General features: G+C 35.8%; 2 protein-coding genes and 3 pseudogenes across 2 annotated transcripts in view; 3 read left to right on the top strand and 2 right to left on the bottom strand.

The window, feature by feature from the left end:
• The window catches only part of LOC139005392 (syntaxin-7 pseudogene), a 4,313-nt pseudogene extending 958 nt beyond the window's left edge, over window positions 1-3,355 (top strand).
• LOC139005669 (NKG2-A/NKG2-B type II integral membrane protein-like) overlaps window positions 1-9,445 on the bottom strand; it is a 22,061-nt gene extending 12,616 nt beyond the window's left edge. Inside the window, exon 1 of the mRNA XM_070407873.1 lies at window positions 9,256-9,445. Within this exon, the coding sequence (XP_070263974.1) occupies window positions 9,256-9,445 (190 nt within the window). The remainder of the gene's footprint in view (window positions 1-9,255) is intronic.
• A 13,028-nt stretch (window positions 9,446-22,473) lies between these two features.
• On the bottom strand, window positions 22,474-69,186 carry LOC139006499 (NKG2-A/NKG2-B type II integral membrane protein-like). The gene is made up of 6 exons (XM_070408830.1): window positions 68,997-69,186; window positions 68,527-68,619; window positions 67,955-68,008; window positions 67,340-67,491; window positions 22,919-23,019; window positions 22,474-22,606 (listed from the first exon to the last, which is right to left on the bottom strand). The coding sequence occupies exons 1-6, from the start codon at window positions 69,184-69,186 to the stop codon at window positions 22,474-22,476; spliced, it is 723 nt and encodes a 240-aa protein (XP_070264931.1).
• Window positions 38,662-52,001, top strand: LOC139005382 (syntaxin-7 pseudogene; annotated as a pseudogene).
• LOC139005380 (syntaxin-7 pseudogene) lies at window positions 59,442-63,584 on the top strand (annotated as a pseudogene).
• Window positions 69,187-72,089: the final 2,903 nt, after the last annotated feature.

Here is a 72,089-nt window from a genome sequence, read left to right as displayed (position 1 = left end):
TGGAGGAGGAGGAGGAAAATGAGGAGGTTGGGTGACTGCTTAGTTAAATGCACAGCTCACCCACACCTGATGCAATTAGTGAATAAGCAAAGCAACCATGTCTCACATGCAGAAGTTGTTGTGACCCACCCAGCTGGCCCAGCATATCCACCCTCCAGACGATCCCACGATGTTCTGTGGAAATACAGAGGTCTCTGAATCAACTTGAAACACCTCAAGATGCACATGAATTTAGGCAACAGCTGCAACGGAAGCAGCAGCATCCTAACAAACTTGCCAAAAGAACAGAAAAGTTTATAAACAAACTGAGAGACAAAAAACATATATTGATTGATGCAGAAAAAGCATCAAATAAAATCCAATACCCTACTTTGATGAAAACTCTTTTAAGGCCATAGATGACAAACCTACAGCCAACATCATACTAAAATGAGCATAAGCTAAACCATTTTCCCTAAGAACAAGACAAGGATAACTGATTTCACCACTGTTATTCAGCATAGTACTGGAAATCCTCGCTGTAGTGGTCAGACAGGAAGGAATAAAAGGCATCCAAATTGGAAAAGAAGAAGTAAAGCTGTCATACAGATGATATGATATTGTACATAGAAACCCTTAAGACTCCACTTAAAGACTACTAGATTTAATGAATGAATAATGACAACATAGCAGGATACAAAACTAATACCTAGAAATCTACGTCAACTTTATACACCAAAATGAACTCAGAGAAAGAGAAACTAAAAAATCCCATTTACCATTGCAACAAAAAAACTAAGATACCGAGGAATAAAATTAACTAAGGAAGTAAAAGGCTTATACTCAGAAAATTACAGTACATTAAAAAAAGAGAGAGAGGAAGATATAAACAAGTGGAAGAATATACCGTGTCCATGGATTGGTAGAATCAACATCATTCAAATGTCCATACTACACAAAGCAGTCCTACAGATTCAATGCAATCCCTATTAAAATGGTATATTTCACAGATTTAGAACAAACACTCCAAAAATTTATGTGGAAACAAAAAAGATCACAAAGAGCCACAGCAATCTTGAGAGAGAAGAATAAAGTGGTAGGGATTGCAATATTAGATATTAAATTATACTACAAAGCCACTGTAATCAAAACAGCCTGGTACTGGCACAAGAATAGGAATATAGATCAACGGAACATAAAGGAGAACCCAGAAATTGACCCAAACTATTATTCTCAATAATATTTGACAAAGGAGACAAAAGCATACAATAGACTAAAGAGCATATAATTGAGTAAAGACAGCCTCTTCAATAAATGATGTGGAGAAAATTGGACAGGTACATGCAAAAACAAAATGTAACTAGATCACCAGCTTACACCATAAACAAGAATAAACTCAAATAGATAAAAGACTTAAGTGTAAGTCGTTAAACCATAAAAAACATAGACGAATCCATAGGCAACAAAATCTTGAACATGTCTCATAGTAATATGTTTGTGGATACATCTCCAGGGCAAGAGAAACTAATGATAAAATAAACAAATAGGACTACATCACAACAAAAAGCTTCTGCACAGCAAAAGAAACCATCAACAAAATGAAAAGGGAGCCCCCGCCCCCCCGCATGTCTGAACATATTTGCCAATGATACATCTTATAAAAGGTTAATATACAAATTAGATAAGGAGCTCATACGACTTAACAAAAGGAAGACAAATGAACCAATTTAAAAATGGACAAAGAACCTAAAAAGACAATTCTCCGAAGTTGACATACAGAAGGCTTAGAGACAAATAAAAAACTGTTCAAAGTCACTAATCATCAGAGGGATGCAAATGTAGATGACAATGAGGTATCACCTCACACCAATCAGAATGACTACCATCAACAAACCAACAAATGACAAGTGCTGGCAAGGATGTGGAGAAAGGGAACCTTAGTACACTGCTGGTGGGAATGCAGATTGGTGCAGCCACTATGGAAAATAGTATGGAGTTTCCTCAAAAAGTTACAAATTGCACTGCTATTTGACCCAGTGATCCCACTTCTAGGAATATATCCTAAGAAACCCAAAACACGCATCAGAAGGAATGTATGCACGCCCTATGTTCATAGCAATGCAATTTACAATAGCTAAGATGTGGAAACAGCTCAAGTGCCCATCAGTAGATGAGTGGATTTAAAAGGCACCGTACATTCACACCATGGAATACTATGCAGCACTATAAAAGAAGGATTTCTTACTCTTTGAGACAGCATGGAAGACCTGGAGAGTATTGTGTTAAGCAAAATAAGCCAGTGAGAAAGATAAGTATCATATGACCTCACTCATATATGGATTGAAATGAACAAAATTAAATGATGGAACAAAACAGACCCAAAATATAGAAGCATTGAATAGACTGATGAATCTCAGAGGGGAAGCTGGGGTTGGTGGGTGGGGAGGGAGAGATTAACTGAGAAACTTATATGCATATATGCATAGCCCATGGGCACAGACAACAGTCTGGTGAAGGCCAAGAAGTGGGGGTAGGGTGGTGGGAGTCAAAGGGGGAGAAGACAAGGGGGATATCTGTAATACTTTCAACAATGAAGATATATTAAATAATAAAAAGAGTTTGGATCTCTGCCAAAACCGGTTTGGCTCAGTGGATAGGACGTCGGCCTGCAGACTGAAGGGTCCCAGGTTCGATTCCGGTCAAGGGCATGTACCTGGGTTGCAGGCACATCCCCAGTGAGAGATGTGCAGGAGGTAGCTGTTCGATGTTTCTCTCTCATCGATGTTTCTATCTCTCTATCTCTCTCCCTTCCTCTCTGTAAAAAATCAATAAAATATATTTGAAAAAAAAAAAGAGTTTGGATCTCTGCCTACCACCACCAGCGAACAGTGTCAAAAGAAAATACAGAAGGATCACTTACTTAACGCTAAGTTCACTCACTGACAAACTTTCCGAAGGTCCAGAGGCAAGCTGATGAGAAATAGAAAGAGTTTGTTGCTCCAGTGGGAGCCAGTTCAGGAGAATCTGGTAGTTTTCCTGAGGGAATCTCAGAAGAAAGGAATCTTATATCCTGGGAAAACCAAATTCAACCTCAGGAGCAGGTGCCGGATGAGGAAATTAGGGAGGATGACCTTTGCCTTACTCATGTGAGTCTTCTGTTAGGTAATTTGAAGCTGATATTATGGATATAAATGAGCTATTTAAAGATTTGTGAATGATAATTCATGAGCAAGGAGATGTGATAGATAGCATAGAAGGCAAAGTTGAAAGTGCAAGAGTGCATGTCCAACAAGCCAACCAGCAACTGTCAAGGGCAGCAGAATATCAGAGAAAGGCTTCCTGCATGTTGCTGTGTGATGCACACACCATTAAATAATTGTAGAAACCTACTAGTGGCTAGCAATGAAGAATGGAACAAAACTCTTAACCTTTGTATTTGATGTGACTATATTATAATTATTTTGCTTTCAGTTGTAATTTGTATTTTTAAATTTTGGATGCAGTTTCTGGTAGTATTAAACAATGAAAATAATTTTTGAGCAACTTTAAAAAAGATTTTTCAGTTACCATTGATATCCAATATTTTTTTGGTTTCAGGTGTACCGCATGTTGATTGGGCACATGCATACCTTTTGAGGTGAACACCCCAATGGGTCTGGTACCCATCTGACACCATGCATGGTTATTAGAATATTGTTGACTATATTCTCTATGCTGTACTTTGCATCACCATGATTTTATTTACAACTGAATTTAAAGAACACCTTTTGGATAAAAGTTTCAAAATGTATAGAATATTTTTGTCACATGAAAAAAAAATTAATTTGTTTCCTCTCCCACACCATACATAAAATCCAACTGCAGATGGATTTAAAAATTAAAATGCAAGAAACATAATTTTGAAAGGTTTAGAAAAAATACAGATATATTTAGTAAAGTATTTTTAATATAAAATCATGAGTCATAAAGAAACATTAATAAATTTTACTGTGTTAAAATTTTAAATATCTATTCTTGAAAGTATCAGGAAGGAAGTAAAAAGTAAATATTACAAACTTGAAAAAAATATTTGCAATAAACAGAATCAATAAAAGAACAGAACACAGGATGTGTTTTAAAAACATGGACAGTCATAAGGAAAAGACAAATAACTCAAAAAATAATAAAATGTCATAAACAGGTATTTCATGGATGGGAATTACAAATCCTAATAAAGTGGAAATATGCTAATTGACCATCACACCTTCACAAGATGGCGGCACTCACAGTCAATATAGGGAATAGGCTAATTGAATGCCATGCCCTCACAAGATGGCAGTGCCCACAGTTACATGGTAGTGGCGCCCAGTCCCCTCAGCCCTGCCTCATCCAGATTCAGTCCCTCAGTCCCCTCAGCCCACCAGGGGACTATATTATAGTTGTGAGAGGGATGTGAGAGGGATGTCAGTGGAATTGGGCCTAAACCGGCAGTCAGACATCCCCCAAGGGGTCCCAGATTGGAGAGGGTGCAGGCTGAGCTGAGGGACACCTGAATTTCATGTATCGGGCCTCAAGTGCTTAATATGAAAATGTATATTTAAGCTGTTCTTCATTTCAATACAGAGGTAACCATTTTGTACCATTAAAAAAGGAATTCATTTTCCAATTAACTCACTTGCCTTTTTAATCAATGTTGCTTTAATGCACTAATCTGAATACTCTGAAGATAATGATCTTAATTTATAATTTGTATTTTATCAATTCTTACATAGCAGTTTGAAACTGAAGGCAATGTTTTATATGGCAAGCTATGAGACTTCAAATGGGAACAAATATAATATTGAGTGACTAAATAAATTGTAATTTGCAATAAAAATAATGATGATTTTTAAAATGGAAAACAAAAACAAATAAATCTAATTCTAATTTACAGTATTTCAATTTGCAATATATTGTTACACAATGGACACATTAGGAAAATGTATTAGTACCATTAAGTGAAGAGGACAAATGGAGAAAAATAGCAATTTCACAACTCTGAAAGTTGATTGAAAACTAATAAAAATTTATAATTATTAATTATTGGGAAAGCTGCTAGAGATTTAGTTTAAAATAGAGCAAATTTGTGGTCTTCTTATCTAAGGCTGCTCCCATGTCTCCTCTAACCCCCAACTCAGCTCAGTGAGTAATAATTCTAATTTTTGTAATTTGGGGAAGGCTGCAAATATCGATGGTATTATTGGTATCAAGGGGAAGACTTGATAAGCAGTGGAAGGGGTTGTTAAGTTGCCCACTACTAGTATTTTTCAGCTCAAAGTGCTGAATTTATTGGGTGATAAATGAAGGAAATTATCCTTTTCCTAGACCGAGGCTGTGTTCTCCATTGTGTCAGGCACAGTGCCAGCCATAAACATAACAGGAAGGTACTACTAGTAAAAGTAAGAGTGCAGTAGGAGAGATCACATTAGCTCTCTGCATGGGCTTGAGAAATGGGTGGAAAAATTTGCACATGCATAGAAGAAACAAAGATGATATAGTAAAAATTAAAGCTGAAGTGGACTTGAGAATTGATTTCAAAATCATGAGCACTTCCCTACACACACACACACACACACACACACACACACACACACGTACATCAAATTAAGAGGGTGAAAGCCATGTTGATTTGACGTATTTGAATACATTTTTTAAAATCATTGGTTATCTGCTAATCTATGCAAACACAAGGCTAATCTCTGGTAAGTAAATTATAAATCTACTAAATATAAAAACAAATAATGAGAATTTAAAAAACTAAGCACACTTTAAAAGAGAAGATTCTATACTAAAAGTTTATTAAAGTTACAAAAAGTCTAAGAAGGATGCAGAATTCATATTTACTATATTATATCATCAAAAATATGTACTTACCAAAAATTAGAAAACATGAAAAGAAACTAAAAAATGTCTTTTAAACGTGATGAGGGGGATCAGTCAATAGAATCTAATTTTCACTGGGATAAGGTGTCAGATTTATTAGAAAATATTTTAAAGTAGTTATTATAAGTATATATTAGAAAAATACTATGTTTAAATAACTATATGAAAATATGATGGCAGCCCTGGCCAGTATGGCTCAGTTGGTTGTAACATCTTCCCGTGTACTAGAAGGTTGTGGGTTCAGTTCCCAGTCAGGGCACTTACCTCGGTTGTGGGTTTGAACCCCAGTTGGGGCACATAGAGGAGGCAACTAATGGATATATCTCTCATATAATATAGCAGATTGTCTTCACAAACTTTGACTAACTTCTAAAATAATCACTAACACCCAAAATGAGGTATTGGACTAGGTTAACATTAATAAATTCAGGTCATTTAAAGACCCCAATATGAGACTGAAAATGTAAGTAACAGCCAAAAACACTATTTGCACTTATAAATTTAAAGAAGAGCTCATATAGAAAAGATAACGATTCTAGGAAGGAAGATAACAGGCAGCACACAGGAGAACTGGTAGGGAGACATGAACAGGCACCTCTCATTCTCTCGATACATAATTCCATAAGAACTAGTGCCCTGAAAGACGTGTTCTATCCATTAGCAATCAGAAAAATGCCGATTTATGTCAAAATGATAGTTTTACATAATGATCAGAATGTACAGCATTGAATGTTCTGTTCTGGCAGTACTAAATCTTGGATCATGGAATTTTTGGATAAAATGTGTATTTACATAATAAACTAGAAAATGTTGGGATAATCTAATAAATTTGGCATATACATATATTTATGACTCTGTAATGTCATTCTGATTCATAGAGGACAGTAAATTTTAACTATCTACATATGCAATTATAATCATATAATTGTCCTAGAGGCCCGATGCATGAAATTTGTCCAAGGGGCTCGGCCCTCACAGCTACGGCAGCTGCATTGGCCCTTGCAGCCCCAGCTTTGTCCAGAAGGTCGTCCAGAAGGTCATTTGGCTGTCCAGTCTAATTAGCATAATATGCTTTTATTATTATAGATTTATACATTATTATATTATCATAAATATAACATTTATAGTATATGAATACAATGTATTATATTTAATATTTATATAAAATATTAATTGTTTTAAATACAATATAATATTTGAAAAAAACAGACACAAGGATTTTCCTAAAATATTAATAATACCAACACATTTAGAAACAACTATATCCTGGGTATGTCATGTCCCTACAATAAAGCAGAAAAAACTAACAAATTACAGATAAATGCAATAATATGGAGAGATTGCAAAAATATCATGTGAGTGTTAAATGAGACACACAGGAGAGGGGCTACGGTGAATTGGCAACTTCTATTTCATGATTTGTAATTATATGGATCACTTAAGTTTGTAATTAATCTGCACAATCATGATACCTTCATTTTCCTTGATGTATAGTAAAATTAAATAGCAAAGGTTTCTTTAAAAAAAAAGCATTTATAGAAACATGCTTATCTATAAAAAAGCAAGAACTGGAAATTATTAAATGTGCACGAATGTCATAAAATATAAAAAAAAATATTCAAACAATGTATGTTAATAGTCTTTAAAATAAGTGAACTATGAATACATACAAGATATGAATGAATTGTATAAATATAGACTAAGATAGACTTTTAAATAAAATGGAAACATTTAAATCTTACCATTTCTTCTTTATTATCTATGTAAAGCAGGCTAGAGTTCTTAGAAGTACAGGCCAGCACACTCTCATTCCATGCTTTTCTTTCAGTACTAATGTAATAGCAATTGTTGGAATATGTAAACCACTCCTTTGGACAATGTCCACAATAATATGCTGGAGAAAGATTATAAAATTTTATCAAAAACCATTTAAATTTTTTAAAATTAATTTACATACTTGCATAGGTATAGAGTAGACACATTTGTGCAATATATACAAAAGAAAACACACTCACAGAGAAGGGTTAGTCTCTTTTTCCTGGTTTACGTTCCATATTAAGCAAACAAACAAAAATATCCACTCTCTACATGTCCTGAATGTCAATGAAGAAAACCACTTTTTTAGAATCCCAAAATTTTCTTTGAGCCCATCTGCAACAATGAGTATTATGATCTTAAATGAATATTTCTTCATATTGTTGCATTAGAAAATACTCTCCTATAATCATTATTATGAATATGTATTGCCTGGTATTATAATTTATGTCCCATTCCCCAAAAGCTATTATTTTTGACTACCCTATGTTGGAGATAAAGTATGAACTATACTAATATTAGAACTGAGGAAATAATTATGTACCTTCCTGGATCTTCATATTCAATGACGAATTATTCTGCTCAGGTATTACATTAGCTGAAAAAAAAAAGTAATTCTTAAATTAATTTTGATCTAACTACATCATAATACTTTTGTTTCTTATGTTTAATTGTGTTGTATTGTCTAGGATTAGAATTATCTGGAGTAAAAATTAATTACCAATGAAAATTAATGTAGTAATGACAATTTTGAGGAAAAATATTTTTAAAGTCTAGAGAACTACATCTCACAGTATTTAGATTCAAAAATCTCAAAAATTAATTTGTATTTTTCAATAAGGTGTCCTAAAACATGCCTTGAGTTATACAATCAGAATATATGTATATATATATATGGCTATATGTGGTCATATATGTGTACACATATTTATAATCTACTCTCTAAAATCGTTCTGATATTTATACATTGGACAAATTAAGAATCATCATTTTGCACTTAGTCTAAATGCTTTAAGATCAGAGTTCTATTCTATAACATTATAAAGTGAACATAAAGTGAACATAAAAGATGGACATAAAAGTGAAAAGTTCTGTATAACCTTACAAAAATGTATTTACAGAGAATACGTATTGTCACCACAGCGGACATCAGGACAAGGCAGATGACACCTAGGGTCCCAGCAATGCGCTTCTCTGGAGGTGATGGTGAAACTGCAGGAAGAGAAAAGGATACACTGAGAAAGGAGAGAGAGACAATTTGTTTAGACAATTTACATACAGAGAATCAAATACATAAACTTGGACACCAAGCCCATGCCTACCACTGTAATCTTCCTCTGAGAATATACCATCGCATGTTTAGAAAATATAATGCTATATGCATTACTGGTCAATAATAAAATTAGCCCTCAGCTTTCATATTAGTATACTGTATTCCAACTTTAAGCACTGATTCTCACAAATGAAAAATATGACAGCTAATGCCCTACTTTCCCCCATCTCTGCACCCCAGCTGCACACACTACAACAGTTATACTGTGTGTCTATTGAATGTGTTACCTTTGGAGTGGTCCTTCTTGTCCCTCCCTTGAAGATCTCGGGAAGCATTTTGAAGAGCTAATTCTGCATAGGTTATTATCTCCTGCTCAGCTACTGGAATGGAGCTTTGAGTGCCCTTAGGCTTCCTTTGCTGTCTCTTGGCGGACTTGGCCAAATTCAGTTCTGCATAGGTTACAGGTTGGTTGTTCATCTCTGCAGCTGGGTGGTGTTTGAGACTGTGCTCTAAGTCAAGTGTACTTACGAATAAATGACATATGCAATAATGCGATCTCTAGGACCGGAAAACTGGGAGGGGTAAAGGGTAGTAGGGCTCATTTCCAAGTTGAAAAATCTAAAGTTCTGGTTTTAAATTTGTTAGACCTTTAAATAAATAGATGTACATAGTAGATGTAGTTTTTATCATATTCTACATTTGACAAGATATTATTTGTTTGAGCCATAGAAAGCAATAAATCAGTGAGGAATAAAGAATAGCATAAATGATGACATTGTCATTAATTTAAAGTCAGATTCCATGAAAATATTTAACATTATTAGAATGTTTGTATTAAAATTAAAATGTATTAGAAAAAAGAGTCTTTAATTTTTAAAAAAAATTTGAAATAAAATAATGATTAAAGACTGAGTGCTCCAAAGATGGGGCATCAGTTGTGTTGGCATATATGGTAACTTTCTGAAGTAAATTAATTTTATTTAGTAGCATATATTTATTTATTATGCTGTAACATAATTCATTAAACAAAAGTCTCTTTGTCAGTGTGGTGCCGTATCTTTTTTAAAATGTCTTTTGATTGTTTATAATTAAGCTTAAATTTGCATTTTTGGGGAGCTATTTCATCCCGATTTTTTTTTTTTTTTTTTTTTTTTTATTGTTCAAAAGTTTGTAATGGTCTTTATTATCCATGAATGAGTGAGATCATGTGGTATTTTTCCTTCATTGACTGGCTTGTTTCACTTAGCATAATGCTCTCCAGTTCCATCCATGATGTTGCAAATGGTAGGAGTTCCTTCTTTTTAACAGCAGCATAGTATTCCATCGTGTAGATGTACCACAGTTTTCTAATCCATTCATCTACTGATGGGCACTTAGGCTGTTTCCAGATCTTAGCTATGGTGAATTGTGCTGCTATGAACATCTGGGTGCATATATCCTTTCTGATTATCCCGATTTTTATTTAAAGCCAACTGCATTCATTTAATCTATATAAGTGTATATTTAGATGACCGCTCTAATTCAGAGAATTCATTTTAATAATCTCTTTTTAAAGGCTGGGCTAAATATAAATTATACCTATACTGATTATAAAATAAAATAAAAATAACTCTTCCTTGTTGTGATTCTTGCTGGAAATCGTTTGTAAATTGTTTAGACCTTTTTCTACTTTAAATTGTTTTTGCTTAACACATCAATTATGCATGTGTGCATGCACTTGAGTCATTCTCTACAGGCAAGAATTTGAATAGTTCGATATCCTCCAACATAGTTCATAGTTTCTTCTTCTCATTTTTTGCCCCAAATTATTTACATAAAGATACCAATGTTCTCTTTTATTTGCTTGTATCTTACTTGTACTTCCCTGGCATCACATCTAGCATTTGTAATCTCCCACTACATGAGACGGGCTAACAGAGAGACAGGAGAATAGAGGCACGTACCTTCTGTATCCTTCACTGGGAGACCAGGTTCTCTAGTGAGCAAAGAATGCCTGTGGTCTTCACAGACTGCCTCGCGAAGGTTCACAGTGAATCATGAGTGGAAAAAGTCGATTTCTCATAAATATGTCACAAAGTTTGAACAGGAAATTCTTACACTTAGGCTATTTTGAAGATGGTTTACGTCATCAAACACCTCCAGAATGTAGGATACTTTGGGCCAATAAGTGCATACTGTAGTTTATCCCAAATGGCAATACCTCTGAGAAGATATTTTCTTATTCGAAAAGATATCAGAGGACAAAGGACTTAACCACCCATGATGTTAACTTACATCTTAATCACAAACACTGAACACTTAGGCCTTGTTAGGTGTATCTTAGATATTTAAATTCAACTCTTAGACAGGTTACTGAATCCTGGCATTACATACTTCTTTTCATTATACTCTCATTATTTAATTTCTATTATAATGGGAAATTTTCTAAAATTATAATCCCATTAACTATATTTATTTAATGACATTTGTCTCCAATGGTCTGAAGAATTATGACATTTTCACCTTTATAACTGTCACAACAATCATTAATTCTCACACTTACCCTCTCAATTTCTTTGCCCTAGTTCTTAAAAAACCCCTTCATTCATTTTATTATTCATAAATGTTAGTTAGACTTCCCTTGGCAAAAATAATATCTCTGTGAAGGATAGAACGTTAGATAATGTTGAACTATAGCACCATGACAGAGATTAAATTATTATATAGCTATTGATTGTATTTTTGTTGGTTCATTTTCACTGAGCCAAACCGGTTAGGGCATTGTTGGTTCATTTTCAAATCAAATCCATCTCTATTTTAATTAGGATCAGTTGTTGTAAATGACAGAGCCCAAGTCTAACTATGTAGGGGGAAAACAAAGGTAATTTAAAAAAAAATGTCCCTTACTAAAAAAAATGGGAAGGGCAGAAAAAGATGATTTTTAAAAAACAAGTTAAATGACACATAAGCATCAAAAGAAATAAAAATTTATAGCACGATTGTTTGATATGCATGTATGGCAAAATGATTGCCACAATAGGTTCAACTAACATCCATCTTCTCATACAAGAGAAATAAGGAAATAAAGAGGATATAGTGTATTCACACTGTATATGCTAACTGCCTACTAATCACATAAGAGCCGTCTAGGTTACCAGACAGACTGCTGTGGTATTGCAGTGCTTGTGTTCAAGCAACCCTTATTTTACAAACCTTATGGCCTAAGATCATCCCATGGAATACAGCATTAAAGTCACCATATGATCAGCGAAGGATTACAACCTTTACAGCAACCTTTGTAGCAACATGTTGATGAGTTTAAAAAAAAAGACACAGCAACTTCCAGTAACAGTGTTCTTCCAAAACTATTCTGCAGTGATAGTTCCTGAGCTGGTGCATTGTGACAACACCCTGCTGGTGCAGGAATCCAGGAAGTTAGACCCATCCCTATCCCTTTGGGCCCTGTGGGCCCTCATCTGTCCTCAGTGCAATGGCAATGCTTCACCATTGATGAGGTGGATAGGATGAGGACCTGGAGACCTATTTCTACCCTGCCCTTGTGGTGATAACTTCTGCATCACCAAGAAAAATGTGGAGAATGGGGAAGACATAGTAACCTGTCCTAGATGCTCTTATTATAAAAGTGACTTATGGGCCTGGCCAGGTGGCTCAGTTGGTTGGAGCATGATTACTAAAACAGTGATCAGCAAGCTGCAGCTCACGAGCCTCTTGCGGCTCTTTGGCTCCTTGAGTGTGGCTCTTCCACAAAATACCGATTTCTGCGCATGGGCCACACAGTTTCAATCACACTGTACATGCACACCCACACATGGTATTTTGTGTAAGAGCCACACTCAAGGGGCCAAAGAGCCACATGTGGCTCGCGAGCCGCAGTTTGCCGACCACTGCACTAAAAGGTTGCAGGTTCCACAATCCCTGGTGGGGCACATTTGGGAGGACTGATGGGTGGTCTCTCTCTCTCTCTCTCTCTCTCTCTCTCTCTGTTCCTCCCTCTCTAAAAAATCAATGAAAACATATGAGTGGCCTTTTTGTTGTTATTCTTGTCTGCCAGCAGCAAGGTTATATGTGTGGCCATTAGCTGAGACACAAAATAAATTACCAAAAATGTGTGCTGGAAGTGCTTGGTACATTATATGCAGCAGTAGGGGCCCAGTACACCAATTTGTGCACCTTGAAAGGAACTGTGGGCAACGAGGCTGTGGTGGGCACAGCGGCGGGTCTTGGGCCATCATCTGGTCCCCACCTGGCCCCTCCTGCTGCAGCCCCTGGTCCCCTCTCTACCGGCAGCTCCCCTCCCACCGCCATCGCTCCCATGGGCTGACAGCATTGGGGCTGGCACTGAGAAATTGGGGCTGACACCAGCAGCGGGTGTGAGTGGGGCCAGCACTGTCAGTGGATGTGAGCTGCTGCTGCTTCCCTTATTGCCTCTCAGGAGCAAGAGGAGGTGGAGTAGCCCTCAGGGGCTATCAGGACCAGTACCGGGCGCCAGCAGCTGGTGCAAGTGGGACTGTCACTGGAAGCAGGTGCAAGAGGCAGCTGCTGGCCCTGATTACCCCTCAGGAATATAGGGAGGTGGAGAAGCCCTGAGGAGCATTCATGGCCAACAGCCGCCACTCACACACACTGATGGTGCTGAGCAATCGGGGCCAGCGCCGGGTACTGGCAGTGGGTGCAAGCGAGGCCAGCACCAGTTGTGGGTGCAAGTGCCTGACAGGACTGCAACCTGAGGGAGCAAAGAATTTTCAGTAACCACCAGAGACTTGCCCCAGTGACAGTGACTTCCACCCCATCTTGGTCTGGCACCCCGCTCACCTGCTCCAGCATCCTACCACGGCCAATGCCATGTTCTGCACTCTGCTGCCTGCTGCCAATGCCCACCATGTTCCACACGTGCCCCCTGGTGGTCAGCGCACATCAGAGTGACCACTTGTTCAGTTTTTCCACCGTTCAGTCTATTTGCATATTAGGGTTTTATATATATAAACTAGAGGCCTGGTGCATGAAATTTGTGCAGGGGGGGGGGGGGGGGGGGAGGATGTCCCTCAGCCCAGCCTGCACTCTCTCCAATCCAGGACTGCTGGATCCCAACCACTTGTCTGCCTGCCTACCTGATTGCCCCTAACCACTTATGCCTGCCAGCCTGATCACCCCTTAACCACTCCCTTGCCAGCCTGATCAATGCCTATCTTCTCTCCTGTTGGCCCAATTGCCCCTAACTGCCCTCCCCTGCCAGCCTGGTCACCCCTAACTTCCCTCCCCTACATGCCTGGTCACTCTCAACTGCTCTCTCCTGCTATCCCATTCACCCCTAACTGCCCTCCCTTGCCAGCCTGGTCGCCCTCAACTACTCTCACCTGCTAGCCCAGTCACCCCTAAATCCCCTCTCTTGCCAGCCTGGTTGCCCTCAACTGCCCTCACCTGCTGGCCCGGTCACCCTTAACTGCCCTCCTCTGCAGGCCTGGTCCCCCCCAAATGCCCTTCCCTGCTGGCCATGTTGTGGTGGCCATCTTGTGCCACATGGGGGCGGCCATCTTTGTGTTGGAGTGAGGGTCAATTTGCATAATACCTCTTTATTATATAGCATTATATGACATAGTCTGATGTGATGAGACATTTCATTGCTGTTTGAGGCATCTTATTACTGTTGCCCCAGAAGTAATCCAAACTTGCTTTGGAATCAGTGGTGGCTCAGATGACCAGAGCAGGTGCTGGCTGTTAGAGATGAGCTGCAGAGAGAAACAAACTGCTCCATATGCAATGTTGGTGGCTTTGTAAATATTGATGATTTTAGGTCCCTTGGTTAATGATGAATTTCAAACAAGAGCAGAGACTTTTGATACAGGTCTGTGAGCACAGAAGAGCAGGAAGAAAAGTGGCCCGAGTCCAGATGTTTAAGAAGGAAAGAAGCATAAATGGCACTGATCAACTGACAACCTGCAATCATGGGAGCAATTTTGTTTCCAAATCAAATGAGTCACTAAATTTGTTAACTATAAAAGAACATGGCAGAATTTAATTTAAATTTCTGTTAAGCAGGAAGTAAAGCCAGAGTCATTCAGACATGACTGGAAGTCTGTGTGATACGTGTGCCTTATTTAACACAACAGGCATTTCTGGAGCCCCTCTGAGCACTGATCTGTCTTTTACTAGCTTTATAATCTTTTGCAAGAACAGTGGATTCTTTATCTCTAAACTTAGAATACTGCATCAGGTGATTTTTAAATGGTCAGTTCAGGCTTCCTAACCTGCAGGAGCTGAAATGCTCATTGAAACCTATATAAACTCAAAACTATCTGAATCATGAAAGAGACTCCCTTCTTCAGTAACTTTATGTTACCACACTTCTGACTTTGAAGATTATAAAGTCAACTGTGTAAATGCCTGCATATCCTTTATATGTTCAGGAGCATTTTCTTAGAAAGCACTGAATGTTTTTGTAACTCTATATGTCTGTGTGTGTGTGTGTGTGTGTACATATTAATTTATTACCAGAATAATTGTATTGGCATGCTCAATAAAGTAAGATAATTCATACACACACACACACACACACACACACACACACACACATACAAAAACACACACACACCAAAAAAAGTATTTGGTAAAATACCCTTCAACTGTCCATCCCTAACCATTGGCATGGTCTATTCCTGACACCCAACCATTGACATAGTCATGAGTTGATGATCTAGCATCATCCTAAACAGATGATCCTCCATCTGATGTATTGACAGAAGGTCAACAGTAACCTAATGTTATATCACAGTATCTACATCATTCACTTCATTTTGTTATCATATAGGCATTTTGTCATCTCAAATCATCATCAGAAAAAGGAAGGTGACTAAAATCCTGTTGGGGGCCAGATGTAAGCTGACATGGTCCTTGCACCTGAAGGGGCTAGCAAGGCTGGGATCCTTACCCACACAGTTTTCCCAGACTTGTTTGGATGGCGTTTATCAGTAGAATAAGAGCAACATTTTTAGAATGAGAATAGCCTTTCATAGCTTACCAAGAAGTCTGTAACTATTTACTGAGATATGCTGTACTGAGAACTTGTCCTTCTGCTGTGTCCCTCCCTTAGAGATTAAGAGGAACAAAGAATACATTCCTCTTGACAGACCTCCTATTCAGTGTGCTGTGTATAAATAAGATTGTATAGCTGATAAACTCGCTTCAGTTCCTCAAGAACTGGAGTCCTCCTGATCCCGCTTTCCTGTCTTTCTTTCTTTTCTCAATTCCCACCTCCCTGCCTCAGCCTGGCTTAACCCTGTCAGGCTGGCCCTGACACAATCCTACATAATAAAGGTCTAACATGCTAATTAGACTGAACAGCAAAATGACCATAAAGATGAAGCCGGGGCTGTGAGGGCCAAGGAAGTCTGGGCTGCAAGGCCAAGCCCCTTGCACGAATTTTGTGCATTGGGCCTCTAGTATGATAAGATATTTAGAGAGAGAGAAACCATTTTCACAAAACTTTTATTACAATGTATTGTTATAATTGTTGTCTTTTATTATTAGTTATTATTTTTAATTCTCACTGTGCCTAATTTACACATTAAATTTTATCATAGGTATCTATATATATAAAGAGGTAATGTGCTAATTGGTCCCAATAGCATCACAGTAACGACCAATTTGCATATTGACAGACCAGCAGGAGGCTGTGCGGGCACCAGGGGTGGGCGGCTGGAGCCAAGTTCCCGGGGGTCTGAGGAGAGTGCCTGACAGGAGCACAAACTGCAAAGAAGGAAGAGGAAGTGGCCAAAGGGAGCTCTTCCAATCCTTCTGCAGGGACACCCTACTCCAGCCCCCACACCTCCGGGGGGATGGGAGGCTGACCAGACAGGGAGAAGACCCAGCCTTGGGGGTAACTGCAGCCCGAATCTCCAACTCCCAATCTCTTCCCCCGCCACCCCTGCCAGGGGCACCAACAACAATAGCACGCTGGCAACCACCATTCAGCGCCCCCAAGGAACCTGGGGCCTGTGGCCCACCACTGCCAGGGCCCCTTCACTGAGGCTGGACATGCCTCTCCTCCCTACAACTCCAGACCCAGATGGAGGCAGGCCTGAGTGCCCCCCAGGGTCATACCTTTCCCCCCAACAGTAGCAGTGCCATCTCCACAGCTGAAGTGCGCTGAACCTCGCTGGGGGGGCTGGCTAAAGCTGCCCTCCTAGCCTGCCTGACTCCTCCCTGGCCCAGCCCCCACCCCGCTCCAGGAGATTGGAACCCCACCCTGAGCAGGTACAGCTGTGAAACAGCCATGAACAATATAAAGAATGGCGCCAAGCAGGAAGGTTTGACAGTTACTCCCACTTCGGCCTCGGCACCCCCCTAGGCCCTCCCTAAGGCACCGCCCCCACACCAGCGCCACCAGGGAAGACCACTGCTACGCAGCTGCTGGAGAGAGCCCACCCCTCCGTGGCCTGTGGAAACCTCTGCAAAGTTTCCATAGTTACAGTCCCAGGAAACAATCATGCCCTCCTCCCCTAATCAGCACCTGCTACCTGCGAGGGTACCCGTGGGCTTAAAAATAACAATCTCTTCCTATTTAGACATCACTTACTTGATGAAACATTTCTAGGTTTATTAGCTCAGAACCTCCTCATGACAACCTAGTGAGGTAGGCGGAAAAGAGATTACCATTCCCAGGGTATAGGTGTATGGATTCAGAAAAGAAGCTCAGAGAAGAAAAGTGTCAAGCCCAGTGGTTCCCAGGGTGCAGCACATGCCCCACAGGGGTGGCAATTTGATTTTATTTGAGGTCAATTCAAGAATGAGTTAACAGTGATTTTTTTTGCATTTCAAACGGTTCCAGAGGGCCTCATCTACAGCAAATCCTGCATAATAAAAGGCTAATATGCAAATGAACAAATGGTAGAATGACCGGTCACTATGATGCGCGCTGACCACCAGGGGGAAGACACTCAATGCAGGAACTGCTTCCTTGTGGTCAATGTGCTCCCACAGGGGGATCACCGCTCAGCCAGAAGCCAAGCTTATGGCTGGCAAGCACAGCCGCAGTGGTGGGAGCCTCTCCTGTCTCTGTAGCAATGCTAAGGATGTCTGACTGACATCCCCCCAGTGCTCCCGGACTGTGAGAGGCCGCAAGCCAAGCTAAGGAACATCCCCACAAGTGAACAAATTTTGTGCACCGGGCCTCTAGTATACATATAAGAAAAAATATAGTATATTTTGTGTTCAGTACTATTTGTGGTTACAGACATCCACTGAAAATTTTGAATATATTCCCAGCAGACACAGAAACTACTGCACCACTTTCAGCAGTGTTAGCTACAGTCCTGTTGTACATTACATCTCTCTTACTTATTGGCCTAATAGCAGAACTTTGTGCCTTTTGAGAATCTTCCTTTAATACCTCTCTCCTCCAACCTCCCACCTTTGGCAATAACGAGTCTGACCTCTTTTTCTATGAATATTTTGTTGTTGTTTTTAGATACTACTTATGAGATCAGACAGTATTTGATAACTATGGCTTTATAGTAAGCTTGAAATCAGAAAGTGTGATATCTTCTGCTTTGTTCTTTTTCTCAGATTTCTTCAACTGCTAAAAGTCTTTTGTGGTTGTATATAAGTAGGAGTGTGTTTTATTCCTACCATTGGAATCTTGATAGAGATTGCACTGAATCTATAGTTGGTTTTTGGTAATATTCACAAGTTAACAGTATTAATTCTTCCAATATATGAACATGGGATATATTTCCATTTATTTGTGTCTTCAATGTCTTTCATCAATATCTTGTAGCTTTCTGCATAAAGAACTTTCACCTCCTTAGTTAAACATATTCCTAATTATATCATTATTTTATTTATTGTTGACAGTATTACAGTTGTCCTCATTTTCTCCCTGCTTTTCCCCTTTCACCCAGCCCCCTCCACACCCCAGGCCTCCCTTACAGTATTGTCTGTGTCCATGGGCTCTGCACATGTACATGTATGTTTTTTGATTAATCTCTTCTGGTTCCCTTCTCTCTCTCCTCCCCTCTGATTGTCAGCTGTCAGAAAAAAGGGCACATGGAGGGACTTGATGAAAGGATTAGCCAAAGAATATATAGACATAACTCACAGACACAGGTAGCAGTATGGTGTAGGCAGAGGGAGACTGAGGGTTAAATGGAGGTGGGCAAAGGTGGGGAAAACGGGACATCTGTACTAGTGTCAACAATAAAAAAATAAAAGTTTTTTTAAAAAACATAAAATCCAAGCATGCATCTTAAGAAACTAAAAATGGAAAAGCTGTAATTATGTGAAATTAAATCCAAATAAAAATAGCAAAACACAAAAAAATCAAAATGAAGAAAAAGAAGAAACAGAGTAGAGAGAATCAACAAGGTCAAAGTTATTCTCATTGAAAATTATAAAATTGATAAGGTTTGGAAAAAAACTAACAAAACCCAAATCTTGCATATCTAGAGTAAACAGGGGAATAGCCTTATCCTATTTACATACTAAGTAGATAATAAAGCCACATTACGAGTACATGTTAATATCTACATTACATTTAAAAAGTATGAAAATGTAGTGCAACATATGGAAACTTCAGTATATCTAGCATGTAGTATAAGAATTGAGTTCATTTTATGAACTTTCCTACAAAAGCATCCTTCAAGCTCCACTGGCATTGGGACAAAAAAAGTCAAGTAGATAGGGGCAGGACCATAGGAGGAGGAAGTAAAACCAGTGACCCAGCTTGGCGGAGTTACTAAGACACCCCAACTGGGTGGGAAGGAAGGCTGGGAGCCAGAGGCTTGAACTTTAAAATGGATGGATATTACTAAGACAGACAGTATGCTGATACCCAAACACAAGGCAGTGAGGCAAACATATATACAAAAAAAAAAAGTACAGGCTCCCTTCCCTTCGCCCTCAGCTTAGGGCACAATGGACACCTGACCAATGGACACCTGACACTCCTGTTGCTGGGGAGCACATCCCCTATGATCACGTGGCTTATGGCCATATTAGTGGCCCAGTGTACAAAATTCATGCACATTAAAAGGGAATTAATTAGAGGAAATATTTTAATATTGCTCTTTACCTTTTCTCTATAATAGAAGTGTCAGAGATGAAAGAAAATTAGTAAAATTTATATGAAAATAATATATAAGTTTATTAATAAATAAACAATCACAACATGCTACAACAACAACAAAGACATGATATAAAAACAAAAAAATCATTATGTAAAAACAACACTGATACAAACAGTGAATAATAATTTGATTAAACATATTCTAATATCTCCCTGTATACCACATTAAGAGTGAAAACTCTTTCAGAGTGCTTGACTAATTTCCCTTGTGATGAAGTATTTATAACTTTAACATCACACACTCTTCAAACTTGAGAGAAAGCAACATATAACTGACCATGTGTGAAAAGGGGTTCAGGTAGGAATATTCCTACTCTGTCTAGAGTTTGTCCTTGTGATTTATTAATAGTCATTGCAAATGCTGGTATGATGGGAAACTGTCTTCCAATTAATTTAAACTGGAGGCCAGTGTCAGATCAGGGTGCAGGGTACAGGGGTATTGGATTCTTCACTGGCAGGCCACTGACAGCAAACTGTGCTATGGCTGATTCTGTGAGGAATGGGGCTCCATCCCCCCTCCTGTCAGGGTCTGGTTTGAAGGCCAGCAATGCCCCCGATTGTGCGAGACCAAGAGTTCTGCCAAGTCCTGGCTGGGGCTCAGAGCTCCATCCCACAGCTTCCACACCCAGGTCAGCGCCAGGAGAGAGGTTCCTCCTGCTGGCAGCCCGCTGTTCAGTTGTCTGTCTGGTCATTTAGGTCATGACGGCCCCTGGCTTTTTATATATTAGAATGGACCTCCACACATAGACTAATAGAGTTTCATTAGCTTGAATAGTAAACTACTCCCGACTGTAACATGGAGAGGAAGCTCTGGCATGGCCTACTCCTGGAACTCTGGCTGCACCTTTTCCAGGATGGGCTTCTCCTAATAAACTTTGGTTCCATTAATCCTTTTTGTCTGCAACTTCATTCTTCGATTTTTGTGAGACAACAAATGGGACTCAAAACACCCACATTTTTGGTTCCAGCATAAGTAATGAAAAATAACATTAAAAATATAACAGTGCTCTTATACAAAGGCTTCCAGAAAATAGAAAAAAAAGAATGCTTTTAATATAGCTTTTATATAAAAACCTGTCAAGTCCATAACAAATAACAACTCATTCTAAACTCTTTGTGAACCTGGATGAAAGAAAAACAACTTAATCTAAGTGTAATATATACACTGAATTTTGAAGAAGGACAATACAAACTAACCATTGTGGTTTTATTTCAGAAATGCAATATTGATTTAACATTTAAAAGATATAAATGTAGTTTACTTCATAAACATTATAGAGAGAAAACACTTATCATCTCAACTGACACAAAAATAATAAAAATGTAACATCATTATAAAATATATTAGAATAATAGCAATATTATGGAATTGCTTTTATATGAGAAAGTTCTGATGAAAAAACTTTAAAACAAATCTCATACTTAAGGATGAAATATTTAAATGTGTTCCCTAAAAATAGAGGACACATACAACACTTTTACTGTCCTTACTATTCAACATTGGAAATAAAACTTCAGCCTATGACGATAAGTCAAGAAAAGAAAAAAATTACACCAGGGAGAAAGAAATAAAATAACTGTCTATATATACTATGTAGAAGCACGTATATTTGAAATGATAGGATTAATACACAAATCAATAGCAAACCTCAACTGCATTTATGTTTAAAGCAGCAAAAATTACTAAAGAAATTTTAAAATAAGTATACCATTTACAAAATCACAACTATAGAAGAATCATATTTCTTTGACTTCAATATAGAAAAATTTTAAACATAGAGAAATTAAAGAAAGCCTAATCATGGAGCGATAAAGCATGATATTGATTGAAAGAATCAATATTGTAAAATTACATCTTTATAAATTATTTAAAGTTTAAATGCAGTTCCTAACATAACCTCAGTGTTTTTTAACAGCTGTATTGAGGTTTAATTTACAAAGCAAAAAAATTCATCCATGTAGAGTATATATGTCAGCGATTTTCAGTATATTCAACAGAGTTTGCAACCATCACTACTAACAAAATTTGGAAAGTATCCAGCCCCCAAAAGTAACAGTGCACCAATTAGCATTCGTTTGTTACGTACCTCCCTTCAACCTTTGGCAACCACTAACCTACCTTCTGCTTCTGTGGGTTGGCCTATTCTTGATAACACATATAAAGTAACTCACACAACATAAGGTCATTTAGAAATGTTGAATGCCACAAATACAACATTGATCAAAACATGTCAGACACTAACAGCAATGAATATCTGCACTTTTGAGTGTGTATGTTATTTTCCAATAATTGTTATAGAAAATTATTTCATCATAAAACAAGTGATATAATTCATTTGAAGACATGTGCAATCATAATATTCTTTCCATTTCATGAAAAATAAAGTTACCCAACAGAATCCAAACCCCAAAGCTTATGCTTACAGCTATATATTTTTGAAGCTTCACAACTCCATGACGTGAGGCCATATATGTGTAGCAGAGCACAGTCACCTTTACCAGATGATAATTCTGCTATTCTGTAATGGAGAAAAAGGCATTATTTTGTTGTTATTGTGTGGGGGCCAATCCATGAAACAATAAATAGCATTTCCATGTAACTGTAATCACAGAATATTTTGAAAATGGGAAATGATATTTTCATGGTATATTAGTAAGAGTTGGTTATTAGAAAAATTAGATAGTAATTCTTTAATATTTATATCAATCTTTCATCAACTTGGACTAATATTCTTCATGTTTATAATTAAACTTAAACAAAATAATAATACTCTTGAGAATTTTTATTTTTTTGAATTTTCCTTTTATATAGCATTTAAAAAACTACTTACTTTAGTTTGAAAGGTGAACCATTTGTCAACTTCCAAGGATGATCACTGCTGCTACGAAAAACTCCAATCCATGATGGAGGTAATACGGAACTCAGAAATTCCTACCCCAAAATAAAGAATTTTTATTTAAATAATCATCATGAAAGTAGTGTATTCTTTCAAAAGATCCTTCATTTTGAGACTAAAATAAGATTGTTAGATCTTAATCTAACACTAAAGATATATTAAGACTTTTTATTAAAGATATATTAAAATCACTTTTCATATTTTCAAAAACTTTCCGCACTGTTTGTACATTTGATTTAAAATTAACCCAAATATTTATGTTTAATGGTCTCATTCTTCTTATTAATTTAATAAGGAAAATTCTGATTCATGTAATTTAGTAGTTACCCACATTGATGAAACTAACATAACAAAGATTTAAATAAGTTTCCAAATACTTAAAGTATTTGTTACCATGACTAAATCAATGTCATTTGCTACAATGTCTCAGATAGCAGGTTTTTATAAAAAGGGATCATAATTAAGAAAATAAATGACATGAAAGAAAAAAAAAAAAGATTCTCTGTGTTTCACAACATTGTTTAACCAGATAAAGTTTAAATTGACCTGTTTCTGTGTTGGTGGAATCCAGTGGTCCAGGTGTCAGAGACTCATTTCACTGCTAATTAGAACTATAAATTCTGGAACTAATTAATGAAAGACATGAGTTAAGAAGAGCTCTGAAAGGTGGAATGAGAATGAGTAAAAGGTTTGGTACTCCAGGATTTGGAACACAGAGCGTCTGGGTATCTTATATCCCACCCAACAGAAGAAAGCGACTTAGGCCTGATTGTTTCCAATTCCCAACCTAGAAATAAGATGTGGCTCAAGGAAGCCATTCCTCTTCTGTGTTACAAAGGGAATCTTGTGCAGCAACAGCAGGCAAGCTTAGGAGAGTGATTGGGCCTAAACCGGCAGTTGAACATCCCTCTCACAATCCAGGAACGCTGGCTCATAAACACTAACCTGCATGCCTGCCAGATTTCCCCTGACCACCCTGCCTGCCTACCTGATATCCTCTAACCACTTGTCTGCCTGCCTGATTTCCCTTAACCAATCACCTGCCTGCCTGATCTCCCTTAATCACTCGCTTGCCTGCCTGATCGCCCCTAACTACCTTTGCCATTGGCCTCTGCACCTGGGACCCAGGCTTTCCTCCTCTGGCTGGCTGCATGCAACCGGGACCTGGGCTTCCCTCCCTCTGGCCAGCACAGTCACCAGGGACCCTGGACGGCTTCCCCCGGGCTCAGGCTTTGTCAGGAAGAATGTCTGGAATGCCTTATGGAAGATGTCCAGTCTATCCCGTCTAATTAGCATATTACCCTCTTATTAGTATAGATTATAAAATCAAACAGTGGAATTTTATACAAACTTTAAATATTTATACCTATATATAAAAATGTGAATTCTACAAATATACTATTGACTGAAATAAGGCTTTAATAAAGTATATGAAATGTTTAACATCTTACCATTTCTTCTTCATTATCTATGTAAAGCAGATTAGAGTTCTTAGAAGCACAGGCCAGCACACTCTCATGCCATGTTTTATTTTCAGTGCTAATGTAATAGCAATTGTTGGAATATGTAAACCACCCCAGTGGACAATGTTCACAATGATATGCTAAAGAAAGATTACAAATTATAATGCAATAGCAATTTGAAGTTTTGAAAATTAACTTACACACTTACATAAGTATAAACACATTGGTACATAATATACCTATGCATCCTCACTGGCTGGTACATATAAAACAAAACAAAGTCACAGGAAAGGGTCTGCCAGATATCCCCTAATGTCTGTGCCCATATAAAGCAAACACATAAACAAAAATATCCACTCTGTACATGTCCTAAAAGCCAATGACTGAAACTGCTTTTTAAAATAGTGAGATTACTTGTCTCTTATTATATTATAGCTGTAGGAAATTTAAGCCAAAGAGCAACAATGGATGTGGCAATTTAAAATTGATGATTTTTCATAATGTTGCAGAAGAAGGAACACTTTCTTATAATAATTATTTATGAATATGTATTGCTCATTTAATAATTTATGTTCTCCCAAAAGAGTCTATTATCATTATTGCCTAGCCTGAGACAAAATATATATAAACTTTGCTGATATAAGAACTTTGAAAATTATTATGTACCTTTCAGGATCTTTGTGTTGACAGATGAATTGTTCTTCTCCAGTTTACTAGTACCTAAAAAAATTAAGATAATTGTTCAAAAAGTAATTAATCTAAACAAATGATAATAATTTTTGTTTCTAGCTTGAAGTTTTTTTAAATATTGCCTATGATGAGAATTATCTGTAACAAAATTGATTTACTAAGAAAAATAAATGAAGTAACACAGATTTAAAGGAAAATATTTTAAAATACTATGGGAACAAACTTTGCCATCACTTACAGTATTGGCTTACCCAATATCAAGAATTAATTTGCATTTCTTAGTAGGGTCCTTTGGATTCCTATATTTTTATGTATTTAAGTTATGAAATCAGAATACATAAATGTGTAAAATTTGTTCTACAAATCGTTCTATTTTTATGCATTTGACAAATTCAGCATAGCACATTTATCTAAATATATACATTAAAATGAGAATTCTATTCTGGAATACTGTATTATGAAATGCTTAGAGGCACTCAGATTCTTTAAAATGATGTTTCCTTAAAATCTTCCAAAAACTTACCAGGCATAAAAAGTATCACTCTTACTACACTGTACATCAAGACAAGGCAGATAACTCCCAGAACCCCAGCAAAGAGCTTCTCTGGAGGTGATGGTGAATCTGCAGGAAGAGAAAGGAGAGATGGAGACATTATTTAGACAGTTTACGTATAAGAGAACCCACGTGCACAGCGAATCATAAAGTTGAATCCTGAAACCATATCTAGCAGTGGAATCTTCCTCTCAGATGGACCATTTCATTTTCTGAAAACACGATTCTCCATGAGACGTTGGTCAAAGACGACACCTTACAACAGCGCCTCAAAGAAATTAGCCCTCAGATTTCATATTAGAATAGTGTGTTCCTACTTTAAGCTCTGACCCTTACAAGTGAAAACATATGTGAGCTAATTCCCTACTCTTTTGCACACCTCTATATCCCAGGTGCACATCCTAGAACAATTATACTGTGTGTCTATTAAATGTGTCACCTTTGCTTTAGTCATCCTTGTAATTCCATTGAAGGTCTTGAAAAGCACTTGAAAGTTTATTCCCACACAGAATATTTATTGTTCAGTTGGTACAATGGAGCTGTTCATGCCCTTACCTTTCACTTGCTGTCTCCTTAAGTCCTCAGCCAGATTCATTTCTGAGTCATTTTCTTGTTGGACATCCATCTTGAGGCTGAGTAATGACAGGGATGGTGCCTGTGACAACAGTACTTAAGTAATTAGTAAATGATGTGAACAATGACAAGACCCCAAGCATAGTCTTTGTGGGTGGAGTGTGAGATAGTAGCAGTACTCACTTTACATTTGACCAATGTGAAGTCTTATTCTAGTTTACGTAGAGATTTAAATGTGTTTCATGATAGAATAATCGTTCTTAAAATGATATTCTATGTTTAACATAATATTATTGGTTGAAGCAATGAAAAGTAAGAAGTTAACAAAGAATAAAGAAAATCAGAATAATGATATCATTATCAAAGTCAGAATCCACTGAATCATTTTAATACAATTAGAATAACTGTTAAAATTAAAATGCTGTATAGAAAAAAAGTGATGCCCTAAATTTTATGACAATTTATGGTTACAGATTGAGTGTTTTAAAGTTGGGGGAATAGTAGTATTAGAATATATATAGTACTTTTCTTTCTTTTTTTAAAAAATATATTTTATTGATTTTTTTTTTACAGAGAGGAAGGGAGAGAGAGAGTTAGAAACATCGATGAGAGAGAAACATCGATCAGCTGCCTCCTGCACATCTCCTACTGGGGATGTGCCCGCAACCCAGGCACATGCCCTTGACCGGAATCGAACCTGGGACCCTTCAGTCTACAGGCCGACGCTCTATCCACTGAGCCAAACCGGTTTCGGCAGTACTTTTCTTTAATACATTAATTTTATTGATTCACTTATTTTTATTTATTAAAAGGGCAGATGATATTTTAAAATATCACGTGATATTTTAAATAATTGTGGAGTTCTGAGAAATCATTATAATTAAAGAAAATATTTTATATGCTGAAAAATGCTACACGACACTCTAAAGGTATCCAAAACTTACTAAAAATGAAAGCAATAGAAAGTTAAAGGATTCTTAAAAATATTAATTTTACACAATACTAATTTTAAACTTACAATTTATTTAACGGTTAAGAAATGAAACCATAAGACGATTAATAAATGTGTATATTATTTATGGAGGAACCTTGTTGGTGCAATATTCCTGAAAGATCCTAGGGCTATCAAAGTCAGTGAAGGTGACTGTAGTGTGTAGGCAAATGTAATAAATCTGATAATTTATTCAATAATTCAGTCAATGGACTCTGCAGTCAGTGAGATCTAGAATAAATTCTGGCTTTGAAATATATAATGTATTACCTTTAAAAGTTATTTAGTGTTTAACAACCTAGCTTACAACCTAGCTTAATCTAAGGTTGGAATAAAATATTTTAAGATACAATGCATATAAAGATAGCACTCGATCTGATATTTATAAACTCTCAGTATGTCACTTGTTTTAATTATTTTAACACAATTGCCTTGTTACTATTTCTGATTCATATCAGACAATGAAAATGTAATTCGTTAGACAGGAGTTTCTTATCAGTGTGGCATCTTTTTGCATGTGTTGTTCAATTTCTAAAAAGTATTTTGATTGCTTATAGCTAAGTTTAAATATTCAACAACAAAGGTTTTTAAAAGTTTTAGCATTTTACCGAGACTACTAAATTCTGATTTTTATTGCAAGTCACACTGATTTTATTTCTTCAAAGGGTGTGTATGAGGAACTATGTTTTAGCTTCATGACCTGATGAATTCTTCTTAAGAATTTATTTTTAAAATCTGGTATAAATATGAAATAATATACATTGATAATTATATCTATTAATTACAAAATACAAAATCCAATGGGATTTTATTTAAGTTATACTGATTTTCAAGGCCAAATATACATGTACGTATGCTCTTTAGTAATTTTGTAGACAAACATTTGAATATTTTAAGATATCTACCAACATATTTCATATTTTACCCTAAATAGTACAAATAAGAATACCAATGTTTTATTTTATTTTATTGTATGTGAATTGTACTTAGGTAGTATCACATCTAGCATTTGTAATTTAGCATTAAATGAATTGGGCTAGGAGAGAGACAAAAGAGTAGACACACATACCTCTGGAAGCCAGAAAGTAATGAATCCTTCAGTGGGAGGCCAGGTCACTCCTGTAAACAAACAATGTCTGTGGTTTTCACCAACTGGCCTGTGAAGACTGAGCGTGAATCAACAGTAGAAAAAAATAGATTTCTCATCACTGTGTCACTTAGAATTTGAACAGGAAATTCTTACACTTGGGCAATTTTGAGGATGATTTATCTCATCACACATCTTCCAATTGTAGGAGACTTTGAGCTTGTAGTGCGTCACTTTGTCCATAGGTAAGTGCCTCTGAGAAATTATTTTCATATTCTAAAAGATTTCTGGGACAAAAGACGTGACCATTCATGCTGTTAACTTATTTCATCTTAAAATCACAAATCTTTGGCCTCACGAAGAGTATCTCAGATGTTTAACTTCTACTCTTAGACAAGGTTGCTAAATAATGGCATTACCTCATTTTATTTATACACTCATTATGTTATTTTAATTATAATAGAATAAATCTAAAACCATAATTTCATTTACAATAGCTACTTAATGATGTTTGTCACTAATATACTGAAGAATTACTACATTTTCAACATATAGTAACTATCACAAATATTTATTCTCAAATGTATCTTCTCATACTCTCTTGTTTTTAAAATTGCTGTATTTAATTTTATTATTTGTATATTAGAAACACAAATTTTCCTGATATTAATAAATGTCTGGGAGGTATAAGACATTAAGCAACACTGAACTACACCATAATGTATAAAATTGAAATATTAAATTAGTACTTATATTATTTATTAATTCATATTTAAATTATAATTAGTAGTTTGTATTTTAACAGAAATATTTGTTGTAAATGACAAAAACCCAAGTCTAATGATGTAGAAGGAAAACAAATGTAATTTTTAAAAATTTCACTTGACCATAGCTGGGGAGGCAGAAATAGTAAACTTTGAAAACACATGTGAAGTGACACATGACCATTAGAAAAAATAAAACATTGCATTTAAATTATCTAGTGTGTATCAAATAGAATTTTTCATCTTTCTCATATTACATCCAGGAAAGTGGAAATGTTTATCTTCATTAGTGAATAAATTAAAATTGGGAGTACTGTATGATCCAGCAATCTCATTTCTGAATGTGTATCCAAAGAAACAACACAATTATTTTATAATTTTTGATTATAATTTGTTGATTGATTTTCAAAATAGAGAAGGGAAAAGATTAGATAGATAGATTTAGCTAGATAGAGAGATAGATAGACAGATGATAGATTGATAGATAGATAGATAGATCTAGTAAATGCATGCCCCAGTCCTGACAGGTAAACAGATGTACTTGACTTGTGTGTGGCGTCAGCCCTCAGGTTTACAACTGCTGCAGAGTCAGGCCACAGGGCAACAGCACCAGCTAGCACAGGCGATCTGGTGTGATCATGTGCTAACCATTAGCAGTACCTTGTTTATGAGCTTTCACTCTTGGATTTCAATATTTAGACTCTACTAGTAGATGTGTAATATTTATTTCTGTCAGTGAAATTACTAAATTGTTTTTTCCAACATGTGGCCTAGTTGCTAAAGTTTTTAAAAAAATAACGGTGAATCAAGAGCAAAAAATAATGTGTTAATTTAATGTAAGTAAACCTTATTTTTAAACATTTTAAAATTAGCAAGGTGTTAATATCACATATGATATACAAACCTGAAATTTGGTCCATTAAATACAGAGTACACTAAATCAAATGTTTACTGTAAACTAAATGTTTCTGTTGAAATATTATAAGAATTGTTCATATTTAGATATGTAAATATTACTGTAAAGACTTTATTCATTAAAATATGAAGTTATATGTGATCAGATTAATGATATATTATTTCCTTATTTCAGACATGCAATAACGTCAGGATTTCATAAGAATTGTACATTTGCAAGGCTGGAGTACCACAAGCTCTCTTCTGAATCCTGTTTAGAAAATAAAAGCTATGTTTGTAAGCACCAGCCACGTTAGCTTACCTAAATCTAGTATAAGGTACTCCCAACATCTAAAAATAACACATTTCTAGTTTCTTTACAAGCACTGCAATTATTTTTGTAGAACTATTTTGAAGATATTATTTTGAGACCAGCTTTAGGTTCACAACAAAATTAAGAGGAAGGTATTGAGATTTCCCTTATTCCTCTGTCCCACCCATGCAGAACCTCTCTTTAATAAATATCACTGTAATAAAAAATAAAAATTCAGAGGCAGAGAAGCATTGAACAGACTGTCAAATTACAGTGGGAAGGCTGGGGAGTGTTGGGGGAGGGAAGGTAAGAGATCAAGCAAAGGACTTGTATGTATGCATATAAGCATAACCAATGGACACAAGACACAGGGAGGGTGGGAAGAAGGCGTGTTCTGGGGGTTTGAGGAGACCAGGGGAAGGTTGGTGGGGAAAAAAAGGAGACATATGTACTACTATTTGTAATACTTTAAATAATATCATAAAATACAAAATTAAATAAACTTGCACTTGTAAAAGATAAAAATAAATTCTATACTATGGTTTTATCCCATCCTCTAAATAAATCATTTGAAAACCCTGTGAACAATGTCATTACTTATTACCTGTTATATTCTGAGAAGTTAATAGAGGTCAGAAAATTACGGATGAAAATAGTCTTTAAAACATGCACTTCATTCACACAAAAGAACAGAAAATCCCACACAACAAACTTCTCTAAAGAATATGGTATGCTTTCTAATTTGATAGTGGTGTGTGTGTTTGCAGGGGGGGGGGCGGGGGGGAGCGGGGTTGGTTAGCAGCAGTTATGCTGTTTTGAGAGAAAATGGCTAAATTATTTAAGGTTGTAAGCTTAATTTTTATCTCATCCATTTTTAGTTTTTTTAAAGAATAGAATGGAGAAATGTGTTTATGGCATCAAGATTATTTGCAGTATGTCATTGGAGAGAGGAACAATAATTCTTTTTGCTTTGTAACCAAGTGGCATAGCTTTGCAAATTAGTCTGAAATGAGTTATCTGGGAAATGTTCACTCAAAAGAAAATTATCTGGTCTCAGGTACAATTTATATTGCCATTCTTTTTTTTGTAGTTAGTTGTTGTTGTTTTTTCTCAGCCTTTTCACGCTATCCTCAAACTGGTAGAATCAGTAAATGTTATAAGATAACGTAAACATATGATCTTTTGAACTCTGAAGTATGAAGGGGCAAAGAATTACTACTCAGTCTGATCTCTGCACATTTCATAGGGTTAGTACAAAAGTATCTTTTAAGCAAATGTTATCATTTATAAGTGACTAGAGGCCTGTTGCAACAAGAGATTCGTGCAATTGGCCTTCCCTTCCACCACCTGCTGGCACTGGCTTTCATCTGGCACCCAGAACCCAGGCCTTTGCTGCTCTGGCCCAGAGCCATCAGTCTTCGCTGCTCCTGCGGGAGCCTTCAGTCTTCGCTCTGCTGTTTCACGCCTACGTATGCACATTAACTGCCATCTTTGTTGGGTTAATTTGCATACTCTCCTGATCGGTTGGTGAGCATAGCAGAGGGATGGTCAATTACATGTTTGTCTATTATTAGGTAAGATGAGTGTTTTGAAGACTATGAAAGAGTACTTGGTCATGCTAAACCGGTAATAAAACAAACACATTGTAAAGTCTATAAATGATCAATCTATGTCCTTAAAAAATTAGATATAATAAAGATGAGATTTGCCTATAAATCAAATTACAATTTTGACAATTTCTAACCTGTGATTGACTCAGGTTAAGGAAATCACAGCCTGCTTAAGGAAATGTAGACTATAGCCATTGTATTAACTGTAAACTAGCTCAATAATCTACATGCAGATGAGAGGCTGTAATTTTACATCATCAGATATCTTGTGGGTTTTTACATATCTTATAGATTTTTCCACCCCTCTATGGTAAAAATGTTAGTTAACTTACTTCTGATACCATTTAACTTTTGGTAATAGAGGCCAGTTTTATACTCTGTCCTATTGACTCCTACAAGAATGGAAGAGTTTAACATGTAGAAAGAATAAAATATACAATGTTGCTAAAATTAAGGAATTTAAGTGTCAGGCAAATGTGATATATGCATACCTGTGTAGGACATAATTATTTCAAAAGAGGTGTCATTAGTCTCTACAAAATCAGTTTTATTTGGGTTTGGGTTGTTATATTTTAAAGTGTTAATAATGAACGGTTTGAAATATCAAAGAGAGATGAATTCTAAGTGAACTGTTTCTTCTGATTTTATGCCAGGACATTTCTCCCGCTCTCTTCTACCAAGCTTTCATGGATATGGTTGAAATTGAGTTTTCACAAACACAAAACCAAATTCTGTTTCTAGTTACAATAATTCCCAAACAAAAGATTTGGACATTGCCTGCTATTTTTAGTCACTTTCTAGTATCACATGCCCACACCCCTTCAACCCCAAATTGATGTCTACTAGAGGCGGTGAATGTGACCTTACTTGGGAATAGAGCCTTTGCAAATGTAACCAAGTTAAGATGAGATCATATTGGTGTAGGATGGGCCTTAATTAATACAGATGAAATGTATAAGAAGAGGGACATTGGACACTGAGACAGAGACACACAGGGAGAACAATGAGATGAATGAGGCCAGGATTGGAATAATATCCCCTTAGGCCAAGGAATGCCAAGGACTCATGGCTACACCCAAAATGAAGAGAAATGCAGGGCACAGAGTCTTTCCTAGAGTCTTCAAAGTGAACATAGTCCTGTTGACACCTTGATTTCAGACTTCAAGCTTCCAGAACTGTGAAAGAATAAATATTTGTGGTGTAAGTCAGAAGGAAAGTAAAATATATAATGTGAGATGATAATAAATGTTGTATGAAATTTGAACAAAGTAAGAGGAATTGAAAGTATCATCTGTGAGAGGGAACTAAAATTCCATCTGTGTCAATTGGGAATGTAATATTTGGACAAAGATATGAAGTTGGTGTGAAAACCTGCAATGGTGATAAATTTGCCCCTGTTCATCACAAAATGTCAGTCTTCTCCTGGTCTCAAGGAGATTCTCCATCTCCAATACCTTGTTTCTTATTTCTCTTTTTGTTACTTATGCTGAATATGTGTGAAGGATAGAAAAGTTTAGACAAACTCTTCAATCACTATGATGCTACGTGTTGTAGGCATTTTATATCAGAGACGTAGCAATTGAGATAAATGAGATTTAACTACATACACAAAAAGTCACTATTTACCCAAGACAATTCCAAGAAGTCTGATTACTTTTATTTGGAAATATTGGCTTTGATCAACTAATTTCTTATTCAGACTTAATGTCCAGATCATTTAATTTTGTGACTTGTCCTCAAAATTTGATAAATTATATTGGTAATTTGTCCTTTAAATTTAGGAATAATTTTTACATCAAGAAATAATATTAATTTGTTAATTAATTTAGTTAAAATACTAAGAAACTCATATCTGGCAATATTGAGATCATGTGAGGAACTATGTTTGTGACTACAAAGTATGTGGGTATCTTATATTCTGGCTTCTGGGATTTCCATAATGCTTACAGGTGGTCCTAACTGCTGGTGCACTACTCTCTTCTCCCCATCTTCCAATGACTATTATTGTGGATTAGATTAGTTTTTGGGGAATCTACGTTTTTTACCCTGACCACTATGAGAAGAGTATACTTTTTAGACAGTTAACACTTGGAGTGGGGGAAACGAGTTAAGTCGGCTCGCGTGAATTGCGCGTACTCCACGGGAGCTGTCTTAACTCGGTTCATAGATTTGCGGTGGAGTGCGGGAAACGTGTAAACTCGGGCCGATTGTAACTGCGTATTACCAAATATTTGTTTGTTTGCCGTTCACAAAGATACCTACCTGCGTATGCGAACCGTTTCATACCCATTGGGGTAATAGGTATCATAAAAATCCCTGATTTTGCGCGGGAAACCTAAATAATTGCCCGCGTCAGCTTATATTTTGGCGGGAAATTCACCCCACACCGGAGTGTTAAAAAGGTTGGCCAAGTAACTTGTTTTGATAATGTTATGTGATCTGGACAGTAACAGATTATGAATTCTGAGTTCAGGCATCAAGAAGCACATTTCTGTTAGCCATGCTGAGAGTTGCTAATCACTTCTAGGAGGTAATGTACCAAGTATCCCACTATTCAGAGAATAAAATATAAAAAAATGAAATGAACTTTATCTGTAGTCTTGAGTTGAGCCCATACATGCCCAGTCTACATCAACTGAAAGCCAACCAAACCAAAAATGGGTAAATGATAAATAAATGAATAAAATAAATGCTGGTTTTTAAATGTCAATGAAACCAGATTGTTGGTAATGCAACTTCAGCAATTAGATACAAACTAATTTTGAATATTGACATATTTTCTCTATGTGAATCTAAGGAATAAATGTACAGAATATAAAGACAACATCCATATCGAAAGAGATAATGCATATAAAATATTTATTTATTTTGCAACTATTAAGCGAGAGCAGGATCTCTCCCAACTATAATTGAATTATTGTAAAAATATCTCTGAATGATTGTGGCAAATTACTCAAGTTCATCCCACATTCTGTCAATAATTAACTCTTTGACTCCCACAGATATTGTATCCTTTAATTTTTATTTTCTTCATAACTTTACACTCTATTGTGTCCATCAAACATGCTCCTAAAGAATAGTAATTAAGAGTGTCAAAACGGGGAGGCAAAGAATTTAATAAACCAAGGTACCTTCCAAAATATCTAAAATCCAATAGAAAAAAAACAAACATGTAAAATATACCAAAGGACACTAATTATTATCCAGTGAAACCACCAGTCCACACCAATAAATGACTCTAATTATGGATAATGCTGCACCAAAATAGATTTATAAGATATATGTGTTGGTTCCATATTCTGAATAAGTGGGGCATATTTAAATAGATTTTCTATAGAAACCTTGGGATTGTTGCATAATAAGCTTGAGTGTCAATTAAGAAGTCATTACTCTGGGCTCGAAATCTATCTTTACCACCCTTTGTGAGTTAATGATGCTAGGTCCTATAAACCTTTTCTTCCCTGTCAGCTCACCTGATGTTTTGCTAGTAAAAGGCACAGGAGAGACGTGCCAGAGAAAGGGCTCTTCTTCCTGGTTTCATGGTGAGTTCTCTTCTTTGGCTACAGAGATGTGGGTAACAGCTACACGTATGCAGGAAGTTCCTGTGGTGTTCCCCCTCCAGCAGGTGTTTGTGGCTGGTCCCAGTCCCTCTCCTCCAGCCTCTGCCTGCTGACACTGTGGCAGGGAGGCCTTCCTGCTTGTTAGTCATAATGAGATCCATCCTCACCAGTGTGGGCCAGCGGACTTGAAACTGCTCTGTCCTACCTCCATCCAGTGAGCATACCTGCCATAAAGCTTTCTGTAGTGACTCTGTCTTCAATGGAGTCTAAAACCTGGCACCCATGTGGTTTCCATTTTGGTAATCTTCCTTAAGCCTTAAGAACATTCTGTAATTTTCTTTTATTCCCCTCTCTTACCAACAAGTAGTTAATAATTCCTTGAATCAAACTTTCCCTCCTTTTTTGCTTCTAATTCAATACATTTATACACCTTGTGACCCTGGGATGTTCAGCCCCCATTTTGAACATTTAAAGACTTGTTCAAGTAAATTAGTGTGCCTTGCCAGCATGACCAAGGGTGATCCCAAGTGGGGGAGGGGTGAAAGGATTAAGGAAAGACAGACAAGAAAATAATAGCTGGGTCTCGGCGGGATGCTGCCTCCCTGATGAGAAGACAAGGACAGCGCCCACAAGCCCTGTCTTTATTTTATAGCAGATACCACGAGGCAAAGTAGGAGCGTGATCACGTTGTTTACAGCATTCTCCTGAGTTTCAACCTCACTCAACTACATGCACCCAAACTCTATCACAAGGCACATGGAGCTAGGTGTTTGGACCATAGGTTCAAGCTTACAACCACAGCCACTGGCTATAATTGTGCTGGGAGGGCCCTGCCCTCCAGCTGGGACTTGCACTTGGCAATGAGAGGACCCTGTCCTTTCATTAGTCCGAGGCTTAAACCTGGCCAAAACACTGTACCCTCGCCCCACAAATTAGTTTGAAAATATTTGCTCAATTATTCATGTTATGCAGACTTAGAAATAACAGTTCTTTTTTATTTTATTTTTTTATTTCAGAGAGGAAGAGAGAGGGAGAGAGAGATGGAAACATCAATGATGAGAGAGAATCATTGATCAGCTGCCTCCTGCACGCCCCCTAGAGGGGATCAATCCCACAACCCAGCCATGTGCCCTTGACCAGAATCAAAACTGGACCCTTCAGTCCGCAGGCTGACACTCTAGCCACTGATCCAAACCAGCAAGTGAAGAAATAACAGTTCTTGATATTATAATTCATAATATGTACATGATTTATTTTAATGAATATTTGAAGTTTTAAAAGTGTACAATATGTAACTGGATGTATATTTTTTAATTGACATAAATGTAGATTTAAAAATAACTCTGTAATACCAAGGGTGAAGTGTCAGATAAACTATGGATTTTGAAATAAAAGTTCATAATGATTTTAGAGAGAGAGGAATAGAGAGATAGGAACATCGATGAGAGAGGACCATTGATAGGCTGCCTCCTGCACACCTCCTACTAGGGATCGAGCCCGCAACCCAGACATGTGCCCTGATCAGGAATTGAACCATAGACTTCTTGGTGCATGGGACAATGCTCAAGTACTGAGCCACAGCAGCCAGGCCAAACTGTGGACTTTCTGTTCTATGAAGAGACAAAGTAGAATCATTCTCAGTAATAAATGTACCACGATGGTGAGTGATGTTTATAAAAGGGAGGCTCTGCATGGTGGGGACAGAGGAATAAGGGAAATTTCAATACCTGCCACTTAATTTTGTTGTGAACCTAAAGCTGGTCTCAAAATGATATCTTAAAAAGAGTTCTACAGAAATAATTGCAGTGCTTTTAAAGAAACTAGAAATGTGTTATTTTTAGATGTTGGGAGTACCATTATACTAGATTTAGGTAAGCTAATTTGACTGGTGCTTACAAACATAGCTTTTATTTTCTAAACAGGATTCAGAAGAGAGCTTGTGGTTGTAAAGCTTTGCAAATGTACAATTCTTATGAAGTTCTGAAGTTATTTCAGATCTGAAATACAGAAATAATATATCATTAATCGGATCCCATACAACTTCATATTTTAATAAATAAACTCTTTGCAGTAATATTTACATATCTAAATATGGACAATTCTTATAATATTTCAACAGAAACATTTAGTTCACAGTAAACACTTGATTTAATGTACTCTGGATTTAATGGAAAAAATATCAGGTTTATTTATCACATGTGAAATTAACACCTTGCCAATTTTAAAATGTTTAAAAAATAGGTTTACTTACAATTAAATTAACAGGGTATTTTTTTGTTCTTGATTCACCATTATTTTTTTAAAACTTTAGCAACTAGACCATACGTTGGAAAAAACAATGTAGTAATTTCTCTGACAAAAATAAATATTACATATCTACTACTAAATTGTACATATTTAAATCCAAGAGTCAAAGCTCATAAACAAGGTACTGCTAATGGTTAGCACATGATCACACCACATCGCCTGTGGTAACTGGTGCTGTTGCCCTGAAGCCTGAGGGCTGAAGCCACACACCAGCCAAGTACATTTGTTTACCTGTCTGGACTGGGGCATGCATGCATTTACTAGATGTTTTCCATATAAATTTTAAATTATAGTAATAGAAAGAGAAAACTTTGCTGTGAAATGAAAGATTCCTATGTACTTAATTTTAATTACACAAATGTGTCATCATAAGTACAAACTGGTAAACTAACAAGGTTGTCAATTTTTGAACATGTATTCATAAACCTACTTTCTAACCTAATGGCTTTTGCCTCTAGTGGCTATCTCCTTGCCTGAATTAGTATGTTATACCAAAGTTTTACTGTATTTGTGTAATTGTTTATGCATTGATTTTTATTTCTAAGATCAATCTCTGACTGAAAGCATGAAGATGTAAGATATATAAGTTCTCAAAAACTTACGGTTTGGAAGAGAAATCTAAGCCATTTTCCAACACCAACAAATTACTATAGTTTCTGTGGTTGAGTTGAATCCATGGAAATTCAATGAAAATTTTCAAAAAATCCTATGAGACAAACATTTTTATGAGAACTTAGGTAATTGAAGTCATACAAACAGCTAAGTTGGCCACAGCTGGAGGAAGAGGAGGAAAATGAGGAGGTTGGGTGACTGCTTAGTCTAATGCACAGCCCACCCACACCTGATGCAATTAGTGAATAAGCAAACCAACCATGTCTCACATGCAGAAGTTGTTGTGACCCACCCAGCTGGCCCAGCATATCCAACATCCAGAAGATCCCAAGATGTTCTGTGGAATTATAGAGGTCTCTGAATCAATTAGCAACACCTCAAGATGCACATGAATTTAGGAGACAGTTGCAACAGAAGCAACAGCCTCCTAACAAACTTGCCAAAGGAACAGAAAAGTATATAAACAAATTGGAAAACAAAAAACATATAATATTGATTGATGCAGAAAAAGCATCTGATAAAATCCAACACCCTACTTTGATAAGAACTCTTTTAAGGGCATAGATGACAAACCTACAGCCAACATCATACTAAATGGGCAAAAACTAAAATCATTTCCCCTAAGAAAAGGAACTAGACAAGGATAACTGATTTCACTACTCTGATTTAGCCTAGTACTGGAAATCCTCGCTGTAGTGATCAGACATGAAGGAATAAAAGGCATCCAAATTGGAAAAGAAGTAAAGCTGTCATACAGATGATATGATATCTTACATAGAAACACTTAGGATGCCACTTAAAGGCTACTAGATTTAATAAATGAATATTGACAACATAGCAGGATACAAAACTAATACCCAGAAATGTATGTCAATTTTATACACCAAAATGAAATCAGAGAAAGAGAAACTAATAAAAAATCCCATTTACCATTGCACAAAAAAATTAGGATATCTAGGAATAAACTTAACAAAGAAGGTAAAAGGCCTACACTCAGAAAATTACAGTACATAAAAAAAGAAATAGAGGAGGATATAAACAAGTGGGAGATATAAATACCATGTTCATGGATTCGTAGAATCAGCATAATTCAAATGTCCATACTACAAAAAGCAACCCTAGATAGATTCAATGCAATCCCTATTAAAATGGTATATTTCATAGATCTAGAACAAACACTCTAAAAATTTAAGTGGAAACAAAAAAGATCCCAAATAGCCACAGCAATCTTGAGAGAGAAGAATAAAGTGGGAGAGATTACAATATTAGATATTAAATTATACTACAACACCACTGTAATCAAAACAGCCTAGTACTGGCACAAGAATAGGAATATAGATCAATGGAACATAATGGAGAACCTGGAAATTGGCCCAAACCATTATTCTCAATAATATTTTACAAATGAGGCAAGAACATACAATGGAATAAAGATCATAAAATTGAGTAAAGACAGCCTCTTCAATAAATGATGTGGAGAAAATTGGACAGGTACATGCAAAACCAAAATGAAAGGAGACCACCAGCTTACACCATACACAAGTATAAACTCAAGTAGATAAAAGGCTTAAGTGTAAGTCGTTAAACCATAAAATCTTAGAAGAATCCATAGGCAGCAAAATCTTGGACATCTCTCATAGCAATATTTTTGTGGATACATATCCAGGACAAGAGAATCTAATGATAAAATAAACAAATAGGACTACATCAAAATAAAAAGCTTCTGCACAGGAAAAAAAAAAAATCAACAAAACAAAAGGGAGCCCACTCCATGGGTGAACATATTTGCCAATGATACATCTGATAAAGGGTTAAAATACAAATTATATAAGGAACTCATACAACTTAACAAAAGGAAGACAAACAAACCAATTTAAAAATGGACAAAGGACCTAAAAAGACACTTCTCCAAAGTTGACATACAGAAGGCAAAGAGACAAATAAAAAACTGTTCAAAGTTACTAATCATCAGAGAGATGCAAGTGTAATGACAATGAGGTATCACCTCACACCTGTCAGAATGCCTACCATCAACAAACCAACAAATGACAAGTGCTGGCAAGGATGTGGAGAAAATGGAACCCTAGTAACTGCTGGTAGGAATGTAGATTGGTGCAGCCACTATGGAAAATAGTATGGAGTTTCCTCAAAAAGTTACAAATTGCACTGCTATTTGACCCAGTGAACCCACTTCTAGGAATAGATCCTAAAAAACCCAAAACATGCATCAGGAGGAATGTATGCACCCCTATGTTCATAGCAGTGAAATTTAAAATAGCTAAGATATGGAAACAGCTCAAGTGCCCATCAGTAGATGAGTGGATATAAAAGGCATGGTATATTCACACCATGGAATACTATGCAGCAGGATAAAAGAAGGATTTCTTACTCTTTGAGACAGCATGGAAGATCTGGAGAGTATTGTGTTAAGCAAAATAAGCCAGTGAGAAAGATAAGTGTCATATGATCTCACTTATATGTGGAATCAAATGAACAAAATTAAATGATGTACAAAACGGACCCAAAATATAGAAGCATAGAATAAACTGATGAATTTCAGAAGGAAAGCTGGGGTAGGTGAGTGGGGAGGGAGAGATTAACTGAGAAACTTATATGCATATATGCATAGCCCATGGGCACAGACAACAGTCTGGTGAAGGCCAGGAAGTGGGGGTGGGGTGGTGGGAGTAGATGGGGGATAGGAAAAGGGGGACATCTGTAATACTTTAACCAATGAATATATATTAAATAATAAAAACAGTTTGGATCGCTGCCCACCACGCTCAGTGAACAGCGTCAAAGGAAAATGCAGAAGGATCACTTAGTTAACGCTGAGTTCACATCACTGACAAACTTTCCGAAGGTCCAGAGGCAAGCTGATGAGAAATAGAAAGAGTTTGTTGCTCCCGTGGGAGCCAGTTCTGGAGAATCTGGTAGTTTTCCTGAGGAAAACTCAGAAGAAAGGAATCTTATATCCCGGGAAAACCAAATTCAACCTCAGGAGCAGGTGCCGGATGAGGAAATTAGGGAGGATGACCTTTGCCTTACTCATGAGAGTCTTCTGTTAGGTAATTTGAAGCTGATATTATGGATATAAATGAGCTGTTTAAAGATTTGTGAATGATAATTCATGAGCAAGGAGATGTGATAGATAGCATAGAAGGCAAAGTTGAAAGTGCAAGAGTGCATGTCCAACAAGCCAACCAGCAACTGTCAAGGGCAGCAGAATATCAGAAAAAGGATTCTGCATGTTGCTGTGTGATGCACACACCTTTAAATAATTGTAGAAATCTACAACTGGCTAACAATGAAGAATGGAACAAAACTCTTAACCTTTGTATTTTATGTGACTATATTATAATTATTTTGATTTCGGTTTTAATTTGTATATTGTGAATATGCATGCAGTTTCTGGTAATATTAAACAATGAGAATAATTTTTGAGCAACTTTTAAAAAGATTTGTCAGTTACAATTGATATCCAATATTGTTTTTGTTTCAGGTGTACAGCATGTTGATTGGGCACATGTATAACTTTTGAGGTGAACACCCCAATGGGTCTGGTACCCACCTGACAAGATGCATTGTTATTTGAGTATTGTTGACTGTATTCTCTATCTATGCTGTAATTTGCATCACCACAATTTTATTTACAACTGAATTTAAAGAACACCTTTTGGATAAAAGTTTCAAAATGTATAACATTATTTTTGTCACATGAAAACATTTTTAATTTGTTCCCTATCCCACACTATATATAAAATCCAATTGCAGATGAATTAAAAATTAAAATGCAAGAAACACAATTTAGAAAGGTTTAGAAAAAATACAAATATATTTAGTAAAATATTTTTAATATAAAATCATGAGTCATAAAGAAACATTAATAAATTTGACTGTGTTAAAATTTTAAATATCTATTCTTGAAAGTATCAGAAAGGAAGTAAAAAGGAAATAACACAAACTTGAAAAAGATTTTGCAATAAACGGAATCAATAAAAATAACAGAACACAGAATGTGTTTTAAAAACACCAACAGTAGCCCTAATTGGTTTGGCTCAGTGGATAGAGCATCGGCCTACAGACTCAAGGGTCCCAGGTTCGATTCCATTCAAATGCATGTACCTTGGTTTTGGGCACATACCCAGTAGAAAGTGTGCAGGAGGCAGCTGATGGATGTTTCTAACTCTTTATCCCTCTCCATTCCTCTCTGTAAAAAATCAATAAACTATATTTTTAAAAAAACAAAACCACCAATAGTCAAGAAGGAAAAGACAAATGACTCAAACAATAATAAAAAGTCATAAACAGGTACTTCATGGATAGGAATTGGAAATCCTATCTAATAAAGAGGGAATATGCTAATTGACCATCACACCCTCACAATGGAGGTGTCCACAGCCAAGAAAGAGGGGATATGCTAATTGACCTCCATGCCCTCACAAGATGTTGGCACCAAGTACCTTCAGCCCCCCTCATCTAGTTGGAGTTCCCCAGCCCCCTCAGCCCCACCTCATCCAGCTGGAGTTCCCCAGTTCCCCATTTCTGCCTCATCCGGCCAGAGTTCCCTAGTCCCCTCTGCCTTGCTGGGGGGCTGCAGGCACTATGCACCTCGTCCAGCCTCAGTCCCCAAGTCCCATCAGCCCTGCCCCATCCAGCCTCAGACCTCAAGTCCCCTCAGCCCTGCAGGGGATGGCAGTTGGGGACAATCATGGCAGCAGGGGTGCAGTTAGGCGTCAATCAGGCCAGAAGGTTAGCAGTTAGGGGCAATCAGGCAGGCAGGCAGGTGAGTGGTTAGGAGCAGGATTGTGAGAAGGATGTCCCAGAATTTCATGCACCAGGCCTCTAGTGCTTAATATAAAAATGTATAAACTTTTAGGCTGTTCTTCATTTCCATATAGAGGTAACCATTTTGTATCATTGAAAAAGGAATTACATTTTCCAATTAACTCACTTGCCTTTTTAATCAATGTTGATTTAATGCACTAATCTGAATACTCTGAAGATAATTGTCTTAATTAATAATTTCGATTTTATCACATTCTTACATAGCACTTTGAAACTGAATGCAATGTTTTACATGTCAAGCTATGAGACTTCAAATGGGAACAAATATAATATTGAGTGACTAAATAAATTGTAATTTGCACCCAAAATAATGATGATTTTAAAAATGGAAAACAAAAACAAATAAATTTAATTCTAATTTACAGTATTTCAATTTGCTATATGTTGTTACACAACGGACACATTAGGAAAATGTATTAGTACAGTTAAGTGAAGAGGACAAATGGACAAAAATGCAAATTTCACAGCTCTGAAAGTTGATTGAAAACTAATAAAATTTATAATTATTAATTATTGGGAAAGCTGCTAGAGATTTAGTTTAAAACAGAGCAAATTTGTGGTCTTCTTATCTAAGGTTGTTCCCATTTAAAGACCCCAATATGAGACTGAAAATGTAGGTAACAGTCAAAAACACTATTTGCACTTATAAATTTAAAGAAGAGCTCATATAGAAAAGATAACGATTCTAGGAAGGAAGATAACAGGCAGCACACAGGAGAACTGGTAGGGAGACATGAGCAGGCACCTCTCATTCTCTCGATACATAATCCCATAAGAACTAGTGCCCAGAAAGACGTGTTCTATCCATTAGCAATCAGAAAAATGCCTACTTATGTCAAAATGATACTTTTATATAATGATCAGAACATATAGTATTGAACGTTCTGTTCTGGCAGTACTAAATCTTGGATCATGGAATTTTTGGATAAAATGTGTATTTACATAATAAACTAGAAAATGTTGGGATAATCTAATAAATTTGGCATATACATATATTTATGACTCTGTAATTTCATTCTGATTCATAGAGGACAATAAATTTTAACTATCTACATATGCAATTATAATCATATAATTGTACTAGAGGCCCGATGCATGAAATTTGTCCAAGTGGTTTGGCCCTCACAGCCATGGCAGCTGCCTCAGCCCTCGCAGCCCTGTCTTTGTCCAGAAGGTTGTCCAGAAGGTCATTTGGCTCTCCAGTCTAATTAGCATATTATGCTTTTGTTATAATAGATTTATACATTATTATATTATTATAAATATAATATTTATAGCATATGAATATAATGTATTATATTTAATATATATCAAATATAAATTGTTTTAAATACAATGTAATATTTGAAAAAAATCAGACACAAGGATTTTCATAAAATAGTCATAATACTCACATATTAAAAAAAACTATATTCTGGGTAGAACAGATTAAAAATGTCATGTCTCTACAATAAATCAGTGAAAATTAACAAATTACAGATAAATGCAATAATATGGAGAGATTGCAACAATATCATGTGAGTGTTAAAGGAGACACACAGAGAGGGGCTACTGTGGACAGGCAACTTCTATTTCATGACTTGTAATTATATGGTTCAATTAAGCTTGTAATTAATCTGCACTATCATGATACCTTCAGTTTCCTTGATGTATAGTAAAATTAAGTAGCAAAGTTTACTTTAGAAAAAAAGCATTTACAGAAGCATGGTTATCTATAAAAAAGCAAGGTCTGGAAATTATCAAATGTTCATGAATGGCATAAAATATAAAAAAAATTAGAGTCAAACAATGCATGTTAATAGTCCTTAAAATAAGTGAACTATGAATATATACAAAATATGAATCAATTCTATAAATATAGATTAAAATAGCCTTTTAAATAAAATGGAAACATTTAAATCTTACCATTTCTTCTTTGTTATCTATGTAAAGCAGGTTAGAGTTCTTAGAAGCACAGGCCTGCAAACTCTCACTCCACGCTTTTTTTTCAGTACTAATGTAATAGCAATTGTTGGAATATGTAAACCACTCCTTTGCACAATGTCCACAATGATATGCTGAAGAAAGATTATAAAATTTTATCAAAAACAATTTAAATTATTAAAATGAAAATTAATTTACATACTTGCATAGGTATATACACATTTATGCAATATATATAAAAGAAAACACACTCAAAGAGAACAGTTAGTCTCTTGTTTCCTGGTTTACGTTCCATATTAAGCAAACAAACAAAAATATCCACTCTCTACATGTACTGAATGTCAATGAAGAAAACCATTTTTTAGAATCCTAAAATTATCTTTGAGCCCATCTGCAACCATGGGTATTACGATCTTAAATGAATATTTCTTCATATTGTTGCATAAGAAAACACTCTTCCATAGTCATTATGAACATTTCTTGCCTGGTATTATTTGTAAATATTTATTGCTCATTTCATAATTTATGTTCTCCTCCTCAAAAAGTCTTTTGTTATTTTTTTCCTAGCGTAGGATAGAGACAAAATATAAACTTTGCTAATATCAGAACTTTGAAAATTTTTATGTACCTTTCAGGATCTTTTTGTTGAGGGATGAATTGTTCTTCTCCAGTTTACCAGTACCTTAAAAAATTAAGGTAATTGTTTAAAAAGTAATTAATCTAAATAAATCATAATAATTTTTGTTTTTAGCTTGAAGTTTTTTTAAATATTGTCTATGATGAGAATTATCTGTAACAAAATTAATTTACTAAGAAAAATAAATGAAGTAACACAGATTTAAAGGAAAATATTGTAAAAGCCTATGGGAACAAACTTTACCATCTCTTACAGTATTGGCTTACCCAATCTCAAGAATTAATTTGCATTTCTCAGTAAGGTCTTTTGCATTCCTATAAAATATGTATTTAAGTTATGAAATCAGTATATATAAATGAGTAAAATATGTTCTAAAAATCATTCTATTTTTATGCATTTGACAAATTCAGCATAGCACATTTATGTAAATGTATACATTAAAATGAGAATTCTATTCTGTAATACTGTACTATGAAATGCTTAGAGGCACTCAGATTCTTTAAAATGATGTTTCCCTAAAATCTTCCAAAAATTTACCAGGCATAAAAAGTATCACTCTTACTACACTGTACATCAAGATAAGGCAGATAACTCCCAGGACCCCAGCAAAGAGCTTCTCTGGAGGTGATGGTGAATCTGCAGGAAGAGAAAGGAGAGATGGAGGTATTATTTAGACAGTTTACATATAAGAGAACCCACGTGCACAGCGAATCATAAAGTCGAATCTTAAAACTGTATCTAGCAGAGGAATCCTCCAGTCAGATGTACCACTTCTTTTTCTGAAAACACGATTCTCCAAGAGTAGTTGGTCAAAGACGACACCTTACAACAGCGCCTCAAAGAAATTAGCCCTCAGATTTCATATTAGAATTCTGTCTTCCAACTTTAAGCTCTGACCCTTACAAATGAACAAATATGTGAGCTAATTCCCTACTCTTTTGCACACCTCTATATCCCAGGTGCACATCCTAGAACAATTATACTGTGTGTCTATTAAATGTGTCACCTTTGCTTTAGTCATCCTTGTAATTCCACTGAAGGTCTTGAAAATCACTTGAAAGTTTATTCCCACACAGAATATTTATTGTTCAGTCGGTACAATGGCCTTACCTTTCACTTGCTGTCTCCTTAAGTCCTCAGCCAGATTCATTTCTGAGTCATTTTCTTGTTGGACATCCATCTCTGAGGCTGGGTAATGACAGGGATGGTGCCTATGACAACAGTACTTAAGTAATTAGTAAATGATGTGAACAGTGACAAGACCCCAAGGATAGTCTTTGTGGGTGGAGTGTGAGATAGTAGCAGTACTCACTTTGCATTTGACCAATGTGAAGTCTTGTTCTAATCTACATAGTGATTTAAATGTGTTTCAGAATAGAATAATAGTTCTTAAAATGATATTCTATGTTTAACATAATATTATTGGTTGAAGCAATGAAAAGTAAGAAGTTAACAAAGAATAAAGAAAATCAGAATAATGATATCATTATTAAAGTCAGATTCCATGAAACATTTTAATACAATTAGAATAACTGTGAAAATTAAAATGCTGTATAGAAAAAAGTGATGCACTAATTTTTATGTTTTTATGACAATTTATGGCTACAGATTGAGTGTTTTAAAGTTGGGAGAATAGTAGTATTAGAATATACCGTACTTTTCTTTAATACATTAATTTTATTTAGTCACTTATATTTATTTATTAAAAGGGCAGATGATATTTTAAAATATCACGTGGTATATTAAATAATTGTGAAGCTCTGAGAAATCATTATAATTTAAGAAAATATTTTATATGCTGAAAAATGCTACATGACACTCTAAAGGTATCCAAAACTTACAAAAATAAAAGCAATAGAAAGTTAAAGGATTCTTAAAAATACTAATTTTACACAAGTAACTTACAATTTATTTTAACATTTAAAATATGAAACCATAAAATGATTAATAAATGTGTACATCATTTATGGAGGAACATTTTTGGTGCAAAAATCCTGAAAGATCCTAGGGCTATCAAAGTCAGTGAAGGTGACTGTAGTGTGTAGGCAAATGTAATAAATCTGATAATTTATTCAATAATTCAGTCAATGAACTCTGCAGTCAGTGAGATCTAGAATAAATTCTGGCTTTGAAATATATAATGTATTACCTTTAAAAGTTATTTAGTGTTTAACAACCTAGCTTACAACCTAGCTTAATCTAAGGTTGGAATAAAATATTTTAAGATACAATGCATGTAAAGATAACACTCAATCTGATATTTATAAACTCTCAGTATGTCACTTGTTTTAATTATTTTAACACAATTGCCTTGTTACTATTTCTGACTCATATCAGACAATGAAAATGTAATTCATTAAACAGGAGTGTCTTATCGGCGTGGCATCTTTTATCATATCTTGTTCAATTTCTAAACAGTATTTTGATTGTTTATAATTTTGTCTAAATATTAAACAACAAAGGTTTTTAAAACTTTAAGCATATAAAGCGAGACTAACAAATCCTGGTTTTTATTGCAAGTCACACTGATTTTATTTAATCGAAATCTATATGAGGAATTATGTTTTACCTTCATGACTTGATGAATTCTTATTAAGAATTTTTTTAAATATGGGATTAATATGAAATAATATACATTTATGAGTATATCTATTAATTAAAAAATCCAAAATCCAATGGTATTTTATTTAAGTTATACTGATTTTCAAGCACAAAGATACATGAATATATGCTCTTTAGTAATTTTGTACAGGCACAAATTTGAATATTTTAAGATATCTACCAACATATTTCATATTTTACTCTTTTTACCCATAATTGTACAAATAAGGATACCAATGTGTTTTTTTTATTTATTTGATTGTATGTGAATTGTACTTCAGTAGTACCACATCTAGCATTTGTAATTCCCATTAAATGAATTGGGCCAGTAGAGAGACAGGAGAGTAGACCACATACCTCTGGGAGCCAGTAAGTTATGAATCCTTTTGTGGGAGGCCAGGTCACTCCTGTAAACAATATCTGTGGTCTCCACTGAGTGGCCTGTGAAGACTGAGAGTGAATCTAAAGTAGAAAAAAGTAGATTTCTCATCACTGTGTCACTTAGAGTTTGAACAGGAAATTCTTACACTTGGGCAATTTTGAAGATGATTTATCTCATCACACATCTTCCAAATGTAGGAGACTTTGAGCTTGTAGTGTGTCACTTAGTTTGTCCCTTGGTAAGTGCCTCTGAGAAATTATTTTCATATTCTAAAAGATTTCTAGTACAAAAGACATGGCCATTCATGCTGTTAACTTATTTCATCTTAAAATCACAAATCTAAGGCCTTGTGAAGAGTATCTCAGATCTTTAAGTTCTACTCTTAGACAAAGTTGCTAAAAATGCCATTACCTCATTTTACTTATACACTCATTATGTTATTGTAATTATAATAGAATAAATCTAAAACCATAATTTCATTAACAATAGCTACTTAATGATGTTTATCACTAATATTCTGGAGAATTACTACATTTTCAACATATAGTAACTGTCACAAATATTTATTCTCAAATGTATATTCTCACACTCTCTTGTTTTTAAAATTGCTGTATTTAATTTTATTATTTGTATATTAGAAATATAAATTTTCCTGATATTAATAAATGTCTGTGATGTATAAGACATTAAGCAACACTGAACTATACCATATGTATAAAATTGAAATATTAAATTAATACTCATATTATTTATTAATTCATATTTAAATTATAATTAGCAGTTTGTATTTTAATATAAATATTTGTTGTAAATGACAAAAACCCAAGTCTAACAATGTAGGAGGAAAACAAATGTAATTTTTAAAAATTTCACTTGACCATACCTGGGGAGGCAGAAATAGTAGACTTTGAAAACACATGTGAAGTGACCCATGACCATTAGAAGAAATAAAACATTGCATTTAAATTATCTAGTGTGAATCAGATAGAATTTTTCATCTTTCTCATATTACATCCAGAATAGAGGAAATGTTTATCTTCATTCGTGAGTAAATTAAAATTGGGAGTACCATATGATCCAGCAATGTCATTTCTGAATGTGTATCCAAAGAAACAACACAATTATTTTATAATTTTTAATTTATTGATTCATTTTCAATATAGAGAAAGGAAAGAGATTAGAGAATGAAAGATAGATAGATAGGTAGAAAGATAGATAGATAGATAGATGATAATAGAAAGCAATCAAGTTGTTGTTCTAGTCTTCTTTTAATGATTTTTAATTAATTTATTTAATTTTTTTAAAGTTTAAAATTTTTTAATAAGTTGACAGAATTGTGTGTCTATTACCAAAAAAAAAAACAACAACAACAACACCCAATACTCAAAAAACAGAAAAGCATTGTTTGATTCTTTTTTATCTTTATTGATTAAGATAGTACATATGTTTCCTTATCCCCCCCATTTTCCTCTTCCCCCCACTCATGCCCCCACCTCACTGGTGACTGTGTCTATTGGTTAGGCTTATATGCATGGATACAAGCCCTTTGGTTGATCTCTCCTCCTTACCACCACCCTCCACTACCTTTCCTCTGAGGATTGGCAGTCGGATCAATGCTTCTTTGTCTCTGGATATGTTTTTGTTCATCATTTTATGCTGTTCATTATATTTCAAACATGAGTGAGATTATGTACTAGTATGTGCCCTGACCAGGGATCAGCCAGTAACCTTGGCGTATGGGGATGATGCTCTAACCAACTGAGATATCCAGTCAGGGTAACACAACTATTTGCAAAGAGATACCTGTACTCCCATGTTCATGGAAGCATTATTCACCATAATTAACGTTTGAAAGCACCCTAGGTGTCTTCAGTGGATGAATGGATAAAGAAAATATTGCACTCACAGAGGATTATTATTCACCCATGAGAACAAGAAATTTCTGTGATTTGTCATAAGGATGAACCTGAAGGCATTTTGCTAAGTGAAATAAGCTAAACAGAGAAAGTGAAATACTGCATGGTATTATTTATATGTAGAATTAAAAATATGAAATTCATTAAAAAGTGGTTGCCAGAAGTTGGGGGAGGGTGGAGAAAATAAGTGAAGTTGGGAAAAAGGTACAAACTTTCAGTTATAAGATGAATAAGGCCTAAGGATCTAGTCTATGACAGGGGACTAAAGTCAATAACAGTTATTTTATAGTTGAAATTTACTTAGAGATAGAACTTAAATATTCTCATCAAAGGGTAAAAATGGTAACAAAATAAACCACAGATTATAAAATTTTCCATTGAGAGGCACCTGTGCTGAATTTGAAAAAATCTAAAAGAAAATTCTATAAATTGATAGTAATGTAAAAACCTAGGGAATATAGTCCATAATATTAAAATAAGTATATATGGTGCCAGATGGGTAATAAACTTATTTGGGGGTCACTTCATAAATTACATAAATGTCTAACAGCTATGCTCAATAGCTTAAACTAATGTGAAATAATATTGAATGTCAACTGTAATAACAAATAAAAATTCACAGGCAGAGAAGCATCGAACAGACTGTCAAATTACAGTGGGAAGGGAGGGGAGTTTTTTTGGGGGGAGGTAAGAGATCAACCAAAGGACTTGTATGCATGCATATAAGCATAACCAATGGACACAAGACACAGGGAAGGTGGGGTGAGAGCATAGGCTGGGGGTTAGGGGAGGCCAGGGGAAGATCAATGGGGAAAAAAAGGAGACATATGTACTACTATTTGTAATACTTTGAACAATAAAATAAAATACAAAATTAAATAAAATTGCACTTGTAAAAGATAAAAAATAAATTCTATAATATAGTTTTATCTCATCCTCTAAATAAACCTTTTGAAAACCCTGTGAACAATGTCATTACTTATTACCTGATATATTCTGAGAAGTTAATTGAGGTCTGAAAATTATGGGATGAAAAGAGTCTTTAAAACATGCATTTCATTCTCACAAAAGAACAGAAAGCCTACACAACAACCTTCTCTGACAAATATGGTATGCTTTCTAATTTGGGGGGTGTGGGGGTGGGGGGAGTTGGTTAGCAGTAGTTAATCCTGTTTTGAGAGAAAATAGCTAAATTATTTAAGGTTGTAAGATTAATTTTTATCTTATCCATTCTTAGTTTTCTTTATGAATAGAATGGAGAAATGTGTTTATGGCATCAAGGAGATTATTTGAGGTACATCATTGGAGAGAGGAACAATAATCCTTTTTGCTTTGTAACCAACTGGCATAGCTTTGCAGATTAGTCTAAAATGAGTTTTCTGGGAAATGTTCACTCAAAACAAAATTATCTGGTCTCAGGTAAAATTTATATTGGCATTCTTTTTTTGTTTTTAGTTTTTTTTTTTTCTCTGCCTTTTCAATCTATCCCGAACTGTTAGAACCAGTAAATGTTATAGGATAACATGAACATATGATCTTTTGAACTCTGAAGCATGAAGGAGCAAAGAATTACCACTCAGTCTGGTCTCTGCACATTTCATGGGGTTAATACAAAAGTATCTTTTAAACAAATGTTATCATTTATAAGTGACTAGAGGCCCATTGCACGAAAAGATTCATGCAATAGGCTTTCTCTTCTCCTGGCTACAGGCACCAGTTTTCCTCCAACAACCAGGACCCAGGCCTATACTGCTCAGGCTGGAGTCTTCAGTCATCACTCTGCCATTTCGCGCCTACATATGCAAATTAACCGCCATCTTTATTGGGTTAATTTGCATGCTCTCCTGGTTGGCTGGTAGGCATAGTGGAGGGATGGTCAATTTACATGTTTGTCTATTATTAGGTAGAATGAGTGTTTTGAAGACTATGAAAGAGTAGTTGGTCATGCTAAACCAGTAATAAAACAAACACATTTTAAACTCTATAAATTGTTAATCTATGTCTTTGAAAAAATAGGTAAAATAAAGATGAGATTTGCCTAAAAATCAAATTACAATTTTGAAGCTATCTAACCTGTGATTAACTTGGGTTAAGGAAATTGTGGTCTGCTTAAGGAAATGTATACTATAGCCATTGTATTAACTGTAAACTAGCTCAATAATCTACATGCAGATGAGAGGCTGCATCACCAGGTATCTTGTGGATTTTTACATATCTTATTGATTTTTCCACCCTTCTATGGTAAAAATTTCAGTTGACTGACTTCTAAAACCATTTATTTTTTGGTAATAGAGGCCAGTTTTGTACTCTGTCTTATTGACTCCTAAAAGAATGGAAGAGTTTAATATGTAGAAATAATAAAATATACATTGTTGGTAATATGAAGCAATTTAAGTGTCATGCAAACTTGATATATATGCACCTGTGTAGGAGATAATTATCTACACTAATAAAAGAGAAACATGGTAATTAGCGTACGACCTTTCCATTGGCTAATCAGTGAGTATATGCAAATTAACTGTCAGCCAAGATGGCGGCCAGCAGCCAGGCAGCTGGAAGCGAACATGAGGCTTGCTTGCTTCAGTGAAGGAGGACTCCAACATCCCCGCTTGCACTGCCGGCCTCTGAGCTGGCAGTTTGAAACTTTGTAACAAATATAGAAGCTAAACAAAACCGCAGGGATCTCAAAGCTGGAGTTATACATTGTTTCGATTATAGAATGCAAACAAACCAGCAGCAGAAGCCTCAGAGCCAGAACCAGAGCTAAAGCTGGCCCAGAATAAAAAAAAAAAAAAAAAAAGAAAAAAAGGAGCGGTTGGGAGCTTCAGTCAATCGCCCGCCTTAAGGCAGCCCTCAGCCCCTCACCCAGACTGGCCAGGCACCCCAGTGGGGACCCCCACCCTGAAGGGTGTGTGACCAGCTGCAAACAGCCATCATCCCGTCATCCAGGCTGGCCAGGCACCTCAGTGGGGACCCCCACCCTGATCCAGGACACCCTTCAGGGCAAACCAGCCTGCCCCCAGGCCTCTATCCTATATAGTAAAAGGGTAATATGCCTCCCAGCACCGGGATCAGTGGAGCAGCGAGGCCTCCCAGCACTGAAATCAGCATGACTGGGGGCAGCGCCAAAACCCCCTGATCGCCCTGCGGCTCTGTGTGTGACAGGGTGCGGCGCCCAACCTCTCCCCCCCCGCACACACAGGCCCTGCTCTGTGTGTGACGAGGTAGAGCCATAACCTCCCCATCGGCCCTGCCCTGAGTGTGACAGTGGCTGCGCCCCAACCCCCTGATCGGCCCTGCTCTGTGAGTGACAGGAGGCAGCGCCCCAACCCCCTGATCGGCCCTGCTCTGTGTGTGACAGGGGGTGGCGCCGCAACCTCCCCATCGACACTGCCTTGAGCGTGACAGGGGGCGGTGCCCCAACCCCCCAATCAGCCCTACCCTGAGCATGACTGAGGGTGACATTGCAACCTCGCAATCTGCCCTGCTCTGTGCATGACAGGGGGCGGCGCCCCAACTCCCCAATCAGCCCTGCTCTGAGCCCGGCCAGGGGCTGCACCTAGGGATTGGGCCTGCCCTCTGCCACCCAGGAGCAGGCCTAAGCCAGCAGGTCATTATCTCCCGAGGAGCCCCAGACTGCGAGAGGGCACAGGCCCGGCTGAGGGCCCCCCCCTTCCCCCCCGAGTGCACAAATTGTTGTGCACCGGGTCTCTAGTTTCCAAATAATTGTCATTAGTCTCTATAAAACCAGTGTTCTTTGGGTTTGAGTTGTTATATTTTAAAGTGTTAAGAACGAACAATTTGAAATGTCAAAGAGAGATGAATTCTAAGTAAACTGTTTCTTCTGATTTTATACCAAGACATTTCTCCCCCTCTCTTCTACCAATCTTTCATATATATGGTTGAAATTGAGTTTTCACAAACACTAAAACAAATTCGGTTTCTAGTTACAATGATACCCAAACAAAAGATTTGGGCATCACCTACTATTTTTAGTCACTTTCTAGTGTCACATGCCCACACCCCTTCAACCCCAAATTGAAGTCTACTAGAGGTGGTGAATATGACCTTACTTGGGACTAGGGCCTTTGCAAATATAACCAAGTTAAGATGAGGTCATACTGGTGTAGAATGGGCCTTAATTAATAGATATGAAATGTATAAGAAGAGGGACATTGGACACCGAGACAGAGACACACAGGGCGAACAGTGAGATGAACGAGGCCAGGATTGGAATAATATCCCCTTAGGCCAAGGAATGCCTAGGATTCAGAGCTATACCCAAAATGAAGAGAAATGCAGGGCACAGGGTCTACTTTAGAGTCTTCAAAGTGAAAATAGACCTTTGATACCTTGATTTCTGACTTCAAGCTTCCAGAACTGTGATAGAATAAATATTTCTGGTGCATGTCAGAAGAAAAGTAAAATATATAATGTGAGATGATAATAAATGTTGTATGAAAACATTTTGAACAAAGTAAGAGGAATTGAACATATCATCTGTGAGAGGGAACTGAAATTCCATCTGTGTCTATTGGGAATGTAATATTTGGACAAAGATATGAAGTTGGTGTGAAAACCAGCAATGTCGATAAATTTGCCCCTCTTCATCACAAAATACCAGTCTTCTCCTGGTCTCAAGGAGATTCTCCATCTCTAATACCTTGTTTCTTATTTGTCTTTTTGTTATTTATGCTGAATATCCGTGACAAGTAGAGAAGTTTACACAAACTCTTCAATCACTATGATGCTGCGTGTTGTAATCATTTTATATTAGAGAAATAGCAATTGAGATGAATGAAATTTAATTACATACACAAAAGTCACCATTTCCCAAGACTATCCCAGGAAGTCTGATTAGTTTTATTTGAAAATATTGGCTTTGATCAACTAATTTCTTATTCAGACTTAATCTCCAGATCATTTAATCTTGTGACTTGTCCTCAAAATTTGATAAATTATATTGGTAATTTGTACTTTAAATTTGAGATAAATTTTTACATGAAGAAATAATATTAATTTGTTAATTAATTTAGTTCAAATACTAAGAAACGTATATCTGGCAATAGTGAGATCATGTGAGGAACCATGTGATTACAAAGTATGTGTGTATTTTATATTCTGGCTTCTGGGATTTCCATAACTCCTACAGTTGGTTCTAACTGCTAGAGCACTACTCTTTAATCCCTGTCTTCCTATGGCTATTATTGTAGATTAGACTAGTTTTGGTGGAAATACATTTTTCCCCCCCTGACCACTATGAGAAGAGTATACATAGTAGACAATTAAAAAGCATGGCCATGTGACTTGTTTTGATAATATTATGTGATCTGGAAAGTAGCAGATTATGAATTCTGAGTTCAGGCATCAAGAAGCACATTTCTGCTAGCCATGCTGAGAGTTGCTAATCACTGCTATGAGGTTATGAACCAGGTAGCCCACTGTTCAGAGAATAAAATATAAAAAGAAGATATGAACTTTATCTATAGTTTTGAGCTGAGCCCATACATGCCCAGTCTACATCAACTAAAAGCCAACCAGACCACAAATGGGTAAATGAGAAATAAATGAATAAAATAAATGCTGGTGTTTAAATGTCAATGCAACCAGATTGTTGGTAATGCAACTTCAGGAATTAGATACAATCTAATCTTGAATATTGACATATTTTCTCTATGTAAATCTAAGGAATAAATGTACAGAATATAAAGACAACATCTATATCCAAAGAGATAAATGCACATAGATTATTACTTTATTTTGCAATCATTAAGCGAGTGCAGGATCTCTTCCACTTGTAATTGAATTATAATAAAAATATCTGAAGGATTGTGTCAAATTACTAAAGTTCATCCCCCATTCTGTCAATAACTAACTCTTTCACTCACACAGATATTGTATCCTTTTAATTTTTATTTTCTTCATAACTTCACACTCTATTGTGTCCATCAAACATGCTTCTAAAGCATAGTAATTAGGAGTGTCAAAAGGAGGGAGACAAAAATTTTAATAAAACGAAATACCTTCCAAAATATCTAAAATCCAATAAAATAAAAAGAAATGTAAAATATACCAAACGTCCCCTGATTATTACCCAGTAAAACCACCAGTCTGCACCAAAAAAATGACTCTAATGATGGATAATGCTGCACCAAAATAGATTTAGAAGATATATGTGTTGGTTCCATATTCTGAATAAGTGGGGCATATTTAAATGGCTTTTATAAATAAACCTTGGGGTTGTTGCATAATAAGATTGAGTGTCAATTAAGAAGTCATTACTCTTGGCTCCAAATCTATCTTCACTGCCCTTTGTGAGTTAATGGTGCTAGGTCTTATAAACGTTTTCTCCCTGTCAGCTCAGCTGATGTTTTGCTAGTAAAAGGCAGGAGAGAGACATGCCAGAGAAAGTGCTCTTCTTCCTGGTTTCATGGTGATTTCTCTTCTTTGGCTACAGAGATGTGGTTACCAGCTACACGCATGCAGGATGTTCCTGTGTAGTTCCCCCTCGAGCAGGTGTTTGTGGCTGGTCCCAGTTCCCTCTCCTCCATCCTCTGCCTGCTGACACTGTGGCAGAAAAGGCTTTCTGCTTGTTAGTCATAACGAGATCCAACCTCACCAGTGTGGGCCAGCGAACTTGGAACTGCTCTGTCCCACCTCCGTCCAGTGAGCATACCTGCCATAAAGCTTTCTGTAGTGACACTGTCTTCAATGAAGTCTAAAACCTGGCACCCATGTGGTTTTCATTTTGGTAATATTCCTTAAATTACATTTAAAAATATATATATTCAGAATATATATATATGTAATTCCTTAAATTACACTCTGTAATTTTCTTTTATTCCCCTCTCTCACCAACAAGTAGTTAATAATTTTTTGAATCAAACTTTCCCTGGTTTTTCGCTTCTGGTTAAACACACTTATACACCTTGTGACCCTGGGATGTTCAGTCCCCATTTTGAACTTTTAAAGTCTAGGTCAAGTAAATTAATTTGAAAATATTTGCTCAATTATTCATGTTATTGCAACCTTAAAAATAAGAGTTCATTCTAATTTTTTTTTATTGATTTCAGAGAGGAAGGGAGAGGGAGAGAGAGTTAGAAACATCAATGATGAGAGAGAATCATTGATCCGCTGCCTCCTGCATGCCCCCCCACACCCCCCCATCCCCCAGGATCAAGCCTGCAACCTGGGCATGTGCCCTTGCCTGGAATTAAACTCAGGACACTTCAGTCCCCAGGCTGACGCTCTATCCAATAAGCCAAACAATCAAGGGAAGAAATAACAGTTCTTAATGTTATAATTTATAATATGTACATGATTTATTTTAGTGAATATTGGAAGTTTTAAAAGTGTACAATATGTAACTGGATGTATATTTTTGAATTAACATAAATATAGATTTAAAAATAACTCTGTAATACCAGGGGTGAAGTGTCAGATAAACTATAGACTTTGAAATAAAAGTTCATAATGATTTTAGAGAGAGAGGAATAGAGAGATAGAAACATCGATGAGAGAGGACCATTGATAGGCTGCCTCCTGCACACCTCCTACTAGGGATCAAGCCTGAAACTCAGACATGTGCCCTGATCAGGAATTGAACTATTGACTTCTTGGTGCATGGGACAATGCTCAAGTACTGAGCCGCAGCAGCCAGGCCAAACTGTGGACTTTCAGTTCTATGAAGAGACAAAGCAGAATCATTCTCAGTAACAAGTGTACCACGATGGTGAGTGATGTTGATAAATGGGATGCTCTGCATGGTGGGGACAGATGAATAAGGGAAATCTCAATACCTTCCTCTTAATTTTGTTGTGAACCTAAAGCTGGTCTCAAAATATTATCTTAAAAATAGTTCTACAAAAATAATTGCTGTGCTTTTAAAGAAACTAGAAATGTGTTATTTTTAGATGTTGGGAGTACCATTATACTAGAGTTAGGTAAGCCAACGTGGCTGGTGCTTACAAACATAGCTTTGATTTTCTAAACAGGATCCTGAAGAGAGCATTTCGTAATCAAGCATCGCAATTGTACAATTCTTATGAAATCCTGAAGTTATTTCATATCTGAAATCAGAAATAATATATCATTAATCGGATCACATATAACTTGATATTTTCGTGAATAAACTCTTTACAGTAATATTTACATATCTAAATCTGAACAATTGTTATTATATTTCATAAGAAACATTTAGTTTACAGTAAACACTTGATTTAATGTACTATGTATTTAATGGACAAAATTTTAGGTTTGTATATCATATGTGAAATTAACACCTTGCTAATTTTTAAATGTTTGAAAAAAGGTTTACTTACAATTAAATTAACAGGTTCTTTTTGTTCTTGATTCACCGTTATTTTTTTAAAATTTTAACAACTAGGCCATATGTTGGAAAAAACAATTTAGTAATTTCTCTGACATAAATAAATATTACATATCTACTACTAGAGTCACATATTGAAATCCAAGAGTCAAAGCTCATAAACAAGGTACTGCTAATGGTTAGCACATGATCACACCACATCGCCTGTGGTAACTGGTGCTGTTGCCCTAAAGCCTGAGGGCTGAAGCCACACACCAGCCAAGTACATTTATTTACCTGTCATGAATGGTGAATGCATGCATTTACTAGACCTTTTCAGTATAAATTTTAAATTATAGTAATACATACAGAAAACTTTTCTGTGAAATGAAACTTTTCATATGTACTTCATTTTAATTACACAAATGTGTCATTACATTTGTAAAAACAGGTAAACTAACTAAGTTGTCAATTTTTGAACATATATATTCATAAAACCTACTTTCTGATATAATGGCTGTTGGTTCTAGTTCAGTGGTTTTCAACCTTCTAGCCCTTTCAATACAGTTCCTCATGTTGTGACCCAACATGCAACCAGGAGCACACGGCTCACCCCAGCAATCGCTACTTCATAACTGTAATGTTGCTACTCTTCTTAATGTAAATATCTCATATGCGGGACAGTCTTAGGCGACCCTGTGAAAGGGTCATTCGACCACCAAAGGGGTCATGCCCCACAGGCTGAGAACCGCTGTGATATCTCCTTGCCTGAATTAGTATGTTATACCAAAGTTTTACTAAATGTAATCGTTCACGCATTGATTTTTCAATTCTAAGACTAATTTCTGACTTTAAGCATGAAGCCATAAAATATATAAGCTCTTAAGAGACTTACGATTTAGAAGAGAAAGCTAAGCCATATCTCCACACCAACAAATTACTATTGTTTCTGTGGTAGAGTTGAATCCATGGTAATTGGATCAAATTGTTCAAAAAATTCTATGAGACAAAAATTTTTATGAGAAATTAGGTAATTGAATTCATACAAAGAACTATGTTGGTCCACTGCTGGAGAAAGTGGATGAAAATGAGGAGGTTGGGTGACTGCTTAGTTTAATGCACAGCCCACCCACACCTGATGCAATTAGTGAATAAGCAAACCAACCATGTCTCACATGCAGAAGTTGCTGTGACCCCAGCCAGCTGGCCCAGCATATCCACCACCCAGAAGATCCCACAATGTTCTGTGGAAATACAGAGGTCTCTGAATCAACTAGACACACGTCAAGATTCATGTGAATCGAGGCAACAGCTGCAACAGAAGCAGCAGCCTTCTCACAAACTTGCCAAAGGAACAGAAAAGTATATAAACAAATTGGAAAAAAAATCATATAATATTAATTGATGCAGAAAAAGCATCTGATAAAATCCCACATCCAACTCTGATAAAAACTCTTTTAAGGCCTTATGACAAACCTACAGCCAACATCATACTAAATGGGCAAAAACTAAAACCATTACGCTAAGCAAGGAACAAGACAAGGATAACCGATTTCACCACTCTGATTCAGCATAGTACTGGAATTCCTAGCTATAGTGATAAGACAGGAAGGAATAAAAGGCATCAAAATTGGAAAAGAAAAAGTAGTGCTGTCATTATTTGAAGATGATATGATATTATACATAGAAACCCATAAGACTCCACTAAAAGACTACTAGATTTTATAAGTATATTTGGCAACATAGCAGGATACAACACTTATACCCAGAAATCTATGTTATTTTTATACACCAAAATGAACTCACAGAAAGAGAATGTTTAAAAAAATCCCATTAACCATTGCAAAAAAAAATGCAGATATCTATTAATATACTCACCTAAAGAGAAAAAAAAACCTGTACTAAGAAGACTACAGGACATTTTAAAAAAGAGAGATAGAGGAGGATATAAACAAGTGGAAGTATATACCGTGTTCATGGATTGGAAGAATCAACATCATTAAAATGTCCATGCTACACAAAGCAACCCTATGTAGATTCAATGCAATATCTATTAAAATGGTATATTTCACAGACCTAGAACAAACACTCCAAAAATTTATATGGAAACAAAAAAGATCCCAAATAGCCACAGAAATCTGAGAGAGAAGAACAGAGTTGGAGAGATCACAATACTAGCTATTAAATTATACTACAAAGCCACTATAATCAAAACAGCCTGGTACTGGAACAAGAATAGGAATATAGATCAATGGAACATAATGGAGAATACATAAATTGACCCAAACCATTATCCTCAATAAATATTTGACAAAGGAAGCAAGAGCATACAATGGAGTAAAGAGCATACAATTGAGTAAAGACAGCCTCTTCAATAAATGATGTGGGGAGAATTGGACAGGTACATGCAAAAACAAAATGAAATGAGACCAGCAGTTTACACCATACACAAGAATAAACTCAAAATAGATAAAAGACTTAAGTGTAATTTGTTAAACCATAAAATCTTAGAAGAATCCATAGACAGCAAAATCTTAGATATCACTCATAGCATGTGGATACGTCTACAGAGCAAGAGAAACTAATGATAAAATAAACAAATAGGACTACATCAAAATAAAAAGCTTCTGCACAGAAAAAGAAACCATCAACAGAACGAAAAGGGAGCCCACTGCATGGGTTAACATATTTACCAATGATACATCTGATAAAGGGTTTATATACAAATTATATAAGGAACTCATACAACTTAACAAAAGGAAAACAAACAAACCATTTTATTTTATTTATTTTTTTTAAATATATCTTATTGATTTTTTACCGAGAGGAAGGGAGAGAGATAGAGAGTTAGAAAGATCGATGAGAGAGAAACATCGATCAGCTGCCTCCTGCACATCTCCTACTGGGGATGTGCCCGCAACCCAGGTACATACCCTTGACCAGAATTGAACCTGGGACCCTTCAGTCCACAGGCTGACGCTCTGTCCACTGAGCCAAACCGGTTTCGGCCAAACAAACCATTTTAAAAATGGACAAAGGATCTAAAAAGACACTTCTCCAAAGTTGACATACAGGAGGCCAAGAGACAAATAAAAAGTGTTCAAAGTTACTAATCATCACAGAGATGCCAATGTAAATGACAATGAGATCACTTCACACCAATCAGAATGACTACCATCTACAAACCAACAAATGACAAGTGCTGTCAAGGATGTGGAGAAAAGGGGACCCTAGTACACTGGTGGTGGGAATGCAAGTTGGTGCAGCCACTATGGAAAATAGTATGCAGTTCCATCAAAAAGTTAAAAATTGCACTGCTATTTGACCCAGTGATCCCACTTCTAGGAATATTTCTAGGGATATATACTAAGAAACCCAAGACATGCATCAGAAAGAATGTATGCACCCCTATGTTCACAGCAGCGCAATTTACAATAGGTAAGATGTGGAAACAGCTCAAGTGCCCATCAGTAGATGAGTGGATATAAAAGGCATGGTATATTCACCGTGGAATACTATGTAGCAGTATAAAAGAAGGATTTCTTACTCTTTGAGACAGCATGGAAGACCTGGAGAGAATTGTGTTAAGCAAAATAAGCCAGTGAGAAAGATACATATCATATGATCTCACCTATATGTAGAATCAAATGAAAAAAATTAAATGATGAACAAAACAGACCCAAAACATAGAAGCTTAGAATAAACTGATGAATCTGAGAGGGGAGGCTGGGGTTGGTGGGTGGGGAGGGAGAGATTAACTGAGAAACTTATATGCATATATGCATAGCCCATGGGCACAGACAACAGTCTGGTGAAGGCCTGGAAGTGGGGGTAGGGTGGTGGGAGTCAATGGGGGAAAAGGAAATGAGGACACCTGTAATACTGTCAACAATGAAGATACATTAAAAAATAAAAAGAGTTTGGATCTCTGCCCACCATCCCCAGTGAACAGTGTCAAAGGAAATACAGAAGGATCACTTAGTTAACGCTGAGTTCACTCACTGACAAACTTTCCGAAGGTCCAGAGGCAAGCTGATGAGAAATAGAAAGAGTCTGTTGCTCCGGTGGGAGCTAGTTCCGGAGAACTCAGAAGAAAGGAATCTTATATCCTGGGAAAATTAAATTCAACCTCAGGAGCAGGTGCAGGATGGGGAAATTAGGAAAGAGGAGTCTCATGAGAGTCTTCTGTTAGGCAATTTCAAGCTGTTATTATGGATATAAATGAGCTATTTAAAGATTTGTGAATGATACATCATGAGCAAGGAGATGTGATAGATAGCATAGAAGGCAAAGTTGAAAGTGCAAGAGTGCATGTCCAACAAGCCAACCAGCAACTGTCAAGGGCAGCAGAATATCCGAAAAGGATTCCTGCATGTTGCTGTGCGATGCACAAGTCATTAAAGAATTGTAAAATCCTACAAGTGGCTAGCGATGAAGAATGGAACAAAAGTCTTAACCTTTTTATGTTAAGTGATTATATTACAATTATTTTGCTTTCGGTTTTAATTTCTATGTTAAGATTTTGGATGCAGTTTCTGGTACTATTAAACACTGAGAATAATTTTTGAGCAACTTTAGAAAAGATTTGTCAGTTACCGTTGATATCCAATATTGTTTTGGTTTCAGGTGTACAGCATGTTGATTGGGCACATGTATACCTTCTGAGGTGAACACCCCAATGGGTCTGGTACCCATCTGACACCATGCATGGTTATTAGAATATTGTTGACTATATTCTCTATCTATGCTGTACTTGGCATCACCATGATTTTATTTACAACTGAATTTAAAGAACACCTTTTGGATAAAAGTTTCAAAATTTATAACATTTTTTTGTTACATGAAAAAATTTTTAATTTGTTCCCCACACCATATATAAAATCCAATTACAGATGAATTAAAAATTAAAATGCAAGAAACACAATTTAGAAAGGTTTACAAAAAATACAAATATATTTAGTAAAGTATTTTTAATATAAAATCGTGAGTCATAGAGAAACTTTAATAAATTTGATTGTGTTAAAATTTTAAATATCAATTCTTGAAAGTATCAGGAAGGAAGTAAAAAGGAAATATCACAAACTTGAAAAAGACATTTGCAATAAATAGAATCAATAAAGAACAGAATACAGAATGTTTTAAAAACACCAACAGTCAATAAGGAAAAGACAAATAACTCAAAAAATAATAAAATGTCATAAACAGGTATTTCAAAGATGGGAATTGCAAATGCTTAATATATAAATGTATAAACTTTTGAGCTGTTTTTCATTTCCATACAGAGGTAACCATTTTGTGCCATTAATAAAGGAATTACATTTTCCAATTAACTCACTTGCCCTTTTAATCAATGTTGCTTTAATGCACTAGTTTGAATACTCTGGATATAATTATCTTAATTCATAATTTGCATTTTATCACATTCTTACATGGCAGTTTGAAACTGAGGGCAATATTTTATGTGGCAAGCTGTGAGACTTCAAATGGAAACAAATATAATATTGAGTAACTAAGTAAACTATAATTTGCAACCAAAATAGCAATGATTTTAAAAATGGAAAACAAAAACAAATAAATTTAATTCTAATTTATTGTCTTTCAATTTGCAATATATTGCTACATAGTGGACAAATTAGAAAAATGTGCTGGTACAATTAAGTGAAGAGGACAAAAATACCAATTTCACAGCTCTGAAAGTTGATTGAAAACTAAAAGAAATTATAATTATTGGGAAAGCTGCTAGAGATTCAGGTAAAAATAGAGCAAATTTTCGGTCTTCATACCTAAGGCTGTTCCCATGTCTCCCCTACCCCCCAACTCAGCTTAGTGAGTAAGAATTGTAATTTTTATAATTTTGGGAAGGCTGGAAATGTAAATGGTCTTATTGCCACAGGGGAAGACTTGCTAAGCAGTGGAAGGAGTTTTTAGGTTGCCCACCACTAGTATTTTTCAGCTCAAAGTGCTGAATTTACTGGGTAACAAATGAGGGAAATTATCCTTTTCCTAGACCAAGACTGTGTTCTCCATTGTGTGAAGCATAGTGCCCGCCATAAACATAACAGGAAGGTACTACTAGTAAAAGTAAGAGTGCAATAGAAGAGATCACATTAGCTTTCTGCGTGTGCTTGGCTGATGGGTGGAAAATTTGCTCATGTGTAGAAGAAACAAAGATGACACAGTAAAAAATAAAAGCCAAAGTGGACTTGAGAATTGATTTCAAAATCATGAGCACTTCCCTACACACACACACACACACACACACACACACACACATGAGTACATCAAATAGCAGAGGCTGAAAGCCATACTGATTTTATGTATTTGAATACATTTTTAAAAATCATTGGTTGTCTGCTAAGCTATGCAAACACAAGGCTAATTAATCTCTGGTAAGTAAGGCTAAATAGAAATATAAATATTGTGAATTTTAAAAACTGAGTAAACACACTTCAAATGAGAAGATTCTATACTAAAAGTTTATTAAAGTTACAAAAAATCTAAGATGCAGAATCCGTATTTACTATATTATATTATAAAAAATATGTACTTACCAAAAATTAGAAAACATTCAAAGAAACTAAAAAATGTATCTTATACTTGATGGGGGGATCAGTCAATAGAATCTAATTTTCACTGGGATAAGATGTCGGATTTATTAAAAAATATTTTAAAGTAGTTATTATAAATATATATTAGAAAAATACTACGTTTAAATAACTATATGAAAATATGATGGCAGCCTGACCAGTGTGGCTCAGTTGGTTGTAACATCTTCCCATGTACTAGAAGGTTGTGGGTTCAATTCCCAGTCAGGGCACTTACCTCAGTTGTGGGCTTGAACCCCAGTTGGGGCACATGGAGGAGGCAACTAATGGATGTATCTCTCATATAACATAGCAGATTGTCTTCACAAACTTTCACTAACTTCTAAAATAATCACTAACAACCAAAATGAGGTATTGGGCTAGGTTAACAGTAAATTCAGGTCATTTAAAGACTCCAATATTCGACTGAAAATATAAATAACAGTCATAAAAACTATTTGCACTGATAAATTTAAAGAAGAGCTCATATAGCAAATATAACAACTCTAGGAAGGAAGATAACAGGCAGCACACAGGAGAAATGGTAGGGAGACATGAACAGGCACCTCTCATTCTCTCGATACATAATTCCATAAGAACTAGTGCCCAGAAAGAAGTGTTCTATCCATTAGCAATCAGAAAAATGCCGATTTATGCCAAAATGATGCTTTTATATAATGATCAGAATGTATAGCATTGAACATTCTGGCAGTACTAAATCTTGGATCATGGAATTTTTGGATAAAATGTGTATTTACATAATAAACTAGAAAATGTTGGGATAATCTAATAAAATTGGCATAAACATGTATTTATGACTGAAATTTCATTCTGATTCATAGAGGACAATAAATTTTAACTATCTACATATGCAATTATAATCATATAATTATACGAGAGGCCCGATGCACGAAATTTGTCCAAGGGCTCGGCCCACAAGCCATGGCAGCTGCCTCTGCCCTTGCAGCCCCATTTTCGTCTGGAAGGTCGTCCAGAAGGTCATACAGCTGTCTGGTATAATTAGAATACTATGCTTTTATTATTACAGATTTATACATTATTATATTATTATAAATATGATATTTATAGTATATGAATATAATGTATTATATTCAATATTTGCATATAATATAAATTGTTTTAAATACAATATAATATTTGAAAAAAAACAAGACACAGGGATTTTCATAAAATATTCATAATACCCACATATTAAAAAACAACTATATTCTGGGTAGGACAGATTAAAAATGTCATGTCCCTACAATAAAGCAGTGAAAATGAACAAATAAATGGAATAATATGAAGAGATTGCAAAAGTATCATGTGAGTGTTAAAGGAGACACATGTGTGTGTTCAAGGAGACACACAGCAGAGGGGCTAAGCGGAATGGCAACTTCTATTTCATGATTTGTAATTACATGGGTCAATTAAGTTTGTAATTAATGTGCACAATCATGATACCTTCAGTTTCCTTGATGTGTAATGAAATTAAGTAGCAAAGTTTACTTTAGAAAAAAGCATTTACAGAAGCATGGTTATCTATAAAAAAGCAAGAACGGGAAATTATCAAATGTGCACGAATGGCATAAAATGTAAACAAAATATTATAGAGTCAAATAATGCATGTTAACAGTCTTTAAAATAAGTGAACTACAAATATATACAAAATATTTATGAATTGTATAAATATAGACTAAAATGGACTTTTAAATATAATGGAAACATTTAAATCTTACCATTTCTTCTTCATTATCTATGTAAAGCAGGGTAGAGTTCTTAGAAGCACAGGCCAGTACACTCTCATTCCATGCTTTTTTTTCATTACTAATGTAATAGCAATTGTTTGAATATGTAAACCACTCCTTTGGACAATGTCCACAATGATATGCTGAAGAAAAATTATAAAATTTTATCAAAAAGTTTATATTTTTTAAAATGAAAATTAATTTACATATTTGCATAGGTATAGACACATTTGTGCAATATATATAAAAGAAAACATGCTCCCAAAGAAGGGTTAGTCTCTTGTTTCCTGGTTTAAATTCCATATTAAGCAAATAAACAAAAATATCCACTCATTACATGCTCTGAATGTCAATGAATAAAACCTCTTTATTAGAATCCTAAAATTATCTTTGAGACCATCTGCAGCAATGGGTATTATGATCTTAAATGAATATTTCTTCATATTGTTGCATAAGAAAACACTCTTATATAATCATTATGAACATTTATTGCCTGGTATTATAATTTATGTCCCCATTCCCAAAAAGCTATTATTTTTGACTACGCTATGTTAGAGATAAAGTATGAACTATACTAATATCAGAACTGAGAAAATAATTATGTACCTTCCTGGATCCCAGTTTTCAGTGAAGAATTATTCTGCTCCAGTATTACATTAGCTGAAAAAAAGTAATTCTTAAATTAATCTTGATCTAACTACAACATAATACTTTTGTTTCTTATGTTTAATTGTGTTGTATTGTCTAGGATTAGAATTATCTGGAATAAAATTTAATTACCAATGAAAATTAATGTAGTAATGATAATTTTGAGGAAAAGTGTTTTTAAAATCTAGAGAATTAGATCTCACAGTATTTGGATTAAACAATCTCAAAAATTAATTTGTATTTCTCAATAAGGTGTCCTAAAGCATGCCTTGAGGATATAAAAATATATATTCGGATTATATATATATATATGGATATAGGTGGTCATATATGTGTGCATATATTTATAAACTACTCTCTAAAATCATCCTGATATTTATACCTTGGACAAATTCAGAATTACCATTTTGCACTTAGTTAAATTCATACTTTTGGATCAGAGTTCTATTTCATAACATTATGAAGTGTTCAGAGCCACAGATGGACATAAAAGTGAAAAGTTCTGTGAAACGTTGCAAAAATGTATTTACGGAGAATACGTATTGTCACCACAGCGGACATCAGGACAAGGCAGATGACACCTAGGGTCCCAGCAATGAGCTTCTCTGGAGGTGATGGTGAAACTGCAGGAAGAGAAAAGGAAACACTGAGAAAGGAGAGAGAGAGAGAGAATTGTTTAGACAGTTTACATACAGAGAATCAAATACATAAACTTGGACACCAAGCCTATACCTACCACTGTAATCTTCCTCCCAGAATATACCATTGCATGTTTAGGAAATATAATGTTCCATGAGTTACTGGTCAAAGACTACCCCTTTCAACAATACCTGAATAGAATTAGCCCTCAGCTTTCATATTAGTATACTGTATTCCAACTTTAAGCGCTGATTCTCACAAATGAAAAATATGTGAGCTAATGCCCTTCTTCCCCCCATATCTCTGCACCCCAGCTTCACATACTAGACCAGTTGTACTGTGTGTCTATTGAATGTGTTACCTTTGGAGTGGTCCTCCTTGTCCCTCCCTTGAAGATCCTGGGAAGCATTTTGAAGAGTTAATTCTGCATAGGTTATTATCTCCTGCTCAGTTACTGGAATGGAGCTTTGAGTGCCCTTAGGCTTCCTTTGCTGTCTCTTGGCGGACTTGGCCAAATTCAGTTCTGCATAGGTTACACGTTGGTTCTTCATCCCTGCAGCTGGGTGGCCTTTGAGACTGTGCTCTAAGTCAAGTGTACTTACGAATAAATGACATATGCAATAATGCGATCTCTAGGACAGGAAAACTGGGCGGGGTAAAGGGTAGTAGGGCTCATTTCCAAGTTGAAAAATCTAAAGTTCTGGTTTTAAATTTGTTAGATCTTTAAACAAGTGCTTCATAGTAGATGTAGTTTTTAGATATTCTACATTTGACAATATATTATTTGTCTGAGCCATAGAAAACAATAAATCAGTGAGGAATAAAGAATAGTATAAATACTGACATTATCATTAATTTAAAGTCAGATTCCATGAAAATATTTAACATTATCAGAATGTTTGTATTAAAATTAAAATGTTGTATTAGAAAAAAGTCTCTAATATTTATGAAAAATTTGAAATCAAATAATGATTGAGGACTGAGTGCTCCAAAGATTAAGCATCAATGGTAACTTTCTGAAGTAAATTAATTTTATTAAGTAGCATATATTTATTTATTATGCTTTAACATAATTCATTAAACAAGAGTCTCTTTGTCAGTGTGGTGCCATTTCTTGCAATGTTTGTTCAATTTTTTAAAATGTCTTTTGATTGTTTATAAGTAAGCTTAAATTTGCATTTTATGGGAGCTACTTAATCCTGATTTTTATTAAAAACCAACTGCTTTCATTTAATCTAAATAACTGTATATTTATATTACCGCTGTAATTCAGAGAATTCATTTCAACAATCTCTTTTTAAAGGCTGGGCTAAATATAAGTTATACCTATATTGATTATAAAATAAAATAAAAATAAATTTTCATTGTGGTGATTCTTGCTGGATTCTACTTTAAATTGTTTTTGCTTAACACATCAATTACGCATGTGTGCATGCACTTGATTCATTCTCTACAGGCAAGAATTTGAATAGTTTGATATACACCAACATAGTTCATAGTTTATTCTTCTCATTTTTTGCCCCAAATTATTTACATAAAGATACCAATGTTCTCTTTTACTTGATTCTATCTTACTTGTACCTCCCTGGCATCACATCTAGCATTTGTAATCTCCCACCACATGAGACGGGCTAACAGAGAGACAGGAGAATAGAGGCACATACCTTCTGTATCCTTCACTGGGAGACCAGGTTCTCTAGTGAGCAAAGAGTGTCTGTGGTCTTCACAGACTTCCTCGCAAAGGTTCACCGTGAATCTCTAGTGGAAAAAGTAGATTTCTCATAAATATGTCACTGAAAGTTGAACAGGAAATTCTTACACTTAGGCTATTGTGAAGATGGTTTACCTCATCAAACACCTCCAGAATGTAGGATACTTTGGGCTGGTAAGTGTGTGTTATAGTTTATCCCCATTGGCAATGCCTCTGAGAAGATGTTTTCTTATTCGAAAAGATATTGGAGGACAAAAGACTTCAGCACCCATGCTGTTAACTTACATCTTAATCACAAACGTTGAACACATAGACCTTGTTAGGTGTATCTCAGATGTTTAAATTCTGCTCTTAATCAGGTTACTGAATCCTAGCATTTCATACTTCTTTTCCTTATACTCTCAGTATGGAATTTCTATTATAATGGGAAAATTTCTAAAATCATAATCCCATTAACTGTAGTTATTTAATGACATTTATCTCCAATGGTCTGAAGAATTACTATGTTTTCACCTTTATGATAACTGTCACAACAATCATTAATTCTCACACTTACCTTCTCAATTTCCCTGCCCTAGTTCTTAAAAAATCGCTTCATTCATTTTACTATTCTTAAATGTTAGTTAGACTTCCCTTGCAAAAAATATTGTCTCTGTTATGGATAGAACATTAGATAATGTTGAACTATAGCACCATGACAGAGATTAAATTATTATATAGGTATTCATTGTAGTTTTTGTTGGTTCATTTTCTAATCAAAACCATCTCTATTTTAATTAGGATTAGTTGTTGTAAATGACAGAGCCCAAGTCTAACCATGTAGGGGGAGAACAAAGGTAATTTTAAAAAATGTCCCTTACTAAAAAAAATGGGAAGGGCAGAAAAAGAAGATTTTTAAAAACAAGTTAAATGACACATAAGCATCAAAAGAAACATCCCCATACAGGAGAAATAAGGAAATAAAGAGGATATAGTGTATTCACACTGTATGTGCTAACCACCTACTAATCACATAATAGCCGTCTAGGTTACCAGACAGACTGCTGTGGTATCACAGTGCTTGTGTTCAAGCAACTCTTACTTTGCAAAACTTATGGCCTAAGATCATCCCATGGAATGCAGCATTAAAGTTACCCATATGATCAGCGAAGGATTACAACCTTTGCAGCAACCTTTGCAGCAACATGTTGATGAGTTGAAAAAAAAAAAAAAGGCACAGCAACTTCCAGTAACAGTGTTCTTCCAAAACTATTCTGCAGTGATAGTTCCTGTGCTGGTCCGTGGTGACAACACCCTGCTGGGGCAGGAATCCGGGAAGTTAGACCCATCCCTATCCCTTTGGGCCCTGTGGGCCCTCATCTGGCCGCAGTGCAATGGCAATGTTTCACCATTGATGAGGTGGATAGGATGAGGCCCTGGAGACCTATTTCTACCCTGCCCTTGTGGTGATAACTTCTGCATCACCAAGAAAAATGTGGAGAATGAGGAAGACATAGTAACCTGTCCTAGATGCTCTTATTATAAAAGTGACTTATGGGCCTGGCCAGGTGGCTCAGTTGGTTGGAGCATGTCCTATACACTAAAAGGTTGGAGGTTCCACAATCCCTGAGGGGCACATTTGGGAGGACTGATGGGTGACATCTTTCTCTCTCTCTCTCTCTCTCTCTCTCCCTCCCTCTCTCTTTCTCTCTCTCTTCCTCCCTCTCTAAAAAATCAATAAAAACATATGAGTGGCCTTTTTGT

The sequence above is a fragment of the Myotis yumanensis genome, unplaced genomic scaffold (genome assembly GCF_028538775.1).
Source record: "Myotis yumanensis isolate MYYU_CA2020_CCGP unplaced genomic scaffold, mMyoYum1.0.hap1 SCAF_3, whole genome shotgun sequence".
Lineage (NCBI taxonomy): Eukaryota > Metazoa > Chordata > Mammalia > Chiroptera > Vespertilionidae > Myotis > Myotis yumanensis.
The sequence above is the reverse complement of the archived record's forward strand: the minus strand, read 5'-3'. Positions and strand labels throughout refer to the sequence as shown.

Bases quoted from the DNA above. Each gene is read 5' to 3' on its own strand.
- LOC139006499 (XM_070408830.1), bottom strand. From the start codon at position 69,186: ATGAAGAACCAACGTGTAACCTATGCAGAACTGAATTTGGCCAAGTCC. The intron at 23,020-67,339 runs GTAAGATTTAAA...ATTTTGGGGTAG, and splicing joins TAGATAATGAAGAAGAAATG to GAATTTCTGAGTTCCGTATT. The intron at 22,607-22,918 runs GTAAGTAGTTTT...TCTCCATTACAG, and splicing joins GGTTCACCTTTCAAACTAAA to AATAGCAGAATTATCATCTG.